Source organism: Dromiciops gliroides, chromosome 3 (genome assembly GCF_019393635.1).
Source record: "Dromiciops gliroides isolate mDroGli1 chromosome 3, mDroGli1.pri, whole genome shotgun sequence".
Classification (NCBI taxonomy): Eukaryota; Metazoa; Chordata; class Mammalia; order Microbiotheria; family Microbiotheriidae; genus Dromiciops; species Dromiciops gliroides.
Window position 1 is genome coordinate 240,607,175 of NC_057863.1, and position 72,089 is coordinate 240,679,263.

Genomic DNA, 72,089 nt, shown 5'->3' on the forward strand with positions numbered 1-72,089 from the left:
CTCTTCTGTAAAATGGAGATAATAATAGCACTTATCTCCCATGGTTGTCTTGAAAATAAAATGAGATAAAGTAAAGCACTATGTAAACCTTAAAGCACTAGATCAATCCTAGCTATTATATTATTATTACTATTATTATTCACACAGTAGGCACTTATTAAATTGTTGACTGACTTGTTGACTATGTATTCCTTGTTTTTTAAAATTGTCATTTTCTTTTATTGTAAACTTTGACACTGATGAGTATAAGATGAAACCTGACAATTGCTTTATTTTTAAAATATTTTATTTTTTCCAATTATTTATAAAGACAATTTTAACATTCATTTTTATAAGATTTTTGAGTTCCAAATTTTTCTTCCTCTCTCCCTTCTCCCTAAGACAGCAAGCAATTTGATACAGGTTATACATGAGCAATCATGTAAAACATATTTCCATATTAGTCATATTGTGAAAGAAGAAACAGAACAAAAAGAAAAAATTACCAAAAAAAAAAAATGAAAATAGGATGCTGTGATATATATATTCAGATTCTATCAGTTCTTTCTCTGGATGTGGATGGTATTTTCTATCATGAGTCTTTTGGAATTGTCCTGGATCATTGTATTGCTGAGAAGAGCTGTCTGTCAGCTGATCATTGCACAAAATTGCTGTTACTATGTACAATATTCTGGTACTGTTCATTTCACTCAACATCAGTTCATGCAAGTCTTTTCAGGTTTTTCTGAAATCTGCCTGTTTGTGATATCTTATAGCACAATAGTATTCCATCACAATCATATACTACAACTTGTTCAGCCATTCCCAGAAACCCACTGCCAAACCCTTTCTGGGTGATTCTCTTCCTTGGCATAGTATAGTTGCCAAAAGTTTACTTGACCATTTTAAGTCAAAGCCCAATTCATAGGGCAATGATAGTCATGGTGGAAGTGGGGGCAGGGGAAATGGAGTGAGGGCAGGTGTGTGGGGAAATTAGAAAAGGCAGGGGTGGGAGACCTGAAGAGGGGAAATTTCCTTTCAAGGATTTCTTATCTATTTGTATCTTTGAGTGTGTGTGCCCATGTACTGAACGTGTTTACATGTGACTCACCTGTAGGCATAAATCGATATAGAGAGTCTCCTATGCCTACTTCTCCAAGGGAAACCTTGATTCCTGCCAGGAGGGAAGCAGAAGATGGAAGACACAAAGCTGGTTGCTCTGCTCTCCTAGGGGAGGGAAGTACTATGTTAAAATGCTGTCTGTCCCTTAAATATTGTTTGTCTGTGGGAAATAATTTAAAGCTACTCTCCAGACCCCTATCCCTTTAAATGGAATGGAGTGCTTCAAGTGATATATGCAAAAGGCTTAACTCTCTCACCACCAAATTCCAGTTACACAAAGACCATGACACATAGCAAATAGCGTATAAAGCCATTTATTTATAAAGCTATTTAAAGCTCATTAAAAACAAAAATTAGAGAAGTTCTACAGATTAGTATATTGCAAACAATACAAGAGGTCAATGTGCTCTCTCACTGGAAAGGATATATTTCAATTTGACCATAAGAGAAAGTCCCAGGTGTCACCAAAGGGAAATTCCCTGAAGTATCCAGTGTAATAAGTTGGGGATAGAGAGACAATATAAGGCACTGGTTCCTCTCAATGCTGGTTGGGTTCTGGAACAATTCTCTCCTTTCAGAGATTTCTCTCTGAAGCAAATTTGGAACTAGAAGTCTCCTCTCTTGAAATTAGAAGCCAGAAGCCCCACCATCTTTCCTCTTTCAAGTTCTCACCACCATTTCCCTTCATGCATGAAGCATTAAACAATATTGCTGCTGCTGCTGCTGCTGATGATGATGATGATGATTATGACAATGGTGGTGGCGATGATGATAGCTACTATTTATATAACACTTACTATATTTCAGGCATTGTGGTTTCATTTTATTTTTTTAAAAACCCTCTTGTCAAAGTAGCCACATGATTGTCTAATAGGTTTTTGTGAAATTCTTGAATTCATATGAAGAAAGGAAGATGAAGAGTGAAGAGAGTAAATATACCAATTTGTCTTTTTCCTCCTTTCCTTTGACATCATCCCTCAGTTGCTGGAGCCTGAGCCCTCTCCTTGTCCTCACCTTTGACAGTGCCCTGATCCTGGGGTAATTTTGCTTTATTCTTTGCAAATAAGGCTTCCTCCTTTCCTTTCCTTTCCTTTCCTTTCCTTTCCTTTCCTTTCCTTTCCTTTCCTTTCCTTTCCTTTCCTTTCCTTTCCTTTCCTTTCCTTTCCTTTCCTTTCCTTTCCTTTCCTTTCCTTTCCTTTCCTTTCCTTTCCTTTCCTTTCCTTTCCTTTCCTTTCCTTTCCTTTCCTTTCCTTTCCTTTCCTTTCCTTTCCTTTCCTTTCCTTTCCTTTCCTTTCCTTTCCTTTCCTTTCCTTTCCTTTCCTTTCCTTTCCTTTCCTTTCCTTTCCTTTCCTTTCCCCTCCCTCCTGATCTTGTTTTGTAATACATGCTAAATCTCTGCCCCCCTCCAAAAAAATACAATAAATGAATGGTACTAAAGGGAGGGAAGGACTTGTTGGGTATTTCTTTGTTACGTGTATGTTTTTGAACTAGAAATCAATCATTATATTTTTATAACAAGGAATTAATATATTTTCATTTTAATATAAATAATACAAACATCAACATGAACATTTCTATATAAAAAGAAAAGGAGACCTGCATATGAAACCATGAATCACTATTATGTAAGTTTCATTTTTTCAAAACTTTCCATCAAATTAACAGGTAGTACCAAAACTGCTCTTCTCATCCCTACTGAGTTTCCTTTTGCTTTCTTCAGTGAATTTTAATTTTTTTTATTTATATTCTTTTCTTTCCTTTTTTTTTGCATTAGTATCATCCTCCCCTCACTCTTCCTCTCAAATCCTCCCTGCTCCCCAAAATAAAAGCTCTTCCTTGTAACAAGTACAATCAAGCAAAACAAATCCACACATTAGTCATGTCTGAAAATGTATGTTGCATTCTGAACCTATAATCTTTCACATATTTGCCAAGAGGTAGAAAACATGCTGCATCATCAATGTCATGGAGTCATTACTGCTTAGTAAATTTATCAGAATTTAGTCTTTCAAAGTTGTTTTCTATTTATAGTGTAGTTGTTGTATAAACTGTTCTTTTGGTTCTCACCTCGATCTGCATCAGTTCATTTATATCTTTACAGGTTTCTCTGAAAAATATCCCTTTTATCATTTGTCACAATAATATGATATTCACATACTATAATTTTGTCAATCTTTCCCCAAGAACCCAAGTTGGTTCTAGTTCTTTAATACAGCTGAAAGTGTTATTATAAATATTTTTGTACCTATGGGTCCTTTGACACATATTCTTAATACCATATGTTCAGTTCTCATTAAGGTGAACAGTTTCTCAACAGCAGAGTGAACTAATAAAAAGAAAATCAGGTCGAAGTTGGGTTTTTAATTTGTTGTTTTCTATTTACTGCCCCTAGTCCTGAGAGTATCTGCTTTCTGAAGTCAAAGAATAGCCCATTATTTAATCCTAAATCCAGCCTAAGGAAGAAATGATTGGTCTGTTCCTCAGAACTCCCAGAAATCATAGGAGAGGCATTTTCCTATGTACAGGCTTGGAGTCAAGTCAGAAAATACTGGGTTTGATCCACTTCAAACACTATTTGTGTGACCCTGAGCAGGTAAAAACCTCCCAGTCATAGTTTCCTTACCTACAAAATGGGGATAATAAAATGACTCACTTCACTGGATTAGTATAAGGATCAAATGAGATAATACATGTTATAAAAATGCCAACTATCATTAAATTATCATGGCCATTGGGGGCAGCTAGATGGTGCAGTGGATAAAGCACTGGCCCTGGATTCAGGAGGACCTGAGTTCAAATCCGGCCTCAGACACTTGACACTTATTAGCTGTGTGACCCTGGGCAACTCACTTAACCCTCATTGCCCCACCAAAAACAAAAAACAAACAAACAAATTATCATGGCCATGAAAAAATATCACCCTGTCTTCCTATGTACAATTATTATTTTTAACATAAAGTTAAGATGCTTAGATTATCTCGTTCAAGACTAGTGGGAGTCTTAAAGACCACTTAGCCCATAATTTTCATTTTATAGATTTGGAAACAGCTCAGAAAGTAGAAACTACTTTTTCAAGACTATTCAGGTAATGATTAATAGAGCTGGGGTTTGAACCCAGTTCCTCTGACTCTAAATCTATTTGTCCTTCCATTCCACCATACTGATAGGACTGCAAATAAGACAGACAGCTGCCAAATACTTATCTGGTGTGATTGATGGTGGCAGCAGGTAGAGAGAAGTGAACTTTGATTCTTTAAAATAGGAGTTCTTAACTGTTTTGTCTCTTGGACCCCTTTAGCAGTCTAATGGAAGCTTATATAACACTTCTCAGAATGATTTTTGTATCCTATATTCATAATTGAAGGAAATATGAAATTTCAGCTAGAATTTGGTGAAAATAAAGAGGTAAATATTTTTCCCCATCTAAATTCACAGACTCCATTAAAACCTATCCAGATTGGAAACCTCTGTTTTAAAAGAACAAGTGAAATTATCTCCCCTTCGGTGTAAGCTGAGGCCTAGGCAGGGGAGTAGACACTAATCCCATTTGGATTTTTCATAATGCAAGAAACATGTACCATAATCATATCCCTGGGCAAATGCAAGTTTTTCATAGGCTCTCCTATGGAGAGCTGACAGAGAGAACAATTTGTTATATATATATATATATATATATATATATATATATACACATATATACATACATATATATACACATACATGTCTATATACACATACAATTATATACATACACATATGTAGCATATCTATATAGCATAATTTACATATATACACAAACACAGAGAGTATCCATATTGACATATAGGGTAGGTATATATACATATATCATATAATATATGTGGTAGATGAGTGTATATATAGATGGATATATATTTATATGCAATATATCTGTGTGTGGCTATATCACATATCAATAGATATAAATATATACACACACATACAACCTAGCTGAAACATGGCCAGACTCCTGTGAGGTGACCCTTATGGGATTCATTCTAGAACAGTTGTTCCATTTGGACAAAAATTACAGAAGCAGTGTGATGTTTCAATGATATAAGAATATTTTCCCATCATCCTGGGTCAACACTAAAGCTGGGTTAGAAAAAAATCGAGAGAGACAGAAACTTGTGAAGGGAGACTGAAATGTGTTAGTCTCTGAAAGTATGTGCTGTGGGGAAATATAAGTGATTTGCTGTCTGCATTTTATGTAGAAATCAACAGTGTGGGATTTGAATTAGACCTTGTAAATCACCCTGGCTCAGAGCAATGGCAGAGAGATAACAAAATAACAAGAAGAAAAGAAAGCATGAGTTCATTTCTTCATCAGTTCATGGTCAGACAAGGAAATTTTAAAAGATTATAGGTTTTTTTCTATAATATTTTAAGATTGGACATGGTCTCCAATCTCAGATCTGTTATTTGCTGCCTCATGGGCAACTTACTTCATTTTTCTGGGTTTTGGTTTCCTCATTTATAAAATGAGTGGGGTGGACTTGGTGATTTTGGTGAAAGGTCCTTTCTAGAGCTATCTTCTCCCGCTAACTCCTTAGTTTTAAGTTATTTTCTGTGTTTATATGTGCCTGGCATTACTTACATTAGTTGTTTTCTTACTTCATCATTAAAGAAATGAAGAAGGAAACCATGTGAATATACAGCATGTCCCATAAACACTGACCATAAATCCAGGTCACAAACATGGATAAATTTGTCTGTATTTCCTGTGTCATCAACTATTCTTTGTTTAAAATAACATCAATTTTTGTTTCTCAATTATCAGGTATTCACGTATTCCTTTTTTCTCCTTCCAGTCTCTTCACCCAAGGAAGGAAGGAAGGAAGGAGGGGACTCTATTATATAAGCACAGTCATGCAAAATAAATTCCCACAGTGGTCACGTCAAAAATGCATTTCTTATTCTGTATATTAGTCCATCATCTTTTTTTGTAATGAGATGGGTGGCTTTCTTCATAGCCCCACCCAGAATCATAGCTGATCATTTAATTGATCAGAGTTCTTAAGCTTTTCAAAATTGTTCATTTTCATAAGATTGTTATTATATTATAAATCATTATTCTGGTTATGCTCATTTCATTCTGCATCAGTTCATTCAAGTATTTCCATGTCTGAATTTTTTCACTTTATACAGCACAATATTATGCCATTACATTCATATGACACATTTTGTTCAGACATTCCTCAGTCTATTAATATCTCCTTAATTTCCATTTTGTAACCCACAAAAGAGCTCTCTAAATATTTTTGCACATATATGACATTTTCCTCTTTTTTTGATATCTTTGTGGATTAGCCCTAGCAGTGGTGTATATGGGTCAAATAACATGCAGTGTTTAGTAAGCTTTGTAAATAATTTCAAATTGCTTTCCAGGGAAGTTGGATCCATTCACATTTCCACTGTCAGTGCATCAATGTGCCTGTTTTCTCAAAGTCCTTCCAACATTTGTCATTTTCTCCTTTTGTCATATTTGGCAATCCTATGGGTATGAGGAAGAACCTCAGAATTTCTTTGACTTGCATTTCTCTAATTACTAATCATGGTTTGGAGCATTTTTTCAATGTGGCTAGAAAGCCTGTGTTTCTTCCCTTGAAGAGTCTTTACTATTGGAGGGGGGGGGCAGGGCAATGAGGGTCAAGTGACTTACCCAGGGTCACACAGCTTATAAGTGTCAAGTGTCTGAGGCCAAATTTGAACTCAGGTCCTCTTGAATCCAGGGCCAGTACTTTATCCACTGTGCCACCTAGCTGCCCATGATGACATCTTTAAAATAAAATTAAGGGGTGAGAGTATTGCACTGGGAGAAAGGGAAAGGGAAATGTGAAATGAGGTAAAATATCTCACCTACAAGAAGCAAGAAAAAGATTTTGGAGTGGAGGGAAATTTGGAGGAGGGACAGGGGAGTGAATGAGCCTTGCACTCATCATAATTGGCTCAAAGAGGGAATAACATACACATTTAAATGTGTATAGCAATATATCTTGCCCTTTGGGAAAGTGAGAGAGGGAAGAGAATAGGGGGAAGGGCTGAAGGAAGGGAGAGCAGATTGAGGGAGGAGCAATAAGAAGCAAAACACTTTTGAGGAAGAATAGGGTAAAAGAATATAGAAAAAGGAGTGAATATCATGGGAAGTGAATAGGAAGGAGGGAAACATAGCAATAGTAACTGGGGGAAAAAATTGAAGCAGAGGCAAGAGCAATATAAGATGATGGTGACGATGATGGCACTTACTTTGCTGGGCTATTGTGAAGAAAATTCTTTGTCAGATATAAGGCACTATATAGATGTTGGCTATAATTGTTTTTGCAATAATCAATCTCATGCATGTTTTGTAAGGAAATCTCCCTTTGAAGTACTATATAAATGTAGTCTACTATTTAAAAAAAAATAAGATGAGCAGGATGCTAAAAAAAACCTGGAAAGACTTACATGAGTTGAAGCAAAGTGAAATGTACTGTTTACAAAATAAAAGCAATATTATATGATGATCTGCTGCGAATGACTTAGTTATTCTCAGCAGTGCCGTGATCCAAGAAAACTGAAGGATTTATGAAAAAAAATGCAATTCACCTACGAGAAAGAACTGATGGTATCTGAATACAGACGGAAATATATTTTGTTGTTGTTAGTTCCTATTTCTAAAGTTGTGTTTTTTTTATCTGATATGTTTTGCATGACTGCACATGTATACCTTATGTTAATTACTTGAGTTCTTACAGGGGGTAGAGAGGGAGGAAGAGAATTTGGAACACAAAGTTATAAAAATTGATGTTACAATTTGATTTTACATGTAAAGTGGGGGAAATTCTAAATAAATTAAATGTATTTAGTCTATTTATATACTTATGCCATTTATCAATTGGGTAATGACTTTTATTCTTGTACCTTTTAATCAGTTGTTTGTTGGGGGGGGGGGGGTGTAGTACCAAAAGTATTCACATCCCAAAAGACATAAGCTAAAGTCTTAATTATTAAGACTTAAAACTGGGGCAGCTAGGTGGCGCAGTGGATAGAGCACCGGCCCTGGAGTCGGGAGTATCCGAGTTCAAATCCGACCTCAGACGCTTAACACTAGCTAGCTGTGTGACCCTGGGCAAGTCACTTAACCCCAATTGCCTCACTAAAAAAAAAAAAAAAAGACTTAAAACTATGCTAAGACTTTTGGAATACTTTGTATATCTTGGAAATAAGACTTTAATTAGAGAAACATTCTTCAGAGATTTTTCCCCAGTTAATAAAGTCCCTTCTAATCCTAGCTGTATAGAATTTGTGCAAAAACTTTTCAACTTTACATAATCAAAATGAATCATTTTATCTTCTGTGATCCTTTTTATCACTTGTTTAGTCATGGATTCTTCTCCCATCCATAGATCTGTTAGGCAATTTCTTTTTTGTTTCTCTAAAATATTTATGATATAACCTTTTATATCTAGGTCACATTCATTTGCTATAAGGTGTGAGGTGTTGATCCAAACCTAATTTCTTCCATACTTCTGTTTGGCTTTCCCAATAGTTCTTTATCAAATAGAGAATCCTTATCACAGTAGATTGGATCTTTGTGTTTATGAAGAACTAGGCTATTAGGTTAATTTGTTTCTTTATGTGGTATACCTCATCCATTCTACTGATTATTTTTATTTTTTTAACCAGGAGCGAAATGTTTTGAAAACTACTGCTTTGTAACACATTTTGAGACCTAGTGCTAACATATCCCCTTCATTCTTACTTTTTTGGGACAGCAAGATAGTGCAATGGATACAGTGCTATCATGAAGTCAGAAAGACAACTTCCAATTCAGCCTCAGATACTTCCTAGCTGTATGGCCCTGGGCAAGTCACTTAATCCTTGTTTGTCTCAGTTCCCTCATCTGTAAAATAGGGATAATAATAGCATATCCCTCCCAGGGTTATTGTGAGAATCAAATGAGCTTGTAATTGTAAGGCGCTTGGTTCATAGCAAGCATTATATAAATATTAACTATTATTTTTATTAAACATTTCCTTTGAGATTCTTGACCTTTTATGCCTCCATATGAATTTCATTATTATGTTTCTATTTCAATAAAGTAATCCTTTAGTGGTTTAATTAGTATGATCCTAGGGACAGCTAGGTGGCGCAGTGGATAGAGCACCAGCCCTGGATTCAGGAGGACCTGAGTTCAAATCCGGCCTCAGACACTTAACACTTACTAGCTGTGTGACCCTGGGCAAGTCACTTAACCCCAATTGCCTCACCAAAAAAAAAAAAAAATTAGTATGATCCTGAAAAATTAAATGAAGTTAGGTAGTATTGTCAATTTTATTATATTGCCTCTTAGCCATGATCAACTAATACTTCTCATTATTTAGGTCTGTATTTCTGTAAATACAGTTTAGAAGTTATTTTTAATAATAATAGATAACATTAATATAGTGCTTTAAGGTTTGTAAAGTACTTTATCGATATTGATATAATTTTAATCTTCACAACAATCCTGGGAAGTATGTTACTATTATCCTGATATTGCAGATAAGGAAATTGAGATTATATGATTTGCCTAGAACCTCAGTGTTAGCGAGTATCTGAGGCTGGATTTCAACTGAGGTCTTCCTGACTCTAGGTTCAGGAATCTACCTATTGTATCATCTAGCTGCCCATTTATAATTTGTGTGTGTGTATATATATGTATGTATGTGTGTGTATATATACATACACATACACCCACACACATATAAGCAGACTCCCAATTGGATGCCTTTGGAATTCTGATAAGAATGTCCTTAAGCAGTGTGGTTTAGAAACTGCAAGGGACCAGTTTCATACATAAGAAAAATTAAACTGAAGGGAATCAGTATTTTTGCCAAGACAGCGTTTACTTCTAGGATGTGAAGTTTTTAATCATATTAATTCTTCAACTCCAATATTTACCAAAGAAGCAGAATAAAAAACAAAACAAAAAAAAAGGTGATTATTTCTACTTCAGAGTAATATTTTTAACAAAACTAAGCTATCTTTCACCAAGAAATTTAATGCCGGGGGCAGCTAGGTGGTGCAGTGGATAAAGCACTGGCCCTGGATTCAGCAGGACCTGAGTTCAAATCCGACCTCAGATACTTGACACTTGCTAACTGTGTGACCCTGGGCAAGTCACTTAACCCTCATTGCCCCACAAAAAGAAAGAAAGAGAGAAGGAAGGAAGGAAGGAAGGAAGGAAGGAAGGAAGGAAGGAAGGAAGGAAGGAAGGAAGGAAGGAAGGAAGAAAGAAAGAAAGAAAGAAAGAAAGAAAGAAAGAAAGAAAGAAAGAAAGAAAGAAAGAAAGAAAGAAAGAAAGAAAGAAAGAAAGAAAGAAAGAAAGAAAGAAATTTAATGCTAATGGAGCATTTTGTCCCATTATTGACCAAATGTATTTGGACATTGAGCTTCAGCATCGACAGACCATATAGAATGTATTCTGTTTTCTTTTGACCAATCTTACTTTCTTGGTTTCAAATTTAGCAAGTTTCTAATATGGCCATTTGTCTCAATCTTTGTATGAATTTTAATTTCAGATCATCACATATATGTGTGTGTACATACATATGTGTGTATATACATATATGTGTGTGTATGTTTAATCTTGCTTCTTGCCTCCAGGATTCAGCCACCTATACAATACCTGTTTGTTTTCCTTAGCTCAGATATACTTTAAATTTCTTTGAGCCATGATAATGAAAGCCTTAAAAAGAACTTTTCTTTCAAAGCTCATTTGTTTTTTATATATTGAAAGTCCAGTTTACAAAGAAAATCATTGTTATAATGGAGATGCAGCCTATTCTCTCAGATTCCCATTAACAAATGTAAAATATTTAGACATTCACTTCCACAGATGAAATGGCCTTTGTCTTGCTTCTTCATTCTGGTGTTGGTCTTTAAACAAAGCCTACACCCAAGGAAAATTGACTTCTCTTGTTACATTTTGGTATTCAACAAGCATTTTTTTAAGTACTTACTCTGTGTTAAGAACTGTGTTGAGGAGGAGGGCAAAGATAATGATGTTCCATGGAGTCAAAACAAAGCAGAGATGCTGATGGAAAATGGAAAGTTGCCTGAAAAGTTGTGAGCCCTCTATAAAGGAAGTTTGGGGATGACTTTAATGTTTCTACATCTAGCCCTACAGTCAGAGGCAACTGAGGGAATTGAGAGAATGCTGAGTATAAAAAGTCAATCTGCAAGGTGATGAGATTTCAAGGTGATCAGCTTATCCTGGAAGAGGCATGATGTTCCCTGGAGCCAAAAGCAAGCAGAGCCACTCATGGAAAAATACAAGTGATTTTTCCCTAAAAGAGCAACAGAAACAGTGAGAATGGAAGTGGGGAAAGGAGGAGGCACTTCAATATAAATCATCAGCAACCACCTGGTGGAGAAGTAGTTGATAAGACCTGCATGGAAGGAGCAGCAGCAAAGGATAGAGTTTTGGCTGAAAAAGTGGTAGTGGTGAAAAAATGGCAAGGAAACCACAGGACCTCAGGAAGTGAAGGGTCTGAAATAGGCAGAGAGTCAACAGCAATAGCAAGACATGGCTGATTACCAGGAGACTGAGACATGAGAACAAGGACTTCCCAGGCACAATGTGGACAGACCTCACTGAGGCAAGTCAGATGTTATTTGACTTTGAGGCTTGGCAGAGGAAGGTTCTATGGAATAAAGAGAAAGATTGAAAAAGAAAGAAAGGGAAGCAAAAAAGAAAGACTATTGAATTACATAATCTTTTGTCTAGATTTGTGATTGTTTAGGATATCCTGATAGTTTGGGAGTTGTGAAATCAGAGATTGAATGTGGGAAGGAAAAAATTTAGAAAGACCTTATAGGTTGGTGGGTGAAGAAGAGTCACTAGACAAAGCTAACTAAGTACATAGGGCAAGATTCTCTTCTACCATTTAGGTGGTACAATGGATAGCACACTGACCCTAAATTGGGAGGACCTGAGTTCAAATTTCACCTCAGACACTAGCTGTGTGACCCTGGGCAAGTCACTTAACCTCAATTGCCTTAAAACATCCACAGCCATCTCCAGTAGTGTTGATATGTCTTGCTACTGGACCCAGATAGGTCTGGAGGAGAGAGTGAGGTTGGTGACCTTGCAAAGCCCTCCCTCACTTAAATCCAATTCACTGCAAGTCATGACATCACCCGATGTCATGGTTCTCCTTGAGAATGAAGGACAAACAACAACTTGAATGGTTGTCACATTTCTGGGCCATTCATATACAAATCCAGTCAGATTGCCATCAAAGAATGCTAACAAATGCAGGAACTCAGAATAAGCAGAGATGAGCAACAAAAGCTAAGGTGTGTTTAAAAAAAAACAAACTATTTTTTAAATTACATTGGAGAAAAGTAAGAAATCAAAGAGGATGGGACAATAATAAAGACAAAAAACCAAAGGCAGGGTCATTCAATTCTTGCATCACTTTTATTTTCTTCACTAAGGAAAAGTATCTTTGGACCACAAACTTTACAATAAAAATAGGTAACAGGGATATGAAACTCAATAATAATATCTAGGAAGGAAACAAGCATTTTTAAGTGTCTACTATGTTCTAGTTACTGGGCTAAAAGCTTTAGAGATATCTCATTTCACCCTCACCAAAACTCTAGAAGGTAGGTGGTATTGTTAATCCCCATTTTACAGATGAGGAAATTGAAGGAAGCTGAGATGAAGTGACTTGCCCAGGGTCACACATCTATTATGTGTCTGAGGTGAGATTGGAACAAAGATCTTCCTGATTTCAAATCCATTCCTCTATCCACTGTGTCACTTACCAGCCTACAAAAGAAGGTAGCACTTAGCTGGGGCAGCTGTGTGACACTGGGCAAGTCAGTTAACCCTATTTGCCTCAGTTTCCTCATCTGTAAAATGAGCTGGAGAAGAAGTATCTTTACCAAGCAAACCCCAGATGGCATCACAAAATGCTGTTTTTGTGGGGGGGAAATGGAAGATGGAGGTTATGTGATTACATGATTAGATAGATTTGGAACTGATTTGAATGATCAGATAAAATGAAGTCATTAATGGGTTACTGTCAACTTGAAAGGGGTTCTCTAATGTAATGCCTGGAAATCTCTGAGTATAACCACTGTATTTATGACTTAAGACAAAGAAGAATTGTCATATTTCTCAAATTTGTAGATGTCATAAAACTAAGGAGTGATAACAAACACAAAGACAAGATGCAAAAAGTTCTCACCAAGCTACAACATGGGAAAAATCAAATTTAATATGGATACATATATATATATATATAGTCTTACACTGGGTTCAAAAATCCAATCCCTTGTGTATAAAGCTGGAGTACTACAGATACATATCAGTTTATCTGTAAAATACTTTGAGGGTTAAAAGGTCAAAAACAGAGGGAAAGAACCCATATATACACCAAATATATAATATATATATATATATATATATATATATATATATATATATATAATGGCTTTTTGTTTTTGTAACAAAGAACTGGAACAAAATGGATGTTGCTTAATTAAGAAAGGGCTGAATAAATTGAAGGACTGAATAAATATTAATGAAATGGAATATTTCTGAATATATATATGACAAATATGAAGAATTCAAAGAAATTTGAAAAGAGTTCTACAAAGTGATTCCAAATTAAATGAACAGATACAGGAGAAAAATTTATAGCATGGCCACAGTAAAGTAAAAGAAAATAAAGACAAGAATTCTGATCAGTGTTATAATCACTAACAACTTCAGAAGCCTGGCAATGAAGCATGCCACCCACTTCCTCTTGAAAAGTAGAAATGGACAACGGGATCAGAGAGAGACACAGGTTTTCAGATGTAACCATTTTTAAAAATTTTATTCTGCTCAACTCTTGTAAAGATTCAGGCTCCACCTTTCCCATTTGAATTTAAGGGCCTTATATTAAGAGAATCAGTCAGATAATCAAACTAATAAAAAATATTAAATTTAAAAGAATTTTTCATGATGTATGAAAAAGTCCTGAAATAAATTGAGAGAATTATACAACTCTGAGAGCTTTGAAAGCAGATGACACCACACAGGAAATTATGGTTGAGTCATCCATGCCCCTGGGCCTATGTGTAAAGACATCAAGTGAGTCCATCAGTGATTCAGTCCACCAGTGGAGTGTCTCAAATCTGAAAATTCATCATTTCAGGAGCTAAAGAAGCAAACCCTTTGCACATTTACTGGAAAGTAGCAAGGAGGGTGGAGAGAATGAACTCAGAGTCAATACTACATTCCACCACCATCACTGACCCTGTTAATGGAGAGACTGGACCAGTAGGATATAACTCATCCAGTGAAGAACCTGAGAGATATATCAATAATAAACTGAAGGCCACTCAAGAAGGGAGACTGTTTTTCTGCCTTCTGTCTGGAAAATGACAAGATTCAGTAATGATAGCCTGAAGGAATCAAATGAAAACAACAGTGGCTGCCCTATCTCCCACCTAGACCTAATGGCAACCTCTCTCTCCTTGCTATTTCCTGATCTTAAGAAACCACGTTTGCATATGTGGAATTATTCAGATTGTGAGATTAGGAATAGCAAAAGCTAAGAAGGTCTAGAGCTCTGTCCCATCAGTTTTTATAGCAGTTTCCATGTAGCAGCAGAAGATGATGGCATTTTTCTAAAAGTCTATTAAGTCAGCCTGGGCAAAAACACTAAAGGAGGCTCATCAAAGTCAGTATTAGAAAGCCACAACCCCTCAGGGTTGCCCTAAAAATGGTTAGGGAAGAAGTATTCAGCTGACTTTTAGGGACTTCAGTCAGAAAATTCAATTGCAATTAAGGGATTCTATAGTTATTTGTTACAAGGGGGAACTTTTACTTGGGATTGGAGGATGGGAGTTCATGAGAAGTAATAGATGCAAAAAAAAAAAGAAGTAATAGATGCAAAAGAAAGAAAAAAGTAATCAATAAAACATCTTAAAATGAACATGGTGAAATAAAAAGAAATTCACAAGAGCATACAACAGGACAACTTTGCTATCACCTTATTAAATTTAACATAAAAGTTTTAAAAACAAAACATGAAAAAAATCTGTGGCTTTATATACAATACTTTGTTGTTCTTTGCATATTGGGATACTTGTGGTTGATGATTATTTTATAATTCACAATAAATTTAAAAGAAAAAAGAAAGTTTTTTAATAATTTGGGGAGTTTAGTGGGCTGCAATCTGAATGTGATTCAATAGAATAATATTTTTGCCCCCAAAAAAGCCTAATACAAAATTAAGTTGCAATATTTTACTGGAGTGGTTATCAGGCAGTAAGACAGGAAATACCAGGGAATACCCCTGCCTATGAAAAGCTAAAAATAAACATCACATAGAGGGCAATGGAGGAACACTAGTGTATACAGACTGCAACTTATAGCCAATAAAGAACTCTGAAGAAAAATAAAAATGAAAGATGTCATCAAGAAATTGTATAATGAGAAGGGAAGATGAGCTACTTACATGGCAAGAGTAAGGTATGAAAGGTGGACAGCCAGTGTTCAACTGGTACCATCTCAATATCAGGAATAAGTAAATGAACAAGGTCTTCAGCACATTGAGTGGACCCTCTGTAGTAAATTTTTAGGACAACATGGACAATTGCCCATGATGAGCAAGCATGGACAGGTTGCAATCTGCATCTCAGGAGGACCCTCAAAAAAATCCATCAGATCATAGATCTATTGAGCATTTGGGTAAAAGAGCACTATTGTTCAGAACTAGACAGTTGATATTCCTGTTCTACTCTGTTCGAATCAGACTACATCTACAGTATTATGTTCAGTTCCCAAAAACCACATTTCAGGAAGGACATTGATAAACTGAAGAGTTATCAAGAAAAGGGCAACTAATATGATATAAGTCAAAAAGATTGTCCCAAATGAAGATTGGCTGAAAGAACTTGATGTGTTTAGCATAATAATAATAATAAGATAGGAATAGATTATAGTTTTCTGCAAGCCTTTTAAGGGCTATCTTGTGGAAGAATTAGTATCTGGTCTCAGAAGGAAGAGCTAAAAGCAATGGATGAAGTTGCAAAGAGGCATATTTAGACTTAAGATAAGGACAGTCTTCCTGACTGAGCTATCCACAAGTAGAACGTGCTGACTCAGGTGATAATCAGCTACCTCATGCTGGAGATCTTCCAGGAAAGGTTGAATGACTCCTCTTCAAGAATGCTAAAGAAGGGGCAGCTAGGTGGCACAGTGGATAAAGCACCAGCCCTGGATTTAGGAGGACCTGAATTCAAATCCAGCCTCAGATACTTGACACTTACTAGTTTTGTGACCCTGGGCAAGTCATTTAACCCCAATTGCCCCACCAAAATAATAATAATAATAACAATAACAATAATAATAACAATAAAGAAACTATTCTTGTTCATACAGTTGGACTTGATGATTTCTGAGGCCCCTTCCAATTCAAAATTCTGTAATTCCCTGATTCTGTAAAGTATTTCTTGGCCTCAAAGTGGGAGTTTTCTGGGAAACTGTTCTCTTTCCCACTAGTGCAGAAATCTACATATTTCATTGTGCAGGACTGAGATTTATCTTACTTTAGGATTTTTCCTGCCATTTACTTTGCAATTCTGTTCTAATTGAATAATTTGCTATTTTTATTGCTATGATTTATAGTTCTTTCTTGCTCTGTTGGTAGAGTAGGTATTGAATGGGAACTCAAGCCATATTTCTTCCCATACTGAACTGAAGTAATATGTGATTATAGAGTTGATTTGAATACCTCTTACAATATACCCAATTTGTATTACTGATTACCAATAATTAATGCCATAAATTATGTGCCTATTCCTTCACAATATTACTAACTCCCTGAGTGGAACTGCTTCTTTGAAATTTCAGGACAACAATAAAATTGATCATGTTTCTATGGACCTTTGAGGTTTACAAAGCATGGTCTTAGTAGCAGGTAATGCAAGCATTATCATCCCCATTTGACTGGCCAAGACATCTGGTTTTGGAGCAGTATAATGACTTGCCTCTTTATCACACAAAGGACTTGCATATGCCTTACAGGTGAAATCCAAAGAACTTGACATTCCCTGAGTGACTTGTGTTAAGTCTGGTTATCAGTTTTTTACACCTTGTCATCATGTACCACCATGACTTTCTAATTTACTCTTTTATTCAGTTCTACTTATTCCTATTTTCCCCCTCCATCCAAATTGGACAGAACCCATATTTCACACTCTTCCTTTTTAATTCCCATTATATGTACAGAGGAGTCATTCCTTATGAGGTGGTTAGGTTCCTAATGTCAGTGAGCATTTAAGGTTTAAATCACATATTGTCATAATTACCCATAAAAAGCTTCTAAGTGTCCAATAAAGTACAGCATCTTTAAACAGTTGCAGCTGGAAAGGGGCTATGGAATCTTTAAATGACATCTGTATCAAAGAGTAGCTGAATCTGTAATAACTGCTATGGAAACAATTGAATATACATTTTATTTTTCCCCATGTCCTGTTAAATTATTAATCAGGAAGGAAAAAAGAGTCAGGACTTCTACTTAAATAGAAAACAAAAAGGGTTCAAGCTTTATCTGGCAAGGAAACTGATGATTTGGAGAGGATTGTATTATAGGGTGATCACATCAAATAACTTTTTCTTCTTGCTTATTTTATCATGAGGCAAAAGAAGACACAAGGAAGGGCAAGTGAACATTAGAGGGTTCTAGGTGACCTTCTAGTGTCTTCTCTCTTTTAATTACTTCCAATTCATCCTGTGTATAGCTTGTTTGTACATATTTGTTTGTATATTGGTTTCCCAATTAGATTGTAATCTCCTTGAAGTCAGGGACTGTCTTTTGCATCTTTTTGTACCCCCATAACTTAATACAATACCTGGCACATAATAAATGTTTATCAACTGACCAAGAATACTAGGAGGACCTTGCTCAAAAGCTCTGCAAATTTAAGTGTAATGAATAGTCCTTCTGTGAGTATGAAGAAAAGAAAGTTTTAGAATAACACTGGGTACAGGACATGAGTGTAAAAGCTAATATTATGAAAAACACCTGGGAACTAACTGAGTAAACAGATTTCCATCTCTCATCTCATGTTCACTCCAATGGATACACTCATTGAGTTCCATGGCTGACAAAGTTAATAACACTAAACTTCTCTCTCTCTCTCATCAATCAAAAAGTTATCCAACAATAGCATCATAGAATATTAAAGCAGGAAGAGATGTTGAAAATAATCTAGGCCAGCCCTCTCATTTGTTTTTGTTTTTGTTTTTGTTTTTAGTGAGCAATTGGGGTTAAGTGACTTGCCCAGGGTCACACAGCTAGTAAGTATTAAGTGTCTGAGGCCGGATTTGAACTCAGGTCCTCCTGACTCCAGGGCCAGTGCTCTTTCCACTGTGCCACCTAGCTGCCCCCAGCCCTCTCATTTGACAGATGGGAGAAATAAAGCCCAAAATGGGAAGGGACTTCCTCAAGATCACAATATCGAAACTAGTCATGAGCCTTTTTATTTCCCAATAGTCTTCTACAAAATAAAGCATGCTCATATGAAGTATAAAAAGGTTGAGAGACATTGTTTCTGGGCAATTAATCATTTTATTAATTATTGCTAGCAGATAATTAATAAAAGGTTTGGTTATTTGGCCATCTCTCATGAACCAAAGATGTATTATGGCAGAGTCTTAATGCTTATATGCCCTTTGAAGAGTGGGTGTTCCTGACAGGTGGCAGTCACTCTGATTGGCAAACAATTAATGAGAAAATGAATATTATAATAATATGTGGACACATTCTAATGAAAGGCTGGTGAAATGTGACTGATTATGTCACTCTAACTCTCCGACCACCCCCAGCCTTGGGCAATCTAAACAAAGGATCTACCCCCCACCTAAGCCTGAATAGAACACAATGGGCTTCCCTACTTGGATAGGTTCTAAAGGCAATTGAGGAGAAAATTAATCCAATCTCATTATTAGCAATGTACTTCAGATGCTAACTGGAAAGCCTACCAGAGGCTGGCAAAAAATTCTGAATCTCCCCAATAGTAAATGGTTATTGACATGAGAACTTATTACTCCAACCTAGAAGAGTGTCCAACTTAATTAAGATGTATTGTTTTTATTTAGACTAACTATAAGTACAAAAACAATTATTTCCTTACAAAAGCTATCTTACAAAATCTTCCAGTTGTTTTTTTAAAAAACTAATTTTTAACTTTCCAACCAACCTTAGGAATTAGTTTCCCAGTTTTCTAAAGTTATATCAATTCCAATACACTCCTATTGCCTCTGGGCTAAAACATACACTCCACTATTTAAAGTCTTACACAGACAGGCCACAACCTATCTTTCCAGGCTCCTTGGACATGGGTCCTCCTCCTATATTCTACAATTCAGCCAAACAGGTCTTCCTTCTGTTTTTCACACATGGCATACCAGCTCCTGTCTCTGTGCCTTTTCAGTTGTCCCATATACCGAGAATGCATTCTCTCCTTCCCTCACAGCTTCTCTGCCTTTAGAACATAGCAAAAGAGGCAGCTAGGTGGTACAGTGGATAAAGCACAGGCCCTGGATTCAGGAGGACCTGAGTTCAAATTCGACCTCAGACACTTGACACTTAGTAGCTGTGTGACCCTCAGCAAGTCACTTAACCCTCATTGCCCCACCAAAAAAAAAGAACACAGCTCAAGCAAACTGTTACATGAAGTATTTCCTTACCACCCCCTCCAAAATGCTACTGCCTTCCCACCAAAAATAACATGTATTTAACTACTTTGTATATATTTGTATATATTCACTTCATATTTATACTATACATCTGTTTATATAATGTACTTATCTCCCCCATTAGAATGTAAGCTCCTTATGATGAAAGATTATTTACATTCCTTGTATTTGTATCCACAGCACCTAGCACAGTGCTTGGTACACATTATGCTCTTAAGATTGAATGGTTTGGGGGCAGCTAGATGGCACAGTGGATAGAGCACTGGCCTGGATTCAGAAGGACCTGAGTTCAAATCCGACCTCAGACACTTGACACTTACTAGCTGTGTGACCTTGGGCAAGTTACTTAACCCTCATTGCCCAACCAAAAAACAAAAAACAAAAACAACAACAACAAAAAGATTGAATGGTTGATTGAATGATCAATTGAGTGAGCATACATTCTTGTCCTCCAAGTAATTAAGAATAGATAGGAATTATATACACCTTGACAGTGACAAAATTCAAAACACTTTCAACCACTAGATTCCCCACCTTCTAATAAAATGGCCTAGACAGGAAGAGAAAAGACAGAACCCATATATGAATATACCCAAAAATAAACTTGAACAGTGACTTCTGAATGTGCAGTATTTAGCCTTGTCTCAGATTCCATCTGGTTCAAATATGATTTGCCAATAAACAGCAGTAAATAAAATGAGCCAGTTACAAAAGATGAATCTGAGAGGAGTCAGTCAAATAATGGATGTTTCTTTGTATATAAAGGACAGCAAAAGATGGGGTTTTTGTCTCTACTATTTAGTCAGTCACTATTTTTTTTATTATTTTTTGGTGAGGCAATTGGGGTTAAGTGACTTGCCCAGGGTCACACAGCTAGTAAGTGTTTTAAGTGTTATTTTTTAAAATAAAAGTATTTATTATTTTCCAGCTACATGTAGAGATAGATTTCAACATTTGTTTCTATAATATTTCAAATTTCAAATTTTTCTCCCTCCCTCCCCCCAATACTGCAGGCAATCTGATATAGGTTACATATGTACAATAACATTTCTGCATTAGTCATGTTGCAAGAGAAGAATCAAAGCAAAAAGGAAAAACCTCAAAAAAGAAAAACAATAGCACCAAAAACAAAAGAAATGGTATGGTTTAATCAGCATCCATATTCCACAGTTCCTTTTTTTTTTTTCCTGGATTTGGAGAGCCCTGTCCATCATGAGTCCTTTGGAACTCTCCTGTACCATTGTATTGGTGAGAAGAATCTAGTCTATCACAGTTGATCAACACACAATGTTGATGATACTTAGTCAATCACTTATTAATCACAGATCAAAACCCTCTGAAAGCTGAGGATATTCATTTGGTCTGAATGGGTTTTCCTCAGTCTGAAAGGATCTCTCATCCTTCCCACTTGGGTTATTTAAGGACAGTGATTCAATCCAGAACGCTGGGATCAAATCATATTCCTGGGGTTACCTTGTTGCTAGAAGGAAATTTTCAAAAGGAAAAGCTTCTATGGTTTGGCCCTCTCTATTCTTTTCCCAAACAAGTGTGGTAAGGTTCATGATACAGCCCCAGAGGAGAATCTTCCTTCTTCCTTCTGCCCACCCCCAAAAGAGAACTGACCATCAACCAAATGAAGCAGGTAGTTCCTTACTGGAAGAACTAAAAGAGTCAGCCTATTTACTTAGATAACAATCTGCTAAACACATTATATCAGATGACTTTGGATTTTGTAATTTACTGCATTTTCTTGGCTAACATATTTTTCTACAATCTGCTTTTTTCTTACCCAGACACAAGATAGTATTTTCATCTTCTTTCTCCCATATTCCGCCTCGATTTTATTAAACTGAGTATAAATGTAGATTTCCCTGGAGTTTGAACAGTGGAGACCTTCTTCATTGGTATTCAAGTTCTTCCTAAAGTAACCATCAGGTTATATCACAATTTTTCCCCCAAAATTATAAATGCATCCTGGGGAAATATTTGACATTAAACCTAGTGGAGCCAATGTAACTGATCAGCAAATAGCTTTTATTACTGATAAGTCTTCCCTTGAAAAGTCTCTCTGTTCATATTCATTTAAGAGAGTAATGTATAGGAAATAATTCTATTAAACACACTCCAAAGAGCACAATAGAATGGGTCACGTAATCAAACAAATAATACAGTCATTTTTTCAAAGAAAGATACCAAAATCAAGGCCACATCACTCCTTAAATGGGATAAACATTATCAAAAAAATAACTTAGCTTTACTTAATTGTGAGTTCTAATCTGAAATTCTCACTCAGGTTCTAATTCTAGTGGAGGCACAATTTAGTCATGGTCCTACTCAGGTATTTCCACACTTAGCTGTAATACAATTAGATGGATGAATGGCCAAATTCAAGTAACAGCTGTTAATATTTCAGTGTCAACTTGATAAGAGATCAATAGATCTTGGCTTTGTGCTAGTTAACATTTTTGTCAATGACTTGGATATAGGTATATTTTGAATGGTTATGCATATGATACAAAACTTGGAAGGAAAGCTAATATACTAGATGACAGAAAACAGATAAAAGTAAGGTCTTACATTCAAGTTTCAAAAATCAATTTTACGAGTACTTTACAACTCAGTATGAATTAATAGTGTAATGCTGCAGACAGAAAAGATGTTCTCTGTCCCAATCAACCACATTTGGATAACTCTGTTTAATTCTGGGTTCTGAAGTTTAGGAAAGACATTGATAAACTAGAGAGTGTCCAGAGTACGGCAACCAGGATAAAAGATTTTGATTCCATGTTATATGGTGATTGACTAAAGGACATGGGAGTGTTTAGCCTAGAGAAGGCAGAGAGGAAATATGATAACTGTTCAAGTATTTGAAGGGTTTTCTTGTTGGAAGAGATATTAGAGTTGTTCTGTTTGGTTTTGGAGGACAAAACCAGGAAAATGAAACAAAGTTTAGCTTATTTTTAAAAAAAAAATCTTAATCCAAAAACAGAATGAGCTGCCTTTAGAGATGATAGGTTTCCCTACTTGCAGGTCTTTAAGTAGAGAGAGTATGGCCACTTTTTTGAGAAAGTTATAAGAGGACTAATGAGGTTCCTTCCAATTTTATAATTCTGTAATTCATTTTTATGGCACTAGTTTTTGGGGGTTTTTTTTATTTGCCAATTGGCTAATTCATCTTGAAATTCATCCAAGGTTTTTCCAAGACAATTCCAAAGAACTCATGATGGAAAATGTTCTCCACATCCAGAAAAAAGAAATATGGATTCTGAATGCAGTTTGAACCATACTGTTTCTACTTTTTGGTTGTTGTTTTTTCTGAGGTTTTCCCCTTGTTTTCTGATTCTTCTTTCACAACATGACTAATGTATAAATATGTTTAATGTGATTGTACATATATAACCTATATCAGATTGCTTTCTGTCTTGGGGAGGGGGAAGGGAAGGGAGGGAAGGAGAAAAAATTTGGAACTAAAAATCTTGTGAAAATGAATGCTGAAAACTATCTTTACATGTAACTGGAAAATAATAAAATACTTTTGTGATTAAAAAAAGAAATTCACCCAAGGACAAATAAATATTTGAGGCCCAAATGAGACCAAATCATTTGGCCAATGAGCATACATCTTACACCAAAAAAAAAAAAAAAGACAAGATTTTTCTAATGAAGGAGGGAAGGATTGGGGTATTATGTTACATAAAAACCTAAAAATACATGGAATTTCAGGGAAATTTCTAGCACAACACAAATATGTTAATCTAACAATAACACTAAAAACAGACACATAAGCATTCCTGCAAAACAGGATTACATTATCTTATTAGTAACTTCCCTGGAGCCCATTGTGCTTACATGATACAATGTCATGCAGGTGGGAAGAAAGTGAGAGAAAGAGAGTTAGAGACAGAGAGACAGAGGCACAGAAACAAAGAGAGATTCTCTTTTGCCTGCCAGAAGAGAGAGAGGTTTCATGTGCATCTTCCCTATATCCTTCCCACTACTTTCATTATGGTCATCTGTAAGAGTACAACAAAAATTACTTTTCTATTTGCTTGGCTCTTTACTTCCCATTCCTCAGATTTCTGTGAGAGTAAGAAACAAAATCAGCTCTTGAGCATTTCTAGTTCTATGTCATATTTCATGATCATGGGGATGATGCCCAGTTTTCAAGAACGTGTTGCTTTGGAATAAATAAGGTCATATCCTGGTAAAAACAGAAAAGGTTGCCTCTAAAATACAATCACATGCCCCATGCTGACATGAAATTTTGGGAAAATCTACTTTTTTCAATCTAGAGTTGGAGAGAGGAATGCACATTATCATTGCTTTCTACCCAGCCTCCAAATACTTAGAAGGTAACAAAGTGATATTAAAAGCCTCTTAACAATGGTAGCTTTGTTCTGGTAGATTATTTTGTCATCGTAATATATTAGCTCAAAGCTTCTTAAACTTTTTCTACTCATGACCCCTTTTCACCAGAGAAATACTTATGTAAACCCAGGTATATGGGTACATAATATAGGTATATATAACCTCTTACTGTTGCTAAATTTTTTGTAACCCCCACAATCCGTTACTGTGATCCACAATTTAAGAAGTTATGTTTTAGCTAGTGTTAATGTTGTCTACTTTTATTTTCATCCTCAGTGTTTATACATCATATTCCCATATGAGAATGACAAAAGTTATCCTGTAGGACTTTGGGACTTTATGAATGCTTAAAATATATTCATTACATTCAATTGAATTGACTTGGATTTTCTTGACTGTAAACCCCATGCTCAGAGGTAGGTAATACAAGTATTATAGCATCAATTCATAGATGAGAAAGAGACTAAGAGAAGTTTGTAATGATTGGAATGACGCCATCTGCTGGAAACTTGCTGAAGAAAAGCTGTGCCATGAGGCGAACATCTCTGAGGACAAGACCATGGGTCTTTTCTTTGGCGTCAGAAAGTGATGTTTGCTGGTGGGAGGAAAAAGGGGGAGCCGGGCACTCTGACTCGGGCTTTTTCCTGAGGATGCTGGTGGAGAAAGGAGCTAGAAATGTGCTCTCCCTTTAATAGATAGATGAATGTAGGCCTTTTCTTCTCTCTTTACCAAATTCTTATTCTCCTTAATAAATGCTTAAATGTCTAACTCTTGCTAAAGCTTATAATTTATTGGTGACCACTCATTAGATATTTTAGACAGACTAGCTAGAATTTTAGCCCTTAACAAGTTAAATGACACAATTCACACTTAATAAATGGCAGAGCCAGGGGCAGCTAGGTGGTGCAGTGGATAAAGCACTGGCCCTGGATTCAGGAAGACCTAAGTTCAAATCTGACCTCAGACACTTGACACTTACTAGCTGTGTGACCCTGGGCATGTCACTTAACCCTCATTGCCCCTGCAAAAAAAAAAATGGCAGAGCCAGCCCCCAAATCCACCTATGTTCATTCAAGTGCATTATTCTTTCTACTATAAACATAATATCTGAAAAGAATCTCTCTCAAGGGCAGAGACTCCAATGTCATGTATTTGTTTTGTATCTCTTTTCGAGAACAATTGACTCTCAGTAAATGTCCTTGTTAATTTACATAGAAATATTATCCTAGTATTAATCCTTACCAACAAGGGAATAAAGAAAAAGGGGGAAAAGGCAAAGAAAATAAAAGAAAAAGGCAAAGAAAGCCAGTGTGCAGAAATTTTAGCAATGGATCATTTCATTCATTTATCTAAGTGTCTGCTACTTGCAAAGCCCCTGACATACTGCATGTGTTCAAATTCCATTTATATGATAGGTAAAACTGTTCATATTTTCTTCTGACTTAGAATTTGATGTCTTAATATTATTAGTACAGGGGCAGCTAGATGGCGCAGTGGATAGAGCACCGGCCCTGGAGTCAGGAGTACCTGAGTTCAAATCTGGCCTCAGACACTTAACACTTACTAGCTGTGTGACCCTGGGCAAGTCACTTAACCCCAATTGCCTCACTAAAAAAAAAAATATATATATATATATACATATATATATATATATATATATATATTAGTAGTACAACCAATAAAATACAGTTTAACTCTACAGGTATAAGGGTAACCTTTTTTTCTTATCTGAACATGATTTTATCTGCATGAAGACCCCACCCTTGTCTTTATTATCTAGTTTAAATTTGAGCCTATTCTTCCCAGGGATATTATGGGGAAATATTTGTACTTCTGTTCATTCTATATCTTCTTGCTAGATGTTCTTTTATAAATGGTTCTAATCATTGGTGATTGACATTAGAAAGAATGCACCCAAATGAAAACTAAAGGCAAAAAGCATTAGAGAAAAACACACATCCCCAACCCCTCAGAGATACACTTAGAACCCTGAAGAGTGATATAGCTAGCCTTGCTATGGGGAACCTGACTCATTCATATGATTGGTAGTTAAGATGAGGATCTTCAGAACTTATAAGAGCTACACTTAAAAACTCCAAAGATCCATGGTTACATCATTTTGAAGAGACCCTATTTGTACATGAAATGCAGATTTTAAAAAAATCATCATCATCACCTGGTGGCCAGCCTACTAGTGATAATCTTACATAAACTTATGTAGGCTGGTCCCCAAACAAGAGAAACCTCTGGCCCACTCCTCAAATACTTTCCAGCTTGCTAGGCTATGTCAAAGCTTGTATTCCATTGGCATAGCTTTTGAAAAAGCCAGTCATTTTCATATTTAATCCAACACAAAAAACCTTAAGTGCCTACTATATCCAGATTCCTCTGCCTGACTTGAAGATAAAGACAAAAATAAAATAATCTCTGCTCTCAATGAATTTACATCTTTGGGGGGATGGGAGGTAAGCATAACATATACAGAAACAATTAAAAACAAGGCAATATGAAGAGGTGGAGACCAAAAGTAGTGTATTGGGCAAAGGAATGAGGGCTTAGGAAAGACTCTAAATAGAAGCTAGCACCTGAGCTAAGCCTCTATGGGGTGAAAGAGAGAAGGGAGAGAAATCCAGGCATGGGGAACAGGTTTTCAAAAGTTCCAGAGCTGGGTGGTGGAATGATGAGTTGAAATATAGAGTACATAAAGGGGAATAATGAAGTAGGTCTAAAAAGGTAAAAAGAGATCCAAAGGGTAGAGAGCTTCAAATGCTAAGCTGAGGAACTTGCATTATGTCCTAGGGATAATAAGAAGCTACTAAAGAATTTTGAGCAGGAAAATCTCAGTATACAGTGAATTCAGAATGATTTTTTAAAATGCATTTGCATTTAATGTGTTACATTTATCAAGTATTATTAATATAACCTATATGTGACATCTTTTTTCCTAATATTTAAATAGGGCATCCTCACACCCACTGGGGGCATAAATTCAGTTCCATATTTAAACAGTGATGAAAATAAGAATAAAACTGCACCTATCTAAGACACATGAATTTCCAAATAGGGAGAGAAGAAAAGGGACATATTCATACTTAGACTCATGTCTTAATGACTTTTTGATTACTTCATCTTCAGGGCTATGGAACTCATGGGTCATCAATTGAAAAAGCCTATTTGATCAACAAATCAAAATATACTTATTTATTTAGTGCTTATTATGTGCAAATTTGCTTGGATTCCTATCCTTCCTGCCATGCAGCCTTTGTGTTCATGTTTTACATTCTGGGCTCACAAACTTAGGGGCAGATAAAACCATATAGTAGGAAAATGGTGATTTGGGTATTTATCCTATTGTGAGGTAGTTTGATATAGTGGAGAGGAGAAAGACAGGAAGACTGTGTATGGTTTTGTTTCTGGCACATACTGGCTAGACCAAGACTTCTTAAACTTTTCCCACTCGAGACCCCTTTTCACTGGAGAAATTTTAATGTGACCCCAGATATATAGATATATAAAATAGGTATATAAATCAAACATTTACTGCCAAATTTTTCATGATCCCCACATTCAGTTTAAGAAAATTTGTGGAGCAGCTAGGTGATGCAGTGGATAGAGCACCAGCCCTGGATTCAGGAGGACCTGACTTCAAATCCAGCTTCAGACACTTGACACTTACTAGCTGTGTGACCCTGGGCAAGTCATTTAACCCTCATTGCCATGCAAAAGAAAGAAAGGAAGGAAGGAAGGAAGGAAGGAAGGAAGGAAGGAAGGAAGGAAGGAAGGAAGGAAGGAAGGAAGGAAGGGAAAGAAAGAGAGAGAAAGAAAGAAAGAAAGAAAGAAAGAAAGAAAGAAAGAAAGAAAGAAAGAAAGAAAGAAAGAAAGAAAGAAAGAAAGAAAGAAAGAAAGAAAGAAAGAAAGAAAGAAAGAAAGAAAGAAAGAAAAAGAGAAACTTTGGGCTACATGACCAGGAACAAATTATTTAACCTCTCTCTGTGTCTCTCAAGGAACAGTCTCACAGACACTGATGAATGCACTGATGAAATCACTAGTTCAGATCCCACAAAAAATCTCCACCATAGTAATCCATAGTAGGCACTTAATTAATATAATTGACCAGGGAACTAGTCTCCAATCCAGGAAGACTTGAGTTCAAGTGCTTAATTGAAGTGGTTGGTGGTTTTATGTTTTGTTTTTTAAACCCTTCTTATTGCAACTTGGCTTCCAAGTTGTTTTCTCAATTAGGAAGAAAGTGTGTTGACTAGCAGCTGACATAAAAGTATGATCTCCTTGACAGAATTCTAACTATAAATTCATAAATGATCACTCTGGGTTAAAAATCAAACTTCTTTGTGTTTGGATTCCATGAATCAAGTTTACCAAAATATGACTTCATCTGGATGAATTTATAAATATTGAATTTTAAAACTGAGGTCTAAATTATGAAACATGAACTATTTCCTTTATAAGTAAAAATGAAGCCTGTCAATTTTGGTTTTTTAATTTAATTTTTATTTTCAGTTCCAAGGTTTCTACCTTTTCTTCCATCCTTGAGAAGGCAAGAAATATGATACCCATTATACATATAAAGTCATGAAAAACATATTTCTGCATTAGCCAAGTATCCTCCCCCAAAAAATGTAAGGAAAATTAGGAAAAAGAAAAAATATGGTTCAATCTACACTCTGTGACCACCAGTTCTCTATATGGAGCTTGAGAGCACTTTATATCATGAGTCCTTTGGAGTTGTTGTGGATCATTGTATTGATCAATTAGGTCTTTCACAGTTGATTATCTTTATGATATTGCTCTTACTGTATAAATTTGTTCTCCTGGTGCTACTCACTTCACTCTATATCGATTCATATAAATATTCCCAGGTTTATTTGGGTTTTTTCCCCAGAAATTATCCCCTTCATTATTTCTTTTTTTTTGTTTTTTTTGTTTTTTTGTTTTTTTTTAGTGAGGCAATTGGGGTTAAGTGACTTGCCCAGGGTCACACAGCTAGTAAGTATTAATTGTCTGAGGTTGGATTTGAACTCAGGTACTTCTGACTCCAGGGCCAGTGCTCTATCCACTGCGCCACCTAGCTGCCCCTAATATATATATATATATATATTTTTTTTTTTTTTTTTGGTGAGGCAATTGGGGTTAAGTGACTTGCCCAAGATCACACAGCTAGTAAGTGTCAAGGGTCTGAGGCCGGATTTGAACTCAAGTCCTCCTGAATCCAGGGCCAGTGCTCTATCCACTGCGCCACCTAACTGCCCCTGCTTCATTATTTCTTACCACACATTATTCTACCACATTCATATACCATAATTTTTTTGGCTATTCCCTAATTGATGGTCCCTCAATTTCCAATTTTTTGCCACCACAAAAAGAGCTAAATAAATATTTTATACATATGAATTCTTTTCCTTTCTTTTTAAATCTTCTTGTGTTATTGACATGGAAGAGGTTTTGCTGGGTCAAAAGATATGCACAGGTTTCTAGCCCTTTGGACATAGTTCCAAATTGTTTTCCAGAATGGTCAGATCAATTTACAATTCCACCAATAGTGCATTAGTGTCCCAATTTTTCCACATTCCCTCAAACATTTGTCATTTTCCTTTTCTGTCATCTTTGCCAATCTGATGGGTGTAATATGGTACCTTAGGGTTGTTTTAATTAGCATTTCTCTAATTAATAGTGATTTAGAGCATTTTTCTTTGTAACTATTGATAGCTTTGACTTCTTCTTCTGAAAATAGACTATTCATATCCCCTATTTAGCAAATGGGGAATGGCTCCTATTTTTTATAAATTTGGCTCATCTTTCTAGACATTTGAGAAATGAGACCTTTATCAGATAAACTTGCTGCAAAAATTTTCCCCCAGTTTCCTGATTTTTTTTCTAATTTTGGCTACAGGGACAGCTAGGTGGTGCAGTGGTTAGAGCACTGGCCCTGGATTCAGGAGGACTTGAGTTCAAATCCTACTTCAGACACTTGACACTTACTAGCTGTGTGACCCTGAGGCAAGTCACTTAACCCCAATTGCCACACCCAAAAAAAGCAAAGAAAGAAAAGGAAAGGAAAGGAAAAAGAAAATAAGGAAACACTGATAATTTTGGCTACACTGGTTTTGTTTGTGCAAAACCTTTTTAATTCCACATAATAAAAGTTATCCATTTTATCTCCTATGTGATTCTAACACTTTCTTAAACTCTAAACTGGATGAAAGGTGGTCTGCTCTCTTCCTTATATAAATGTCATTTTCCCTTCTTCCACTGGTGAATTTATTAACTTTTCAAACACATTTTTTAATGTTTATTCTACAGTTGTGAGGTAGACTGGGCCTGGTATTTCTTATCTTTCTCTAAATCAATGACTATGATAAGTAAATAACTTTTATACTATAAACTCTTTGAGAGTGGAGATTATTCTATTCTTTGTATTCATAACATGATTGCTTAGTATAGTGCCTGGCAGATAGCACATATTTGAAAATGTTTAATCGATTCCTATCCCTCCATTCCTAACCAGGTGGAACAGTAAAGAGAGTGCTGGATTTGGAATGTTAAAGACCACAGTTCAAATCCTACCTTGCATGCTTACTAGCTATGTGATCTTGGGCAAGTTATTCATCTTTCTTGCCCTCTGTTTCTTCATCTGTAATATAAGGGGGCTAGACATCATGTCCATAAGTTCATATTTCTAGGTTATACTGTCACCCTTCCATATTTCTTCCCCTGGGGCTTCTTCATTCAAATTGGCTATCCCTGTTGTCTGTCTAAAAGACACAGGAAGAAGCACCACCCCTGGATTCAAGAGGACCTGAGTTCAAATCTGGACTCAGACACTTGACCATTGCTAGCTGAGTGACCCTGAGTGACACTTAGCCCTCATTTCTCCACAAAATAAAATAAAATAATTTAAAAAAAAAATAAAAGACACAGTAAGAAACAAATCTCTCTTTACACATGCAGCATATCTTCTGTCGTTAGGCTTTCTCTTAAATATGCCTTAATTTTCTGTTGGTGCAAATAAGATAGAAGAAAAATAATCCATAGTATCTATAATGTTCCTTTATTCAATAAACTAAGATTGTTTTACAAATGAGAGACCTGAGGCACAAAACATATTAAATAAAGCGTTATGAGACAGAGGGTAAAAAGAGTGAAAGACCAGTTTCCCAACAGTCAGAGCTACCTGAAAATGAAATGGAATACTTTGGGAGATAATGGGTTTCCCCTCACTCGAGATCTTAAGGTAAAGTTTGGATGACTTCTCTGATATACTATACAAAGGATTCTTAGTCTGGTATGCATTGGAGTATATGACCTTTGAACCTTCCAGCTCTAGGACTCTATAATTTACTTTTTCTATCATACCTTCCAATCTCTTTCTGTCTATACATCTAGGTGGGAGATGGAGGAGGGATGTGGGAAGAGGACACATATAAGAATGAATAGCTGTCTATCAAGAATGGTGCATCCATTCTTCAGGCAAAGATTGGCCTAGATGACAACTACCCTCCCTTCCAATTATGAAAATCTATTATATTAGAATATAATATTATATTTCCTCCTTTTGGAGGGAAGAACTTGATTCCTACAGCATTTTTCCATTATTCACTAAGCAGCTTGTATGTTCACAAAAACTAATCCTGTGATTTTACATATTTAATAATAGTTGTGGGGTAGGAAACAATTATTTCCTGGCTAAAATAGCATCATAGATTTTCCCAGTTTTCTTGAACTGAAAATCTTGAAAACCAGCCTGAGTGAAGAGCTCCTGGTACTCTGTTGGAGTTCTCTCCTTTCCTTCAGTCTGTACCAGCATGTTCATAGAATAGAGCTGACTTGTCAAAGGCCCCCTCTTATCTTCAGCCAAAAGGGTTTCGACCACTAAAACACCACAGCCTAGAGAGAAACAAAGTGTTAGGTGGGCCAGACCAGAAGCAAAAGGTTTCTGCCTCATTGTCTCTTGTTCTTTCCCCTTCCCATCAGTGGGCCCAGTTTGGGGGCTGGCCATAGGGAATACACAGATGCCTGTTTTCAGGGGAGCCTGTTTTCAGGGGAGCAGGGTAATCAGTCCACTGGATGCAGTGAAAATGCCAAGCTCCTTTCTGCATGAAAATAAAGCAATGAATTTATAGTACTTGAAGGGTCTTAGCTCTACTTTCATTCAGCAGGACAGCAAGGGTATATTGCCCAGAGTAACCAGTTCTGTCCAGAGACATGTCTGCTTCCAGGTCGGCTCTCTGTTATTCCATCATATTCCAGTTTTCCTCACAGTAACATATTAACAAAGCCTAGCTCAATTCATCCATGAAGATCAGCAGACATGGTGGTTCAGCCCTTGTGCCATTATACATTAGCACCTTTGTGGTGCTATCTCTGATTTCCCAATTCTCAACCTCTGCTTTGGTCTTGGACTATTTTATCTGATGAGAAGACAAAATGGTATCTCTTCCTTGTGCTTTAGTTTTGCATTAAGGGTCTTGGAAATTTTAATTTATATGGGTGTCAGAGAGGAAGTGGACAAATGCAGAACTTGGAGCCACAAAATCTGAGTTCAAATCCTGACCCTACAACTTACATATGTGACATTACACAAGTCCCTTAACTTTTTTCTCTCTAAGTATCACTTCATCCAAAAAAAGAAAGGACTAGCCTCTGAAGTAGTCTTCCCCCAAAAGAATTCTTCTCTCCCTTATCTTTTCTTGGCACCCTGGACCAGGGACTTTTTCCTCCTCCTCACCTTCCCTCTAATGCTACAACAAAGCTGGTGGGTCTCTTGTGCTCTTGAGCAGTGGGGTCAACTAATGAGGTGCATTAAGTTTGGCATTAATATGGTGAGCTCCCAGGGATGGGGAGAGGGGACTACCAGGTTACCTAAGGAGGGGTGAACTGACCCAAGTTAGAAATGGATCAGGTCAATACTAATCAATAGTAGGATCAGGCCCTTCAGTAGCCCCTGCATTACCAGTTATGAAGACCCAGACTTAAAAAAAAAAATAACTACAAAGGACATATAAAGAAAAATGTTATCTGCATCCAGAGAAAGAACTGATAAATAGAAATATATAGAGAATAATTTTACACACACACACACACACACGCATGCACACCTATTTGTGTCTAATGATAGACATCTCAGGTGGGGGTGGAGGGAAAAGGAATAAAAAAGGGGAAAAAAGAAATGTACATGATAATTTTGTTGTATATTTGAAAGGAATAGCAAGTTGTGCATAGTAACTTGACAATTTCATGTGCAATCATCTTTTTCATTATACTACGTTAAAGAAATATGTGTTTATTACATAAATTTTTTAAGTTACTACAGAAAGAAAAGGTGTGTATGGAAAAATATAAACTCTTTAGTCACTTGACCTTATTTAAAACTAGATATAAGAGACAGCTAGGTGGCTCAGTGGATAGAGCACCAGTCCTGGAGTCAGGAGGACCTGAGTTCAAATCCGGCCTCAGACACTTAACACTTTCTAGCTGTGTAACCCTGGGCAAGTCACTTAAGCCCAATTGCTTCACCCCCCCCCAAAAAAAAGACTAGATATAAGACGGGGCAGCTAGGTGGCACAGTGGATAAAGCACTAGCTCTGAATTCAGGAGTACCTGAGTTCAAATATGGCTTCAGACACTTGATGCATACTAGCTGTGTGACCATGGGCAAGTCACTTAACCCTCATTACCCCGCAAAAAACAAACAAACAAAAAAAAAAACTACTAGACTTAAGAATACCAACAGGATCAGAGCAGTGCTATTAGATTGAGGAAAATGTTTGTAAGGATAAAGGTATTTCCATTTTTTAAATATTTCTTTACAGAATGGCACCAAATGCCTTGTATTTCAATCAGTGTGGGAGGTCCTTTAAATGAAGGTAGTCCCCAACTCACACCACCTAAGAAACTAGCTATTTACTCTGTCTATATCTAGAAGAGATCTAGATGGTGCCATTTTCATTTTACTAAGGAGGTATGTGTAACTCTGAGAGGATAATGGCTTGATACATTTATACTTACATATGTCCTTGTCTCCCAAATAGAGTGTAATTCCTTAAGAGCAAATTATTTCATTCCTTGCATTTTTATCCTCAGCACCTTGCAAACAGCTTTAAACATAGTAGGTGCTTAATAAATGTACATTAAGTAATTCCTTGATTGCTATGGTCAAGTCACTTCTCCTTGGGTCTCAGTTCCTCATGGTTGGGGACTAGACATGGGGAGGAGGGGATTGGAGCCAATGACCTTTCTAGCTCTATGATCAGTTGATTCTAGGTTGTGATGGGTCAGGGGTACAATAAAACCTCCTGATTCCCAGGCCCATGTTCTTTCCACTACATGCTAACTTTCCCAATTATGGTAAGCTAAACTTGCTCCTATCAGGGGAATATTATAAGTAATCAAATGTAGCACAACCAAAATGGGCTAAGGGTCAGAAGACTTAGATTCAAATCATTGTCTCACTAAGTCATAGCATCACAAAATCATCAACTCAGAGTTGAAAAGAATCATCTAGTCCAAAATTGCCATTTATAAATGAAGAAACTGAGGCCCAGGGAGATTGACTTGCATAAAGTTTTATAAGGATAATAATCCCTTTTTTATATATCAAAAGAGCTGGAAGCACTTTTGAAATCATTTAGTTTAAAGTGAACATCACAGGCTTACAGACTTTATGATTTGCCCAAGATCATTGTTGTAGTTGTAGTTGTAGTTGTGATTGTGGTTGTTATTGTCATTGTTGCTCATCCATTGTCCTTGAAAAGGATTGTGTGCACCAGGATTTGAACTCGGTTCTTATGACTCCAAAATCACTGCTCTTTCCAATAATCCCACAATATGAGGAAACTGATGCTAACAGAGGCTAAGTGTCTTGCCCAAGGTCATAGAACTGGTAAATGTTAGAGACTATATCTAAATCCGTGTTTCCTGTCTATAAGTTCCCAAGCTATTTTAGTACATTATATAGAATATAGGGGGCAACTAAGTGGTACAGTGGATAGAACACAGGGCCTAGAGTCAGAAAGACATGAGTTCAAATTTGGCTTCAGACATTTAGTTGTGTGACCCTAGGCAAGTCACTTAACCCTATTTGTCTCAATTTTCGCACTTGTAAAATGAGCTGGAGAAGAAAATGGCAGCCCATTCCAGTACCTTTGCCAAGAAAACCTCAAATGGGGTAACAACAAGTCAGAAATGACTGAACAACAACAAAGTCTCTTCTAAAATGTAGCTCTATAATCCGTTTAGGAGGCAGCTAGGTGTCTCAGTAAATAGAGCACTGGGCCTGGAGTGAGGAAAATGTGAGTTCAAATCCAGTCTCAGACACTTACTAGCTGTGTGATGCTGAGCAACTTAATCCATGTTTGCCTTAACCCACTGGAAAAGGAAATAGCAAACCACTCCAGTGTCTTTGCCAAGAAAACCCCATGGAGAGTATGGTCAATGGGGTCATGAAGAGTTGGACAACTGAATGACTAAACAAAAACAGAATATAAATGTGTCTTAGTTCACAATACTTAAAGCAAGCAAACAAAAACACACATACCTGGTTTACAGGCTTGGTGGATGTTTGTTAGCAATTGTATGCATTTCTTATCTGCCCAGTCATGGAGGATCCTAGCCAAAATATACAGATCAGCTTCAGGAATGGCATCTCTGAAAAAGTCCCCTGCAATACAAAGCAAATGGCCTGAGGTCATCCAGCAAATCAATTCCATTGGGACAAACCTGAACTATGTCACAGAATCCTATGCTAGAAAAGCTACAAGAACACAGGGGAAGTCTCTGCAGAGACATTCAAAACCCTCAATAAATATATTTGAAAATACTGAAGAATAATGAAGCTATTGGCAGTGTGAAGGGCAGAGCTGTAAGCTTGAGCAGGGAGTAGGCAGATGGAGGCGGGGGAGTGGGGCAGTCACTTGAGATGCTACTACTCAGGAAGAGAAAGAGTACCACATGACACCACCTGATCTTTACTTTGCTCAAGGACTAGCCAAGGATAGGGAGGAGACAGAAGTGTGCCCTGAAACAAAGACACTTAGCTAGCGGTAGGACTCAGTGGTCAGGAGTTCACATGGAGTATAGTCACAGTAGAGGAGGGCATTTGTGAAAAGGTCAATTCCACGACATTTCTCTTACTGCCCTCTAAGTTTCAGTAGGCTGAGGCAAAGCCCTAACCATGGGGATATAGGTAAATCAGGTCCTTTAGCAAGTATTTGATTCACCAGAAGAGGCCTGAGGGCATGTTCAACTCAAAGGGAATCACTCCAGTTCAGGAGATCAATCAATCAATAAACATTTATTAAGTGCCTACTATGTGCCAGTCACTATTCTAAGCTCTGGGGATACAAAAAAAGAGGAATTTAAATCCTAACTCCTAAATGTAAGCAATGATGCATGTAGTTTGTGCATACCCACTAGATCATTTGGAGCAGCTAGGTGGCCCAGTAGATAGAGCTCTGGCCCTGGAATCCTGAGTTCAAATATCACCTCAGACACTAGCTGTGTGACCCTGGGCAAGTCACTTACCCTAAATTGCCTTTAAAAAAAAATATCTGGGGCAACTAGGTGGTGCAGTGGATAGAGCACTGGCCCTGCAGTCAGGAGGACCTGAGTTCAAATCCGGCCTCAAACACTTAACACTTATTAGCTGTGTGACCCTGGGCAAGTCACTTAACCCCAATTGCCCCCTAAAAAAAAATAATAATAATAAAATAACAAACAAAAAAAAAACATCTAGTGCCATCTCCAGTCATTCAGATAGATAGATAGACATGCATATACCTATACAGACACATCAGGTACAGATAGATATGTATGTATGTGTATACCAGTGGCTCTGGAGATAATGAGTTTGGTGACTTTGCAGAGCCCTGCCTCACTTAAATCCAATTCAGTGCAAGTTGACATCACCCCAGTGTCATGGTCCTTTTCAAGAATGAAGGACAAACAGCAACAACAAGTAGACCAAACATTGGCCATCAGATCCTTGGTAAATTATCTAACCTCTCTTTTCTTAGGAAGGCTTTTATGAATATACGTGAATGGAATATTCATAAGATTTAGCACTGAAAGAGACCTTAGAAATCAGTTAGTACACTGTCTCTTTTTACAGATGAGGAAACAGGTCCAGAGTGGGTGAGTCATGTGCCTATGGTTACACGAGAAATAAGTAGCAGCCAAAAGAACTGTTAAAGGCTCAAATTCTAGCTAGTCTGTCTAAAATATCTAATGAGTGGTCACCAATAAATTATAAGCTTTAGCAAGAGTTAGACTTTTAAGCATTTATTAAGGAGAATAAGAATTTGGTAAAGAGAGAAGAAAAGGCCTAGATTCCTATCTATTAAAGGGAGAGCACATTTCTAGCTCCGCTCTCCACCAGAGTCCCCAGGAAAAGACCCGAGACCGAGCGCCAGTCTCTTCCTTCTTCCTCCCACTAGCCAACGTCACTTCCTGACGCCAAAGAAAAGACTCTTGGTCTTGCCCTCAAAGACCTTTGCTTCATGGGCAGAACTCTTCTACAGTAAGTCTCCAGCAGGTGGTGTCGTTCCAATCATTACAGTTCATAAATCTGGGCTCTCTGATTCCAGATCCAATGCTCTTTTCACTATGCCATGCTTCCTGTTTCCTCATCCAAAAAATAGGCATAATATTTCAAATACCTTCACATGGCTATGATAAGGAAAGTATTTTTGGAAATCTCAAAGTCTCATATAAATGTAAGTTCTTATTTGTATTTATCCCTTGATTTCACGACATGAAAACTAAGAAACCAGAATTTGATGACTAAATGATAATGGGAAGTTTTCATTCTTTTTCTAGTCATGTTTTCAGCTTGGTCTTCCAGTAACCATACTATCATTTTTCTCCCTAATCTCCCATGCAATCTAGTCCCATATATTTGTTTCATTTTGTGATATTATAGTCATGATGGAAGACAACAGAAAATTAATCATAAAGCAACAATGTTGATGATTTTTTAAAAATTATTAAGAACTCCTGTAGACTTTCTGAATATCACTTAATCCTGAACATAAGAATCATGGTTCTTTCCCCTGCCACTTGGCTTCATGGTGTCCCCTGGAATCTTTACAGGTTGTGCTTACCTTAACTCACATAATAAGCAACTTCTATGTGAATGTAAAATTGTTTGAAGTGTTTTGAAGGTCAATTGAATTGAACAAGTTTTTAGTAACCACTTAACTTATGCAAGGCACTGTGCCCAGGTGCTGGGAATAGAAAGACAAAGGTCAAAATAGTCCCTTCCTGGAAGGACCTTATATTCTACCCAGGGAATCATTACATTGTGCAATTCTGATCAAGTTTTTTCTCAAAAGGTACACTATGGAGTAGTATGTGGTGGTGCCTTGCTGAATACTTGGGAAGGTTCTGAACACCAATAGTCCACTATAAGGAAACATGGAACATACAAGACAGTACAGGAAACCAGTTTTATTAAGGGCACATGCTTACAATATGAAGGTCAGTCTGCAAGAGGTCAGGTCTACTGGACACCTGGGGTCTCAGAGAGCACCCCCTCCCACTAAAGTCTGTTGGGCTTTCTTATATAGGTCCAACAAGAACAGGCATGAGGAAAAGAAGTAAGAAGCCTGGCCCTGGGGACTGTTGCTAATTCATGCTAGTTAGGGCAGAGAGAAGGAGGAATGGAAGACTCCTGGGTAATTGACCACTACCTGATATTCAAACTGGAAAGGGGGCTATTACTGCTGGTCTGACTGTGACTGGGTAACTCAATCTACAATGAAGCTTCTCCAGAGTTTCTTCCTTTATCAGAGTAGGGAGGTTACTCCTGGGGTCTTTACAGGTGGAGAAGAAGTAAAACCTTTTCAAATATATCAAGAAAAATCCAACCTTCATGGCTCCCTATTTCCTGTAGGATAAAAGCAAAACCTTCAAAGAGAGACAGCCTTGGTTTAGGGTCAAGAGTGCTGACTCTGTAGTCAGAGGACCTGGGTTGGTTTCCCACCCATGCAACTATTTAATTGTGTGATGAATTTCACTTTACCTCTTGGCCCTCAGTTTCCTTTTCTGTAACATGAAGGGCTTGAGCAAATGATGGATATGTTACCTTCCAGGTCTAAATCCCATGGTCATCTAGTGCTTCAAATATAGTTTACTCAAAAAATTAAAACTTGGACAATTATAATTATCTGTCTTTCTTTGTGAACTAAAACAATACATCCAGACCTACCTATGTGGAAACCGATCCGAGGTTCCTCTAATAATGGAAAATGCTTCCTTGCCACTTGTACCACCTCTTGCTTTTCAAATATTGTCACTTGGCATTCAGGATATAAGGTGATGCATTCCTTGGCTAGGGCACCCGAGCAACCTCAAAAACAAAAACAGAGGAAGAATCCCAGCTAAAGATGGAGGTCACACCATGTATGATGTACAGACATCACTAATCAGTCAACTCCAAGTTGTCCAGGATCTTCACCTTCTCCCTTTTGCTAACTGATTGTGGGGTTTGGGTCATTTTATTTTTTACTAGCACCAGGATTCAGAAAATTTTCCCTTTCTCCATGTACTCCCTGGACCCTACCCCACCTCTGCCTAATGATATCTTTCCCCTACTTCCAAGGCCTTCCACATATGCCCCCTTGTAGAATTATGAATTTAGATCAGAAAGAGACCTCAGAGGTCATCTAATTCAAATCTACTTATTTTTCAGATAAGGAAACTGAGCCTGGAAAAGATCAAGTGACTTATTTAAGACTACATATGTAGTACCCATCGAAGTTGGAATTCAAACCCAAGATCTCAGATTCCAAACCCAAATATCCTTCCTATGTATCACACTTTTTCCATAATGCCCTACAGTGATCTCCAAAACTAGAAACAAGTCCTCCCCACTTGAATTTCTCAGGCTGTTCTGTTTATATATCACTCCCCCCACTTCCTATGGAATCATTTTCTAACTTTTATAGTATAGTCATGAACACATCTCATTCCTTCTATGAGATTTTAAACTCAAGTATGTTTTATGAATGTTTTCTTTTTACCTTTGAGCTCCCATAATCTAATTCAGTGCCTTAGGTGTAATAGGTGCTTAATAACGTCTGTCAACATTTTTAATTGAATTGATTCAACCTATTTTCTGATCTTAAAATACAACCTCTGATTTGACCTTTTCTGTTCTGTGTCATGGTTTCCACAAGCTCAGAGGACAAAAGCTCTTATTGATACATCTGAAAGCACCTTCCTCAAAACAAACCTATGCATTGGGCAGTGCATTTTACAAATTAAGAAGCAACAACTCAATAAGCATAAATGAAGTGCCCATGTTCACACAGCTAGTTAAGCATTGAGAACCTGGACTTCTACCAAGCTCTCCTTAATGCATGTAAGACTAGTTCACTTTCCATCATTTATTAAGAACCTCTTAAGTGCAAAGCACTATAGTAGCTGGGAATAGAAAGACAAAGAACAAAAGAATTCAATATACCATACTGCCCCACCAATCAGGGTCCAAGGAGGAAGGAGAGAATCAAATTCTAAGTTCCTATGCTCTTTGACCCAAAGATAAAGACAGTGATAAACCCTAGTGAGAGCCCTTCAAATTTAGGTTACTGAGGTTGGCCAGGCACTGAGGCATTGAGCAAGGAGCCCTACTCTGCTTTATCTTAAAACTGAACAAAAGCTCTCTGACAGCTGCCATGCCATAGACCTCTTCCCTTCTAACTGCTGGTACTACAAAGGCTCCGAAGACCACATCTATCCTAACCTTACAACCCTAGTCCTAATGCTGCATGGTAGAATTCCTGGACACTATCTCCTACCTTCAGACTAGGAGGGCACCATAGGATTTAGTTGGAAGGAATTTCAGAGCTCAGCTAGTCCAGACACCTCATTTTACAATTGAGAGATTTCAGCTACTTGCCCAAGGCTACACAGGCTGCAGCATAAGCTTCAGTTCTGGGCTGACCCTACTGCCTGCCTTTTCAGTGATACACCCAACTGACCATGTTCTTATCCCTGGTGTTCAAGTGCTCATGAACCAAACCTTAAGACAGCAAAATGTCACATAGCACGAATGGACTAAATGTAACCATCTATAACTGACCCGTCTCTGTCTCTACTATATGTTTCCACTGATTATGCATTCATCTTACTTCTGATTAGGATCTAATTTCCTTAAAACTAAGGGACACGGGGGTGGCTAGGTGGCACAGTGGATAAAGCACCAGCCCTGGATTCAGGAGTACCTGAGTTCAAATCCAGACTCAGACACTTGACACTTACTAGCTGTGTGACCCTGGGCAAGTCACTTAACCCCCATTGCCCTGAAAAAAAAAACCAAACAAACAAAAAAACTAAGGGACACGCCTACTCATTTTTATAAAAGGATTTTTTTTAATTTTATTGATATCTGCTGATATTGATGCTATTGATAGCACAATATTTCTCCCTCTACCCCCACCAAGATACCAGTCCCTTATATTAAAGAATAAAAAAGATTAGCAAAATTAATCAAAAATATTTGATGCATGTATTGTTCCACAGCCAACTTCTGAAAAAAAATGGAGGGAGATGCCTTCATATCTGTTCTTTGGGACCAAGCTTGGTCATGACACAGATACAGCAATCAGTTTGTATTCTTTTACTGTCTGTTGTTCTTTCTGTTTATATTTTGAGTCATACATATTGTTTTCATGATTCTGCTTACTTCACATTATTCCTGTTGTTCACCCTGTACCACTTATGTAAATGTTTTTTCTCTGAATTGTCTATTGGAAGACTATTCAAGATAAATATGTTGAATGAAGGTCATGTGGGCCCACAGACTGCATTGAACTTGGGTGTAGTTTTCCTCTCAGTGTTCCAACCTTTGAGTGTGAATTATGGGCAGAGTAAAGCTGCAAAGGGGATACTATTACATCAAAAATAAACAAATGGGGCAGCTAGGTGGTACAGTGGATAAAGCACTTTCTCTGGATTCCAGAAGACCCGAGTTCAAATCCAGCCTCAGACACTTAACACTTACTAGCTGTGTGACCCTGGGCAAGTCACTTAACCTTCATTGCCCACAATAAATGAATGAATGAATAAATAAGTGACTAGATGAATAAATAAATGGATGGATAGATAGATAAATATAATGATAGAATGAATTAATAATAAGTAGATAGATAGAATGATAGAATGAATAAATGAATGAATGAATAAGTGGATAGATGATAGATAAATGAGTGGATGAATAAATAAATGAATTAATTGATTGATTGATGAGAGAATGAATAAATAGGTGACTAAAATGGTTGGATAAATAAATAAGTGAACAAATAAACTAACAAACAAATAAATGAATGCATAAATAAATAAATAAATGGATGAATAAATGGATGAATAAAGAAACAGATGGCAAATTTAGGAAGGTAGGGGATACCATATTGGAAAATTTTTGGCTTGTTCTCTTTAGTTTCCTATAGTACCCCTTCTGAGCTACCCCCTCCCCCGCCCCCATGCTCACTCACTGACTAGGTCTTGTAGAAGATAAATAGCTCAGGTTTTAGGTCCGCACTCCTAAAACTACTTCTTATGTGTCCAATTGCTATTTTACCCTTAATCACTTAGCCAATAGAGAGAATTAGTCCAAAACAAAAATATTTGCTGAGATGGCAAAGCATAAGCCTAACAAATCACCCTCATAAGCCTCCAGCCACATTCACCCATAACTGCATACAGCAAAAATGAGAAGAGGGAGGATCTCCAGCAGATCTAACCTTTGCCTTCCCTGTACCTTTTCCTGGCTGTCAGGACCCGGTTTAGGACAATCTGGCAAGAAGAGCAACCTAGCTCTTCTCAGCACTTGGATGAATTATGATGGCTGAATTATTAGCCCACCCAACTGGGTGACTGGAATCTTTCTGGTGACAAGGAAAAGGAAAATGTCTCACAATCAAACCTTCCACTGTGCCTTCCAGACTCTCCAGGCCATCTGACCTGCTAATTCACCCCAAGGCCTGACCATTCATCCTACTGGCTGTAGGCTGGGACTTTCCCCTCCCCCCTGCATCTGGATTCTTTTATATGTTTGGTTTGCCCCAGAGTGTGAACTCTTTGAGCACAGTAACTATCTTGCTTTTTTCTATTACTAATAGAAAGCTTGGCACATAGTAAGTGCTTAATAAATGCCTTTTTATTCTTTCATTCATAGAGTGCACTATCAGAGAGGCACACACTTAGGGAATGTGGCTAAGGCAACTTACCTCTCTGCTACTATGGGGCCCTAATGCCCCTTCTCCTCTGCTGGTGTCCTCAAGCTGTTGTTCTTGGGTGAAGGCCCTCTGATAAGCAGCTCATTCAGCTGGGTTACCTGGGGCTGTTCCTCTCCACAGACCAAATCCCAAAGGTCAGGTCTAACACTATCTCAATTCACAAACATCTTCCATTTTCATGTCTTGACTGACAAGGCCTACAGTCTGATGGATGCAATGTCTCCATTCAATGGGAGAGTAGATCCAACATGGCTTATAAATAGAAATTCCTTCTTCAAGATACCCTCCCCTTCCCAATCAAGGTTGAATTTCCTCTCAAGACCTGGGTTTTTCCTCCACAGATGGCTCTTGTTTCTGCTACCAGAGGTCACATTTCCCTAGAACTCTTTTCTACCCAGAAGTATGTCTTAATTTTTAAAGGTCTGCCAGATGTGCGGCTATTCTTTAGCAACCTAATCATAGCTTAATTGAAAGACTTCTTCACACTTCATAAACACCTAACAAAGTGTAAAACCTTTCCTTGCACTTTAAGATCTCAACAATTCATTGTCTCTGTTCCCTGTTCCTTATATTCTGTCATTTCATCAGCTAGGCTTGTGGGAAGTAAGTTGATGGAGGATCTTCTGATCAACTTCTCTACCACCTCTTTCCCATCACTATTCACTGAGTATTTTGCTCTGAGTGTTCTTCATCTCAGACTACTAAGTATACAGTTTTCAGAGTTGCCTCCTCTCTGAGTCAGCTAAGGATTATTGACAGTCAGAGTTAATGGCCCTCTGCTGGCAGAACTGCTTTTCCACCTGGCTTCTTTCTGAATGGATACTTCTTTTTGGAGCAGTTTTAAATGTCCAATCATGCACTAGGAAGAATATGTCAATGGTTTAAAAAAACTGTTTCAATGGTATCTTTTTTCATGCTCCTCAACCCTGTTTTATTTCCTTTTATTTGTTCACTATAATCTCTGTGCAGATCGCCCCTAGATCATTTTCTCCTAGATCGCCCCTAGAACTATATAATGAGCCCCTGTCTCTCCCTCAAACTTCAATTGCAGAAAGCAAATCGTCTAGTGGACATTTCAAACTGGATGTCCCAGGGGTATCTTAAACTCAACCTGTCCAAAATTGAGCCCCTTATTCCCCCATCAAGTTCTCCCCTCTTCCAAATTTCCATAGTTCTGCTGCCACCAGTTAGGTGGCGCAGTGGATAAAGCACTAGCTCTGAATTCAGGAGGACCTGAGTTCAAATCCGACCTCAGACACTTGACACTTATTAACTGTGTGACCCTGGGCAAGTCACTTAACCCTCATTGCCCTAAAAAACAAAACAAAACAAACAAACCAAAAAACCCTACTCCTGTATCTCTGCCAAGAAAACTCCAAAATGGGGTCAGACACAACTGAAAAATGACTGAACAACAACACATACTACTTGTTTGATTGATTCATTTATTTAGCTTACTTGATGGTAAAGAGATCGCCAAAGCCAAAGACAGCAGGGCATTTGAACATGGATGCTTACTTTCTTGAAGTGGGTAGTCGTACTACCTTAAGATATCTAAACAAAACCTTTCCTTCTACTTTATCAAAAGAAGTTTTCCACAGAGAAATGAAACTAGCTATCAATGAGTAAGGTAAGTGTCAATGAGTGAGGTCACTGGCTATGATTCAGTAGGTAAGGATTCTTAAATCATAAAATCATGAATACTGCCTCAGTCCCCAAGGCAAACTATTAAAGAAGCATAGAATTTATATCTGGAAGGGGCCATTTTACAGATGAAAAGATTGACACTAAATGGCAACTGAGGCTCAATATCACATAGCTATTAAGTAAAAGAGTTAGGATTCAAACACAGGTCTCTGGGGTCCAAATTCAGTCCATTTAACACTACACATCACCCTAGCCTGTCTAAAATCTCTAATAAATGAGCCAACAAAGTAGAGAAAATGTTTGGGGCTAAAGAATTTAGAAATGATTGCCTTTTTGAAGGCCTGAACCTTAAACTAGAAGGAATTTATCATTTCTTGCCTTCCAGAGGCAGCTGGTGATACAGTGGATAGAACGTTGGTCCTGGAGTCAGAGAGGCCTGAATTCAAATCCAGCCTTAGACACTCACCAGCTGTGTGATCCTGGGCAAGTCCTTTAACCTCTGTTTTTCTCAGTTTCCTCAACTATAAAATGAGGATAATTATAGCATCTAGCTCACTGGATTGTTGTAGGATGATATTTGTAAAAGCCTTTCATGCAGTGTTGGGCACATGGTAGGAACCATACAAATGTTTATTCCTTTCCTATAGTCCCATGGCATGGTTCTAATTCTCATGTATAATTTTTATTCATCCTGCATGAAAGCCCTTGGTTCTCAACACTCCTCTAGAATATTTGAAGTAATTCTTAATTCTTTAGCTAATACTTACCACCAAGATCATAAATGAGGGGGAAAGGTGAAAGATCGAATGCCGTAATCACATCTCTGCCATTAATACTCCAAATCTCATGCAGGCCATGCATGAATTTTACCAGCTCTTCCTCTGACCTAGTAGTTGAAATAATATTTATGTCACATGTTAAATCAAGAGACAGTATGAAGTAGTGGATAGAGAACCAACCTTGGAGTCAGAAAGATGTGGGTTCAAGTCTCACCTCTAATAATACTGGCTATATTGTCCTAGGTAATTCACTTAATCTCTCGATGCCCCCCAAACAATTCTCTAAACCTCCTAACAAAGAGAATGTTCCTTTTTAGGAATGCCATTTTCTGTTCTTATGAAATCACAAGATGAAAAAAGAAAAAAACTACATTAAATACTCTATATATCACTGTGAAAAGTAATTAAAGGCAATCCTTAACTAATGTACTTTTTAAAAATGGGATATCAGTAGCGGATTGGATTTTGCCTAGGTTAGGAAATAAATCTTAATCATGTTTTTTCTGAAAATTCATATTTTGGTCTTATTAGATCTTATGATCCAATAAGCCTTCTGTGACTTTCTCTTGATGAGTTTTATATAATGAAACACATTTATTACCATTGAAGAGGACTTATTTCCTTATTTCCATTTTATCAAATGGCTAAAATACCTTCATATAAGTTTAATATCAAAGCAATCTTCAAACATTGATGAAAAAACTATACATCAAAACAAAGGGAAATTGTCTCAGTAGTTAATTTAGATTTTAGACTCTGTCTATATACTTAAAGTTAAGTGATTAGGGGTTTAATTGGTGTAGATATTCATATTGAGATGAGTCAGGAAATAAATATGATTTGAGATGATCTGTGAGAAAGGATTCATTTTGGACCCCTTGTCTATTCCAATCAGTATTAAACAATTTGACAGTTTACATAAATCATATAGGTATAATTAGATAAGATAGGTTCTTATAGTAGGCCTTTATAATGAGCCTCAGACATTAATGTAATTTTCATTACTTGTTTACTAGTTATCAAGCTCACTTACAGAACCACAAGAATGCTTACAAAGATATATCCACACTGTTTTGCTCAAATTCCATGTTCAAACACAGCATGGGTGGCATGCCTTGATTCTTTGGGAAGTCTCCCAACTTATTTTTGTACCCCCAGGACACTCTCTCTTGTCCAACATGAGCAGGTGACCATCTTATGACCACTTAGTCAGTGGAGATGCCCTGTGCTTCACCCAACCTCTGACCCTGCTGCTATGTCATTTTTTGACTGATGCATAATTTTGGGCCCTCAAGAGCAAAGTCCATAAACCAATGAGATTCTATATTTTACCATGCTTTTTTGCATATCTAAGTATCAAATCCTATGAAAACAAAGTCCTGGGGACCAGGGGCATCTCAGATCATGAGGAAGATCTGAGATCCACTTCACTGGAAGGGACCATGGACCCTTTAATAAAGTCCCATTGGCTCAGAGCTCTGCCTCAGTCTCTTTTATTGTAGGTTGGGTAATTTTAACCTTCACAGGTCTGAATTATATAGGTTGGCTAACTCCATTGCTAAAATTAGTTGTATAATCACAAGTCTCAGCTTCACTTTGTGTTTTTATTCCTACTTATTCCCTCCTATAGTAATTATAAATAAAGAACAGAACATCAGAGTGGTTAATTTTACCTGTAGATAGCTTCAAAAAGATCATCTGATGGAATACCAAATGTCCTCATATATTGATTTTTTCCTTCCCTGAGGGGAAAAAGCTATTATTACTTATGTGTACTTACTGAGCATCAGCTTATTACTAGATGTTCCAGAGTCCTGAGTACATATAAACCCTTTCTTAATGAGCTCAAAAATATATATGCCCAGCCCTAGGCTCCCTTAACAAGCACTGCTTTTCAAGTTGAGCCAAAGAAAATACTCAATAAGAGGCCACTAAAAAAAGGTTTGAATCCTTAAGAGCAATCTTGAAAAAACATAAGATTGGTGGAATGTCATGGGAGACTCATCTCCATTACTATCATGAACATCTTTGGCAGGTATACTTCTTCTGGTTTAACCCATACAACGAAAAGTTGAGATTCATCCTTCCATTTAGCTATGATTTCATTCTTTTTTTCATTTATAGTGACAATGTCAAGATTACTATTATTCAGGCCTTCCAGTATTATATCCCCTCCACCATACAACAAAAGTCACATGTAGAGCACCAACTGTTAAAGTTTATAGATGACCTAAAATTTTTCCTCTATTCTTATAGTGTACCCTGACCCTTTGCCCACTTCTTTTCTGCTATCACTGCAGGAGCAGAAGCTCTGGGAGAAAATTTATATTTTCATGTGTCTCGAGTTACAATAGCCATAGAATCCATCACCAACTGCCTAGCCCACTGACAACATACTTCTCTGTGATTAGGTAGGTTTATCCTCAGACAAGACTGAATCTGTTACCAGGACTATGGTTGAAGTTTTTTCAACATAATAGAATCCCAGATACCTTGCTTGGCTGGAAGAATTTTTGAGAACCCATGACTCACCTCCAAACCATGATGAGACATCTTAGTAAAATCTCCTACAAAACGATCACATTCAAAAATAACCATGATGGTGTCAGAGTCAGAATTAGGGTAACTAGAGTTTATAAAGCACTTTAAGGTTTGGAAAATGCTTTGCTGATATAATCTCATTTGATCCTCACAATAACCCTACTATCTCCATTTTACATAGATGAGAAAACTAAGACTAAGAGATTAAGTAATTGACCCAGGATAGCTAATATCTGAAGTGGGATTTGAACTCACATTTTCCTGAATCCAAGTCTCCCACTCTATTACATGACCTAGCTGCATATGTAAAATTTGCATAAAGAAGCCTATATATACTATATTAGGATCTCCCCCTGCCCCTTTTTAGATGGCCTACATCATCACTCACCTCCATTAGCATAGCTTTCTAGACATTGCCAGGTAGCACAGATGTTTCTATATTTAATTCAAATATTCTATTCTTCTAGGGCTGGTTTATTGAATTCCACCAAGTGCTATTTAAAAGTAAACTAATGTTTTAAATCAACTTCAGATTAATTTAATAGATTATGTTTGAAAGAAATCTCATAACTTTTTTTTTCACTTTTCAAGTGTTATCAAACAAGCCTGAATAGAACATAAGAGATATAAGCTATCACTATTTGAAACATCCTGCCTACCTTACCTTATGGCTTCAGTTAAGTGATTCCAGCATGAGTAGGTAGTTTTAGACATGTAAAGTAACATATTATACTGGGATTTAGGACCAGACTTGGTGAGATACAGGGTGGCAAGTTCTGTGTTTTGATATAAAGCTGAAAAGGAAACAAAATTATTACCTTTTATCATCATCATAAGTGTACTGAGTTCATTTATCCCCTTGAAGCATTTAGATTACCTCAAATAGCAAACTATCATTGTACAAGAGGGTAGGATAATTTACCATCAACCAACTAAAGCTTTGTGGCTTTAGTAGAAAAATCATGCCTGATCAATTTATTAGATTTACTAAAGAGGGAATAAGTAAATGTGTAAACAAGTTAAAACTGTTGGATTTAACTTTTTTTAATTTTGTAAAAACCTCTTTTTTTAATTAAATGCAAATCTTCTTATACAAAATGACAAATATGGAAATGTTTTACATAATTGCACATGTTTAACCTATATCTGATTGCTTACTGCCTCAGGAAGGGGTGGAGGAAAGGAAGGAAGGAGGAGGAATTGAATTTGGAATTCAAAACTTTAAATGAAAATCTTTTAAATTTTTTTTAAATGACTCAGACATGGGTGTTGAACAAGGTCTAATAAGTGCATCACTGCCCTGGGATACAAGAGCCAAAAAAGGGCCTGGCAAAGAATCCAGCTTCCCTCACAATAACTCTGTCAGAAAGATAGCACAAGTTACTTTATTTGCATTTTACAAACAAAGTAACTGAGACTGAGAGATTGATTCGCCCAAGTTTGCATGGCTAGTAAGTGCCAGAACTGAGATGCACAGAAATGTAGATTTGGAAGTGGCATCAAAGTCCAACCTTTTCTCTTTAGAGAAGAGGAAACTGAGGCCCTAAGAAGTTAAAATTATTTAGACAAGGTCACAGAGAGGCAATAAGTAAGAGAGATGGGTTTCAAACCCAGATCTTCTCCCCGCCACACACAAAAAAATTAAATGAGTCACCTCAAGAATAAAGGCAGTGTTTTATCATGAGGAGAAAAATAATTTAGAGATTAAAAAAATTAATTATGAATAAACAAATGCTTCTCTGGACAAAGTGTCAGGAGTTAGATTCATAATAATAGTATAAAATACCTCAAAGACAAAAGGCACATCTTGTAATCTTACAGACAACACAATCTTCTGGATAGCAGTATGTCAAGCCTATGAGGCAGAACTATAGAAAGTCTATATAAAGCAATATGTTACCACAGCAAAAGCACTGAAATGACAGGGATGAAAATTAAAACAACTCTGAGGTACCACCTCATACCTATCAGAGTGGCAAATATATCAAAAGCGAAAGAAAGAAAGAGAGGGAGAGAGGGAGAGAGGGAGGGAGGAAGGAAGAAAGGAAGGAAGGAAGGAAGGAAGGAAGGAAGGAAGGAAGGAAGGAAGGAAGGAAGGAAGGAAGAAAGAAAGAAAGAAAGAAAGAAAGAAAGAAAGAAAGAAAGAAAGAAAGAAAGAAAGAAAGAAAGAAAGAAAGAAAAGAAAAGAAAAGAAAAGAAAAGAAAAGAAAAGAAAAGAAAAGAAAAGAAAAGAAAAGAAAAGAAAAGAAAAGAAAAGAAAAGAAAAGAAAAGAAAGAAAAAAGAAAGAAAGAGAAAAAAGAAAACATTGGATGTTGGAGGAAATGTAGGAAAATTGGGATTCTAATCCACTGCTGGTAGAGTTGTGAACTGGTCCAACCATTCTGGAGAGCAATTTAGAACTATGCCCAAAGAACTATTAAACTCTGCATACCCTTTGATCCAGCAATACCATTTCTAGGTTTCTATTCCAAAGACATCATGAAAAAGAGAAAAAGACCTATTTGTACAAAATTATTTATAGCAGCTCTTTTTGTGGTGGCTAAGAATTGAAAATCAAAAGAATGGCCATCAATTAGGGAATGGCTGAACATGCTGTGGTATATGATTGTGATGGAATATTATTTTGCTATAAGAAAAGACAAACAGGATTTCAGAAAGGCCTGTAAAGACTTATATGAACTGATGTATAGTGAACTCAGAAGAACCAAGAGAATATTGTGCACAGTGACAGCAATATTATTCAATGAAGAACTGTGAATGACTTAACTATTCTCAGCAATGCAATGCAATGATCCAAGACAATCCCAAAGGACTAATGATGAAGCACCTCCAAAGAAAGAATTTAAATTCATTGAACACAGACTAAAGCAGGCTATTTTCACTTTCTTTCTTTTTTTTCTTTTATTCGAGTTTCTTATGCAAATGACTAATATGCTCATATTTTACATTTTTTTTTAAAAAGCACTGAATTGAGAGTCAGAAGCCCTGGAATCTAGCTCCTGCTCTAATTCCAATTAGCTGTGTGACCTTGAATCATTAGTTAAACTCTCTGAATATCAGTTTCTTGATCTTTAAAAGGGTATGGGGGGCAGCTAGGTGGCACAGTGGATAAAGAACCAGCCCTGGATTCAGGAGGACCTGAGTTCAAATCTGGCCTCAGACACTTGAAACTAGCTGTGTGACCCTGGGCAAGTCACTTAACCCTCATTGCCCTGTTCCCACCCCCCCAAAAAAGAACATCAATAAAATATTTTAAAATTAAATGGGTGTGGATGAGATCAGATGTAGGAAAAAAAATAAACACATCCCATTGGTTGAATGTGGCCCACAACACTCCTGAAGGCTGCCCAAACCAGATTAAAATGTAATTGAGGGGCAGTTAGATGGCGCAGTGGATAAAGCACCAGCCCTGGATTCAGGAGTACCTGAGTTCAAATCCGGCCTCAGACACTGGACACTTACTAGCTGTGTGACCCTGGGCAAGTCACTTAACCCCCATTGCCCCGCAAAAAAAAAAAAAAAAAAAAAGAAAAAGAAAAATGTAATTCAAATATATTTAATAAAATAAATAAAAATGACCACAAAACATATATTAACATGTGGTTTTCGAAGTCAATATACCCACAGAGATCTCTCTGTACAGTTTAGTGGCCCCTTTTTCTTTTTGAGTTTGGTACCACTGGATTAGTTGGTGCCTTAGTTCCTTTCCAGCTCTAAAATCCTATGGTCCTGTCAAGAAACAGAATTGGTAGAAGAAACTTGATGTAAGTGTAAGGTAGCTGATTTTTCACAGACCTGATCACAGAAAAGAGATGAGATAATGAGTTGTTAAATTAACTATAAAAATTCAGCCTCACCAGGGGATCCCTTTATGAGGTGCAAATTGGGCCCTTTGAGTGAATCAGAAAGAAAGCAATAAAGGATGAAGAATAATAGGCCACAGCTCTAGGTGACTTTGGAAAGTTCACTGAATTCAGGTAACAGACAAGCTACATGGAGCTTGAAGAAAGGAAGTCTGGAGAGGGGAAACCACCAAAAAGAAAAGGGCTAGGGCTCTGTGAGTGAGACTGCTTGGACTGATCAGCATCATGTGCATTGGGGCAGAAGCTGTGAGAAAAAATACTCCTGGACCCAAAGGTGGTGGGTTTGTATCACCTTTCTCTCCTGTGTGTTCAATAGTTTTTCAGTTATGTCTGATTCTTTGTGATATCATTTGGAGTTTTCTTGGCAAGGATAGTAGAGTGGCTCGCCATTTCCTTCTCCAGTTCATTTTACAGATGAGGAAACTGAGGCAAACTGGGTTACATCACTTGTCCAGGGTCACACAACTAGTAGGGGTCTGAGGCCATATTTCAACTCAGGAAGATGAGTCTTCCTGACTCCAGGCCTGGCACTCTAGCCACTGTGCTACCTATCTTCCCTCCTTTCTCTCTAATCACTAATTCAAGCCTTTCCCTCTGAGTATATCTGTTTACCTTTCTTTGTTTATAATGCTTACTTTGTCTTTCTAAACTGTGTTAAACACCAGCATTTGTTGTTGTACTAATTGGGAATGGAGTTCAGGTGTTTATTGGATATATAGTTATAGAGATAGATTTGACACTGCCAAAAGTTCTATCATGACTGGGTCTTGGAGCTAACAAAAAAATAAGGAGAATTATGCATCCTTTGATACTATTTCTCAGAGCAGAAAAGGAGCATATGTCCTGAGAAATCCATCCACATGACGTCAGTAGTAGGATAAAGGGTATATAGGTGTCTTATCAAACTCCAAATACTGGAGGAAAATTATCATGCACCCCTAAGTCTTCTATACGGTATGCCTAGTTCCTTCTATCAATCCTTTTATGACATGAACTCTAGACTCTTCTCTAGTCTGGTTGCCCTCCTCTGATCGAACTCTGGTTCATCAATGTCTTTCCAAAAATGTGATATATAAAACTGAACCCAACATTCCAAATTTGGTCTGACCAGGACAGAAAACAGATGTATTATTGCTTCCTTATTTCTATAAAATATTCATCTCTTAATATAGCCTAATATCACTTTCTTTTTTTGTTGACTGCCATATCTCATTGTTGAATCCTATTGAGTTTTCATTCTTCTAAGACATCCAGGATTTTTTTTTCAAACTACTGTCTAACCAAATATCTCCCATCATGTACTTATTAAGCTGATTTTTTAGCACTTTAAATTTAACCCTATTAAATTTCATTTGTTAGATTCAGCCCCAAATTATGACCAATTGAGGTCTTTTTGAATCCTGTCTCTGTCACCCTATGTCATCCCATCTAAACCTGTGGCATTGAAAATGTGAGGAGCATCCCAACTACATTTTTATCTAAGTCACTGACAAAAATGTTAAAAAGCCAGGAGCTGGGCATAGATCACTTAGAATTCCACAGTTGCCATTGATCTGTTAACAACTACTTTCAGAGTCTGGCTCTTAATGTACCTCAAAATATCCAGTCAAAATCTCTCCAATTTTCCACAAGAATAGCATGAGATTCTTTATCAAATACTTTTCTAAAACCTAGATTAACCATAAATTTAGCATTGCCTTGATCTACTAGCTTAGTAAGGAAATAAGGGTGGTCTAGTACGATCTATTTTTTTGCTGAAGGCATGCTGGTGTTTTGTGATCACCACTTCTATTTCTAACTCTCTCTTTACTAACAATTTTTTTCAGGAATTGAAGTCAAGTTCACTGGCCTACATTTTAAAAGCTCTATTCTCTTTTTTTGAAAATCAGAAATTTGCCAATCTCAAACCCTGGGTTGCCTTTTCAATGCTCCATGATTTTTCAAATGTCACTGACAATGGTTCAGCAATCATATAAATTATTTCTTTCAGTACCTGAGGATACAATTCATTTGGGCCAGATGCCTTGAATTTGTCAAAGTTAGTGTTCTTTTACTATATCTTTATATTCAATGTCATATCTTTTTTTTTTGTTTGAAGCCGTAAGCTCTCTGCACACATGCAGATCAGCAAATTACCTATAATTTACAGTCTTAAAGAGTTATCTGGGTACAGCTAGGTGGTGCAGTGGATAAAGCACTGGCCCTGGATTCAGTAGGACCTGAGTTCAAATCTAGCCTCAGACACTTGACATTTGCTAGCTGTGTGACCCTGGGCAAGTCACTTAGCCCTCATTGTCCCAAAAAAAAAGTTACCTGGGGTCCTGAGAGATAAAGTGACCTTCCATCATCATTCAATTAGTGTGTCACAGAGATAAGACTCTAAGCCTGGTCTTCCTGACTCCAAGGTTGTCTCTCTAAACCACTCAGCTATACTATCTTTCAGATAGCAAATAACCAACTTCCTATTAGACATTTAATATTATCTCACATTTACATATTGCTTTACAATTTATAAAATACTAAAGATTATTTTACAAGGTATATAATGCAAGAGTCCATAGAATCCAGCACAATACTTTCTACCTGTATCCTCAAAAGAAGTCCTATGAATGTATCCCAAAACACAGCCCTGCCAGGCTTAGGCCCAGCATTCCTTAATAATCTGAAATTTAAATGAATGAAAATCCATCCTAGAGTATACAATTGTCCAAGACAGCCCATCTATGTCATGTCCTATCTTGGTTCCAGGTCTGCCATTAGCTCAGTAGCTACATGCCCCATTTATAAGCACTGCAGCTCCACTGCTCCTACTGAGAACCAGATTTCTTCATTCTTCTCCTTTGATCAAGATCTCCTTAAGATTTAAGAGTGGGTTTTGGTTTCTTATTTCAAATAAGTTTTTTTTCAATTTTTTTCTTTTTTTTGTTTTGTGGGACAATGGGGGTTAAGTGACCTGCCCAGGGTCACACAGCTAGTAAGTGTCAAGTGTCCAAGGCCAGATTTGAACTCAGGTACTCCTGAATCCAGGGCCAGTGCTTTATCCACTGCACCACCTAGCTGCCCCCTCAAATAAGATTTTAAATAATCTTTTTGTCACCAATATTAAACCTTATCTGAACTTCTCTAAGCTTATTACTAGGTGTCCCTAAGCCTTAAAAAGGTGATGTGCTAATTCATTGACTCCACCTTTTTAAAACTTCTTATTTTCCCATCACTACCTGTCCGTGACACCTGCTAGAATATGGTGTAGCAAAAATGGCCCTTCCGAATCATATGATCATATTTGCAATGCAGGAACAACCTCAGATTCAACTAGTCCAACTCACTCATTTCATAGGTGAAGGAAGTGGAACACAGGGAGGTTAAATGAATTTCCCAAGGTCACACAGATAGTGTCAGAGGATGTGAACCCAAATCCTCTCACTACAGAGCCTGTGCTGCTTCTATTGCACCACACTGCTTCCCCAACTTTGGGGCATTGTAATTTCAAATAATAAATACATTCCTTTGGGGACCCTATTCCTATTATATTTACCTTTTCCTTTCTTCATTTCCACCTTTAGTAGCTTCAGGGTCACACAGATATCAAGTAATTGCTCCATTCCATGGGAATTGGTGCCTAAGCGTTCAGCAATGACATTGAAGGTCAGGAACCCTTCAGATTCCAAGAGGTCAAACACTCCCAATTCACAGGCAGTGAACATAGCCTTGTAACAAGCAAAGCAAAAAAAAGAAAGAAAGAAAGAAAGAAAGAGTTAGGATGCTTCATTCTTCTGGGGAAAATACTGGGAGCTTAATGGGTTAAGCGATATGGGGGAGGGGAGGGCAGAGATTTGGGGCAGCTAGGTGGCACAGTGGATAGAGCACCGGCCCTAGAGTTCAAATCTGGCTTCAGACACTTGACCCTTACTAGCTGTGTGACCCTGGGCAAGTCACTTAACCCCAATTGCCTCACCAAAAAGAGAGAGAGAGAGAGAGATGCAATGCTTTTTCACTGAGCTTTGTATATAGAGTTGAACATTCTCCTGAAAAATTAACTGGTCCCATAAGGTATGGGGTCATTAGCTGGTGGGGGAGGGAGGATAGGAGGGAAAAGAAATGTTCAACAATATCTATTATTTACAAAGCACTTTGCTTTCCTACCACAACCCTGTGAGTTAGGTAGTAAATTTTATCCTCGGTTTTTAGACAAGAAAACATCAGTCCTCGATCACATGGTTAGAACTTAGCAAAGACAGGTCCTCAGTGTTCTCCCAACTCCAAATGTAGTATTTTCTTCATTACATCTTGCTGCCTTTTAGTGTCTAAAACCAAAAGCAGGGGTGCGGGGCAGGGGGAAGACTAGGAGGAAAGTATATTTGCTATTATGTTTCAAATACAAACTTTTTCAGTGATAAATGCAGGGAGATACTGTGTTTCTAATGTAAACCTTTGCAGTGATAAATACAGAAAGGAAAGGAGAAGCAAAAGGAATTTAAGCAGCTGAGTCTTAATAGACAAGGTTTCTCCAAGTACCTTCCCTCCCTATTTCAACTTCGGTAGCACTTAAGTACTTCTTGAAACCACCTAGCCCAGTGGTTCTCAAACCTTTGGTCTAAAGACCCCTTTACACTCAAAAATTATTGAGCATCCCACAGTCTTTGAGTGAATTATATCTATAATAAATATTTGCTCTAAAAGAAATTTAAATGCCTTAGTGTTATTATGAAAATTAGTTTGATCTTGTGAACTCCTAGGGGCCCACACTTTAAGGACTGCTGGCCTAATGGAATGAAAACAGAGACCAAAAAAAAAAAAAAGCCATACTCACAAATGAAATTATGAATCACCAGCTCAGGCAGGAGAAAGATACTGGACAGTGAAATTCCTGAAGAATTTTTTGCAGTTGGAATGAGTTCCTAGCAAGTTAATTATAGAAAAAACCTCCAGGCAAAAAAAACAAAACAAAACAAAACAAACAAACAAACAAAAAACACTTTTTTTGCCAAAAAGAAATTGCAAAGTCATATATATGAGTAACATATGTGGTTGCCTTTAAGCATATCTTGGGCTATAAGTTCATTACATCTTAATTTCTTCTTTTGTCCCAACTTATGACAAGTTACCAAAGTCTTACCATTTTGTTTTTTGCTCTAACAAAGCCATGAATGTTACATTAAGCAAATGGGGACCTTTTGTGTGTGTGTGTGTGTGTGTGTGTGTGTGTGTATCATAGTCTTGCCCATCAAGAACAACCTAGTGATTTTCTGGGAAATGTCATGAAAGACTTTAGATGTGACAAGGAAAGCATATGATTATCCTAATGTCTACTCACACAGACTAAATCTGAGCCTCTCATTCTGCTTGTCAGAGATGTTTAGTGACGCAAAAATCCATCTATATTTCCAAGGTTCCTACATTAAACCGATTTTTATTATACCTTAATCACCTTCTGATTTTTATAAGAACTATAATTGAAAAGTATTGGCAAAGTGAATAGATTATTGACCTCAGAGTGCAGAAGACCTGAGTCCAAGTCCTATCTTTGCCATATTTGTCCATATGACATGAATATAGATGAGTCACTGAATCGAGTGCTCTGGGCCATGCTATATGTTATGGAGGATGTGATCTATATTGGTAGAGAAAGCTCTCTACAATGAAAACATCAGGAGGAAGTCCAAAAAAGAAAAGAAAGGGAGAGGACAGGACAGGACAGGACAGGACAGGAAATCATAGTAATAGCCTGACATCCAACCACCTGCAAATTAGCACTGGGGGTCCCTCATGCAAGAAAGACTCTCCTTCCTCATTTCTGCTGTCTGAATTCCTTGGCTTCCTCAAGTCCCAACTAAAATTCTACTTTCTATCAAGTCTTTCCCAATTCCCCTTAATTCTATTGCCTTCCCTCTGTTATTTATTTCCAGTTTCTCTTCAATCCATCGTTTGTACATAGGTGTTTCCCTTTCTTCTTCCCCATTAGATTGTAAGCCCACCAAGGGCAAGGACTGTCTCTTGCCTTTCTTTGTATCCCCTATGCTTAGCACAGTGTCTGGTACAAAGTAGGCACTTCATATTTATTGACTGACTGGCATAAAATAAATTGGTCTTATCACCATGGCTGAACCATATTTACTGAAAGACCTTGGACAGATAACAATAGACATTGAATTATCCTGGCTAGAACATGCTTTGTTATCTGAGTAAAGGTTCCAAAGCTGACTTAGCACATCTCTGCTATTGGGTTGTGTTGTTTTGTTTGTTTTTTTCAGAATTGTAGTAAACCCTGATCACCATTAAAGAATGACTATCATTCAACTACTCAGTTATACTGATACATCTTAGCCAACCTACAGTTACAAAATAAAATGTTTCTCTCCCAACAACTTGTTACATTATATAACATTCTTACCTTGGAGACCATGAAGCCATTTAAGTACTCATTGAAAAGGCCATAGTCAAGGTCTTCTGCAAAACTCATTTTTTTCTCAGAACTAGTCAGAGTTGGAAAGGTCTTGTTTGTACTCGTTTAAATAAGCTTCTTGGAAATGAGAAGGTTACACGCCAGCAAAATGTCTTGTTGCAGCCAAAAGCCCACTGCCACACTGGGGTTAGTCATAAGCAAATCATTCTAAAGGCTTCGTGTACCTTATTCATGGGTGCACACTGGCTCTCCTTGAACTAATTTCCAACATTACAGTTGTCCCTGCTTCAATGTCCTCTAAGCTATCATGCATATAACCGTGTTGCTTCATTAGCAGAATTAATTTGGACCCCTGAGGGAAACTTATGCAAGGGGAAAAAGTTCTTGAAAGCCTAATCTGAAGACAGAAGAGGCTATCACAGCAGCCAAGACATCCCCCAGGGCCCAGGGATAATAGGGATAAATGAAATCCATTGATAATCCTCCAACTTCATTTTAGTCATTAGCTTCAAAGTCCTCTCCAGCAAACCTTTTTCAGAGGTTCTAATCAGAAGCAGCATTTGACAGATTGGCATCCTTTGTCTTTGATGGGGGGGAGGGGGGAAGATGCCATTTATGGGAAATGTGCTAACAAGCAGAGAGAACTAGCCAAAATATTGGCAGGGGGAAAAAAGAGAAGAATGGAAGACAAGGACGTAGATAAGCAAAAATGGTATCATTTGGGCAGCTAGATGGCACAGTGGATAGAGCACCGGCCCTGGAATCAGGAGTACCTGAGTTCAAATCCGGCCTCAGACACTTAACACTTAACTAGCTGTGTGACCCTGGGCAAGTCACTTAACCCCAATTGCCTCACTAAAAAAAAATGGTATCATTAGCGACTTCTGATTAAATATGTGTTGGTTGCATTTATGGAGGTAAGAAGTAGAACCTATCATTAACCAATCAACCCTGTATGAAAGGGACAATGATGAAACATCATATTCTAAAGATGCAGTGTGGACTAAAGTCACATAAAATCTCCAAGGCCAAAAACCCAAAGTACACTCAGGCTTATCCAGGAAATAAATAACAGTTGGTCATTCTTCAAAAGCCAAAAAACTAATTAACAGTAGCCTGGGATAAGAGCCCTTAGAAGCACTACGGAAAAGCAAAGGGCTGATTCCAGGTATGCTGAGATGACAATAGATGAATGAATAGCATTCATCAGGCACTTCTCCATCTGAATTCATTTGCCTAGTGATGGCCTAGTGGAATAATCACTGGATGTGAAGTCTGAACCTGAATTCATATTCTAACTCTTTCACTTACTAACTCTGTGACCAAGTCACTTAAACTTACTGGACCTGTTTCTTCATTGTAAAATCAGGGAGTTGGACTAGATTAACCTCCAAGGTCCCTCCCAGTTCTAAAATGATGATCCTATCATCTATTCAAGTAGATATAAAGTAGACTTTCAATATAACATGGTTTGTTCTTACATAAGTTCAAATATTATACTAATAGTCCAGGAGAAGAATATCATGCAAATAACTAGCTAAGAGATTTGGGAGGAAAGATTTGAGATTTATTAGGAAATAGATAAATGGATATTACTGTTTAAGAACCCATTATCATTTAGGCAATTGCAAGTCATATGCTCCCACATATGAAGGAGTGCCACTGTACTAGGGATCATTGCACATGGAAGGGACCTTAAAGACAGAACCATAAATTGGGTGGAGCACTTGGTGCTTTGCTCCAGATACAAAGATCTGGTGGGTGGGTGGGAGGGAGAGCACACCACTTTTTTTTTCACAGAGAGGTACCACTTCATTGCTGTGGTCTATACTTTATACCTCACAGATGGCCTTAGAAGAGGACAACGGGCAGTTAAAGTCAAGGGACATGATAAAGAGCCCTTTACTCCATCATTTTACCTTCTGGTCAGACTGACCCCTAATTCTTTTCAGTTCCTATCCTCAGGAAGATCTGAGTTCAAATTCTGTCTTCAACACTAGTGAGTAACCTTAATGACCAAAAAGAAAGGAAGGGAGGAAGGAGGGGAGAAGAGAGGAGGAGAAGGAGAGAAAGAGGAAAAGAGGAGAGGAGGAAGAGAGGAAAGGAGAGGAGAGGAGAAAAATAACAGTTGTTGGAGGGGCTGGGGGAAAATAGTCACAGTAATGCACTGATAATGGAGTGTGGTGGTAGTATGAATAGGTCCAGCCATTCTGGATGGTAATTTCGAACTAAACCTCAAAAGTCATTAAACCATATGTCATTCAACTCAGTAATATCATAACTAGATCGATACCCCAAAGAGATTAAAGAAAAAAGAAAAAGACTTACATCTAGGGTGTCCACCAACTAGGGAATGGCCAAACACATTATGGGTAAATGAATGTAAAGGAATAATATTGTGCTATAAGAAGACAAAAGGAATGGTTTCAGAGAAATCTGGAAAACTATTATGAACTAAGGAAAAGTAAATGAGTAGACACAGGAGAACAATTTCTATAATAACTACAAAATTACCAAGTAAAACAATTGAATGACTGACAACTCCAGAAGAATGATAATGAAGCATGCTACCTATCTCCTCACAGAGGTGATGATGACCTCAAAGTACCATATGAAACTTGCATTTGATTTGCTTGCCTATATTCATTTGTTACAAGAATTATGTTTCTTTTGTGGGGGTAAAGGTAGGGTAAGAGGGCAAGCTAACAATATGGTCACAATAAAAAAAAAAGAGAAAGTCATTGAAGTCATTTATTCTTAATGCACAGGAAAAAAACTGAATAAAGTTCAAAGAGAAACATAGACAAGTAGGTCAGCTTGGAAAGTAGCATGTTGAATATATATATATATATAATTTATTTGTTTTAATATTGTTTTCTTTTTAAATTTTGAGTTTCAAATTCTCTCCCTCTCTCTCATCTCCTCTCACACCCACTGAGAAGCTAAGCAATGTGATATAAATTATACATGTGAAATCATGAAAAAATATTTCCAAATTAGACATATTTCCCCAAAAAGCAAAAAATAAAATAAAATAAAGTGAGAAAATTATACTTGAATATCCACTCAGTTAATCAGGTCTCTCTCTGAGGTGGACAGCATTTTTTTTTCATCATAGGTCCTTTGTATCATTGTATTGATCAGAGTAGCCAAGTCTTTCACAGTTGATAATCATTACAATATTGCTGTTACTCTGCACAATGATCTGCTGGCTTTTCCTCCCTTCACTTTGCTTCAGTTCAAATAGATCTTGCCATATTTTTCTGAAACCACCCCCTCACCATTTCTTATATCACAATAGTACTTCATCACAATCATAATACTACAACTTGTTCAGCCATTCCTCAATTGATGAGCATCACCATGATTTCCAATTCTTTGCCACCACAATAAGAAGAAAAAAAAAAGAGCTGCTATTACCATTTTGTCTGTGGGTGGGTATGTGTGAGTGTTTATGTATGTGGGTGGGTGGCCTTTTCATTTTTCTTTGATCTCTTTGAAATACAGACCTAGTAGTGGTATTGCTGGATCAAAGGGTATGCACAGTTTTATATCCCTTTGGGCCTAGTTCAAAATTGTTCTCCAAAATGGTTGAAGCAGTTCACTACTCTACCAGCAGTTCATTAGTGTATCTATTTTCCTTTTATCTCTTCTAGCATTTGTCATTTCTGATAGGTGTGAGGTGGTACCTCAGAGTTGTTTTAATTTGCATTTCTCCAATCAGTGATTTAGAGGTTTTTTTCATATGATTATAGACTATAGCTTTGATTTCTTCTGAACACTGACTGTTTATAATCTTTGACCACTTATCAATTGGTAAATGGCTTTTATTTGTATAAATTTAACTCAGTTCTATATTTGGCATATATATGAGAAATAAGGTCTTCATCAGAGAAACGCACTCTAAATTTTTATACTTCATTGTCTACAGTACCTTTCAGCATAATGTAGTTTCTCTGATTAGCTCCTTTATTTGGATCTATTTTTGCTTTTGCTTTGTCTGAAATCACACTGCTACCCATGCCCTTTTTATTTCAGCTGAAGTATATTAGATTCTGCTCTAGTCCTTTATTTTAACTCTGTCTTTCTGTTTCAAGTATGTCTCTTAGAAATAACAAATTGTTGAATTCTAGTTGTTATTACATTCTGCTGTTTTTATGGGTTATCTCATTCCATTCACATTCACAGTTATGACTACTGTGAATTTCCCTCCATCCCATTTTTTCCTCTTTCTTCCTCTCTCTTTTTATCCTGTCCCTTCTCAAAAATCTATTTTGCTTCTAACACTTCCTCCTTTAATCTGCCCTCCTTTTTATCATCCCCTCTCCCCTTTTCTCTTTCCTTTCCTTGCCTATTTCCATATATGTGTGTGTGTGTATACACATATATAGTATCTGTGTGTGTGTGTATATATATATATATATGAGACATATAAATGAATGTAAAAGAATATTATGCTATAAGAATAGACAAAATGAATGGTTTCAGAGAAATCTGGGGAAAAAAAATATATATATATATACATTATATATATGAGAAAAAATTCCCCATTCTACCTCTCCCCTCCCCTATGTTGCAGTGTAGCCCTCTTTTTCACCCCTTTGTTTGTTTCAGAGTTCATTCCAACATAATTGACTCACGTTCTATATAAACTCCTTTTAACTGCTCTAATAATGATAAAAGTCTTAGGAGTTATATGTATCATCTTCCCACATGAAATTATAAAGTTGAACTTTATTGAGTCTCTTACCATTGCTCTTCCATGTTTACCTTTTTATGATTCTTTTGAATCTGATCTTTGAATGTCAACATTTTTATTCAGCTCTTAAGTATTCATTTTTCCCCTGACGAATACACTCAGTTTTTCTGGATACATTATTCTTGCTTTCATTCCTACTTCCTTTGCCTTCCAGAATAACATATTCCAAGTCCTCCACTCTTTTATAGTGGAAGCCACTAAATCCTGTGTGATCCTTACTGTGGCTCCATAATATTTTAATTGTTTCTTTCTGGTTGCTTGCAATATTTTCTCTTTGATATGGGAGTTCTGGAATTTGACTATAACATTCCTTGGGGTTTCCATATTGGGATCTCTTTTAGGAGGCAATCAGTGGATTATTTCAATTTCTATTTTACTCTCTGGTACTAAGATATTGGGGCAGTTTTCTTTGATAATTCTTAAAATATGATACCTAGGCTCTTCTTTACAATTATTATATTATGTTATGTTGTGTTATGTTATATTATATTAATTAGGTTATATTATTACATTACATTACATTGTATTGTGTTGTATTGTATCACATTATATCCTCTTACATCAAATTTATTTATTATATTATATAATTCTTAAAATGTCTCTTCTCAATCTCTTTTTCAGGCCAGTTGTTTTCTGATAATATATTTCACATTTTCTTCTATTTTTTCATTCTTTTGACTTTGTTTTATTGTTTCTTGATTTCTCATGAAGTTATTAACTTCTACTTGCTCAATTCTAATCTTAAAGGAATTATTTTCTTTAGTGAGATTTTGTACCTTTTTTTTTTTCCATTTGGCTAATTTTGCTCTTTAAGGAGTTCTCTTCAGTGGATTGTTGTCCCTCTTTTAGCATTTGGCTAGTTGTTTTTTTGGGTTTGTTTGTTTTTTGTTTTTTTTTTTTGGTGAAGCAATTGGGGTTGACTTGCCCAGGGTAAGTGTCAAGTGTCTGAGGCCAGATTTGAACTCAGGTCCTCCTAAATCCAGGGCCAGTGCTCTATCCACTGTACCACCTAGCTGCCCCTAATTCTATTTTTTTTTAAAGGAGTTATTTCCTTCAGTATTTTTAATACCTCTTTTTACCAAGCTGTTAGTTCTCTTTTGACAAATTTCTTGCCTCACACTAATTTCTTTTACCATTTTTTCCTCTAATACATATTTCTTTCTTCAATGCTTCCAGGAATTTTTGTTGGGCTTGCATTCAATTAGCATTTATCTTTGAAGCTTTTTTTTTTTTTTTTGGTAGTTATTTTTCACATTGTTGTTTTCTTCTGAGTTTATAGTTTGGTTTTTTCCTGCCACTTCATTAGCTTTTTATGGCCACATTCTTTTTTGCTGTTGTTTGCTCATTTTTCCAGCCTATTTCTTGTTTGAACATGATATTAAAGTTGGGCTCAGTTTATCTTGGGGTGGGGAGGCACTCTCCCAAGCCTTAGGGGTTTTTGTGCTGCTGTTTGCAGAGCTAATTATGTGGGTCTACAAGTTTTTGGTGCTTCTAAGGTGTTGTGATCCTGAGAAAAGCATGGTCACTGTTTTCTTGGTCTGTACTCTTATCTTCACCCAGGAAGGAGCCCTTATTCCCTGCAGTCACAAGTGCTAGCATTCCTCTTTGTTTTGGAACTGTGATCAGGGCCCCTGCTCCGTTGTGACTGACCACCAGTGCTCTTCTCTGCCCTGGAACTACACAGAACTGTGTATGGACAATAGGGTTGCCAATAGGTGCCAGCTCTACCCAGTGCCAGCATAAGATCTTCTATAATCTCTTTCTGACTGGCTGTCTGAGCCCCTTACTATCTCTGGCCTGAGAGATCCTGAAGTTGCTGCTATAGCCGAAACACCCCTGCTGCCTTGATGGGCTCTGGATAAGCCTCTGTCCCTTATCACTGTATTCTCCTGCTAACCTCTTAAGTTTTCTTAGACCAGAAAAATGTCTCACCATGACATTTTATTGGCTCAGTCACTATAAAATGTGATTTGAGGTATTGTGAGAATTAGAGCACCACCATCCTGTTGAGAAAGACATTGTGACCTTTCTGGGGTTTCGAAGGTCAGATAGACATCAGGAAGTTATGTCTACTGCCTGTGGGTCTTGTCCATCAATGCTATCAGCCAATTAGCTTGGAGCTCTGTGTGTGTAGGGACCATGCCTGGGCAGCCCGCAGAGAAGGCTTGCGGTTCAAGGTGGTACAAGGAGCAGCTTCAGGTGCAAGGAGCAAGGTTCCATTTCTTTCTTTTTCCACGTGTTTCTCTTTGTTAACCCTTAATATGCTTTAATAAATGCTTAATGCCCAAAGACTGGTGCTAAAGCTTCTAATTTAAGGTGGCTACAAATTAGATTTTTTAGATGTCACAGTTAGAATTTTAGGCTTTACAGTATTATTTTAAAGTTGTTTGGAGGAGATTGTTGGGAAAGTTCAGCTGGATGATTGCCTTTAATCCACCATCTTGGCCCCCTATATACTTTTTTAAAAGGCAAGTTTTAAATAAGAGGCTTTATGTTTTTAATATATAGTCCTCTTTTTCTGTCCTGCTTTTAATATGGAATTGTTCTTTTTTTATAATTGTTAAATTGAAAATAAAAATAACTTTTTAAAATCTAGTAATTTAAATTTTATACACTATAAATTCCAACATAGCTTAGTAGAAATAATACTAGACATTTAGGGTCCTAGGACCTGTGTTTGAATCCTATGATTCAAAGTCATGCCTGCATGACCTTGGTCAAGTCTCTATACTTCTCTCAATCTCTCTTTTTCCATTTGTAAAATGATGGAGTTGAACAACAACATCCCTGAGTTCACTTCCTGTTCTAAATCTTGTGTTCCTATAACCATAATGAAAAATGACAAAAACAACTGTCAAAAGTTTCAAATAACAGCTGCTATCCTCACCCCGCCACCTACATGTTTCAACAAAAATGACAGTAATTGGAATTTGTTGAATTCCTACAATTCATAGTTTGTACTTGTACCTGAGATAAATATCACAGATAAGGACACAGCAACATTATTTTGAATTGCAACAGATCACATTCCCAAGCAGAACAGAAGTTTCTGGACTTCAGTGGATTGTTAGCAAAATGTGATTACTAAAAGCAATTCTAAATAACCTGACCTTTCAGATGAAAAATAAATTCAATATACTTTGAGGAAGAAGACAGCACTAATGATTAGGGAATCAGAAAGGCTTCCCATAGGATGTGACACCTAGGCTGAGACCTGAAGGAAGCTAAGGAGTGAAGAGGGGGTAAATTCCAGGCATTCCAGGAAGCCTATGAAATAATGGTAGGAGATGGGATGCTGAGATACAGAAATTGCTAGTGGGCCACTTTGCCTAAAGCATAGAATATGTGAAGGAGAGCAATGGGTCTAGAAAAGGATATTAGGGCTAGATTATGAAAGGCTTTAAAAGCAAGGCTAAATATTTCATCTAAAGAACAATAGGGAACCACAGAAAATTTTTGTGCAAGGTAGACACATTATTGGCAGTTAGGTGGTTCAGTGGTTAGAGCACCAAGTCTGAACTCAAGAAGACCTGAGTTCAAATCTGGCCTCAGACACTTACTAATGGTGTGATTCTGAACAAGTCACTTAACCCTGTTTGCCTCAGTGGCCTCATCTGTAAAGTGAGTAGAGAAGAAAATGGCAAACCACTGTGGTATCTTTGCCAAGAAGAGCCCAAATGGAGTCATGAAGAGGCATACAGGACTGAAATGACTAAACAACAACATATTATAAATTAACTGCTGCATAAAAATAAACAATTTTGTCTGCAATGCATATTTGCACCATTTAGAACTTATATAGCACCTGGGTAAACACTGAACTCTTATTCACACAGCAAGTCCTCAAGTGGATCCCAGGTGTAATTCTTTAAAGAGGAATTCCTAAGAACCCCTATCCCAAACCACATATTTTCCCCATAACAACCCTATTTAGGGTTTTCTTGGCAAAGAGACTGGAATGGTTTCTCATTTCCTTCTGCAGCTTATTTATTTGTTTATATATTTGTTTGTTTATTTCTTCATTTCTTTATTTGTTTGTTTGGTTGGTTGGTTGGTTTGCAGCTTATTTGAAAAATGAGAAATCTGAGGCAAACATGGTTACATGACTTGCCCAGGATCCCACAGCTAGTAAGTATCTGAGGCAATCAAACTGTGCATATCCTTTGATCCAGCAAAACAACAAATAGGTCTGTAACCCAAAGAGATCATTAAAAAGGGGAAAGGACCTACATGCACACAAATATTTATAGCAACTGTTTTTGTGATGGCAAATAATTAGAAATTGAGGGGGATGGCCATCAACTGGGGAATGGTTGAACAAGTTGTGGTATGTGAATCCAATGGAATACTATTGTACCATAAGAAATTATGAGCAGGATAGTTTCAGAAAAACGTGGAAGACTTACCTGAACTGATGCAAAGTTAAGTGAACAGAACCAGGAGAACATTTCACATAGTATCAGCAATATTGTGCAATGATCAACTATAAACAACTTAGGTCTTCTCAGCAATACAATGATCTAAGACAATTCCAAAAGACTCATGATAGAAAATGCTCTCCACATCCAAAGAAAGCACTATGGAGTCCAAATGCAGACTGAAGCATACTACTTTCATTTTCTTTTGTGTGTGATTCTTTTCTTTTGGTCTGATCCTTCTTTTACAACATGACTAATATGGAAATATGTTTTATGTGATTACAAATGCAAATCCTATATCAAATTGCTTACCATCTTAGGGGGAAGGAAATAAGGGAGGAAGAAAATTTGGAACCAAAAAAAATCTTAAATGGATGTTAAAAATTGTCTTTAATCAAAAGACCTATTTGTACAAAACATATTTATAGCAGCTCTTTTTGTGGTGGCTAAGAATTGGAAATCAAAGGAATGCCCATCAATTGGGAATGGCTAAACAAACTGTGGTATATGATGGTGATGGAATATTATTGTACTACAAGAAATGACAAACAAGATGACTTCAGAAAGGCCTAGAAAGACATGTATGAAATGATGTATAGTGAAGTAAGCAGAACCAAGAGAACACCTTGCACAGAGACAGCAATAGTGTTTGATGAAGAACTGTGAATGACTTGACTATTCTCAACAATTCAATGATCCAAGACAATCCCAAAGGACTATTGATGAAACATACTATCTACCTCCAAAGAAAGAACTGATATTGATGGAACACAGACTGAAGCATTCTATTTTTTCACTTTCATTCATTTTTTTCTTTTAATCAAGCTTTCTTGTACAAAATGACAAATATGGTAATGTTTCACTTAATCATACATGTGTAACCCATATCTGATTGCTTGCTGCCTCAGGGAGGGTAGAGTGGAGGGAAGGAAGAAGGGATAAAAATTGAAACCCAAAACTATAAATAAAAATGTTTATTACATTTTTTTTAATTGTCCTTAAATGCAATTGGGAAAAATACTATTTTAATAAGAAATTACTTTCTGGAGGAAGAAGTAGGGAAGGGTCTATTTGGAAATGGAAGTGATGAAAAATATCAAAATAATTTTCAAAAGGAAGAGAAAGACAAAAGAGGAAAAAGGAAGAAAAGTAAACAGATAAGGCCTCAAAAAGATGGAAAGAGTAATTCATAAGACAAGATAAGAAAAACAAATCATAATGAGGTGTTAGAAATTAGTAGAAGGGGAAGGGAGTTGATAGTAATTGTCAATATACCAAGAATTTCTAAAGAGGGCTACCAAAGAGTTGTTCAGTTAATTGTTTTCAGTCCTGTCCAACTCTTCACCACTCCTCTTGGGACTTTCTTGGCAAAGAGACTAGAACCGTTTGCCATTTCTTTCTGCAGCACATTTTACAGATAAAGAAACTGAGGCAAAAAGCGTTAAGTGATTTGCTGAGGCCACACATCTAGTAAGTGTCTGAGGATGGATTTGAACTCAGGAAGATGAGTCTTCCTGACTCCAGGCCTGACCCTCTATCCACTATGCCACCTAGCTGGCCTATCAAAGTGTTTAAAAGGAACCAAAGTGGAGAGGAGAGTAGTAATTCTTGAGCTAAAGTCATCAAAGAGCAATTTGCCACAATAATCACGTAAGGAAAGCACTAAAAAGAAAGACAAAAACTGAAGAACTCACTTTGAGTAAGTTTAGAAAAAAAAAAAGGTAAATTCTGCAATGACCTTCATTTAGCACTCTGTATTCCTTCAAGGCTGTAAGACTTCTATCTATGTTTAAAAGTTAAGTTATTTTCTATGTGATTTAAAAAATAATAATAAAAAGGTCCATAGCTCAAGGTTGAATAAAAGCTTTATTCATGTTGTTATTACAAGTCATGGTAGGGATAGACACTGGTTGACAGTTTCCTTTGACAAAATCTTCTGACAGTTTTCTCTGTCAGCCAAGTGAGCTATAAACACAAGCAACCTCTCACTAAAGTACAAAATGAAGAGAAAAATAAGGGTAGTTTTCTGGATCACAATCTGTCTGTATCTAACCTTTGAAGAGTGACAGAGTAGTTTATTTTATTCAGGGAGGGAGAACAGAGGATTGCTAGTCTGTCATTGACCTCAGGGTAGAGGTAGAGTTGCCTCAGGCAAACTGAGATCTGTGAAAGGCCTTAGTTTAAAAGGCCAAGGTTTCACACTACATCAGAGCCATCTCCAGTTGTCCTGATAATACATCTTGCCACTGGATCCAGATGGCTCCCGAGGAGAGAGAAAGGCTGGTGACTTTGCACAGCCGTTCCTCACTTAAATCCAATTCATTGCAAGTCACAACATCTGTCATGATCTTCTTCAAAAATAAAGGACAAACAACAACAGCAACAACAAGAGAGAACAGGGCAACTTTGTTCTGCAATGTGGTCTCAATAGAAAAAATGGTACAGAAATAGAACCTAGACAGAGAGAAGCAGATGAGTCTCCTCATCTCCACTCAAATAGAAACTAGGTTAAAAATCGAATTACTCAGGTCAGGTGAGAGAAGATACAAGTCCCTCTATATATACCTCCCCATCCTCCTAGAAAAGAAGATGAATTGGCTCTGAGGAGGAAGAAATACTTGTTTTCCAAAGAGTGATCATCTAAATCCTCTGATGCTATCAGATGAGGCATCATCAAGTAAGGGTCAGAGGAAGAAGAGAAAATGTGGATGACAGTTAATGATAACCTTCTGGAGGATGCTGTAACAGTTGTTTGTTGAAATTATAACAATAGAAAGCTCTCCTTTCTTCAGATGGCATATTTCCAACTTGAGTAAATAAATAAAAAATTTATCAAATTACTTACTGTGTGCAATATGCTGTGCTAAGTACTGAAGATACATACAGAAAAGCAATACAGTCCTTTCTGTCAATGAGTTTATAGTCTAATAGAAGGAAATAACACAAATAGGAGGTTTTACCTGCAAGTTATATATGACAAAGATTTCCCCAAACTTGTATAAATAAGACTTGGATATAGAGGACCCATTTTTGGTGATCGACAAAGCTGAAAAAATTATACTTACAGAATGAAGCAAGAAAGTATTGCTAAAGAAGAGTTCAGAGAAACCTGGAGGGTCTTACGTGAGCTGATGATGAGTGAGATGAGCAGAACCAGAAGAACATTGTACACAGTATCATCCACATTGAGTGTTGACCTACTATGATGGACTATATTCTTCTCACCAATGCAATGGTACAGAAGAGTTCCAGGGAACTCATGATAGAAGAGGATCTCCAAATCCAAGAAAAAAAAAGAAAGAAAGAACTGTGGAGTATAGATGCTGATTGAACCATATTATTTCTTTTGTTTTGGGTGCTGTTGTTTTTTTTTTCTATTTTGAGGTTTTGCATCACTGCTCTGATTCTTTCTCTTGTAACAGGATTAATGCAGAAATAGGATTAATGTTATTATGTGTATATATATGTGTGTGTATATATCTATATCTATATCTATATGTATAGAGATATATAGATATAACCTATATCAGATTACCTGCTGTCTAGGGGAGGGGGGAGGGAGGGGAGGGAGGGAGAAAAATCTGAAATTGTAAAGCTTGTATAAACAAAAGTTGAGACCTATCTTTACACGTAACGGAAAAAATAAAATACCTTATACATAAAAAAAAAAGAAAAGAAAGTATTGCTAAGGGTTATGAATTCCTGAGCAAGAAATAGAAGACCTTGAGGGGCTAGTTCATGTTTTCATCACTACCCCACATTGAAGAAATGCAGGTTTTCAAAGTGAAGAGCTGGTCAAGTAGATAGTGTCTAAGAATGAGATTTGTATTTCTAGACCATAGCTTAGAGTATAGAAATGACTAATGCAGGGAGGTAATTTGACTTCATAGGTACCACTAGGACGTCATAGGATACTAATGGCTGGGATATGTTTTATTCCATAAATATGTATTAATGTAAAAAATAAAAAGGAAAAAATGGAAGAGCATACCTTATTCAAAAGAAACAGGATAGATAAAAGTCTGGAAGGAGGGATAGAGACCTGCTTTATTTGGCCTCATGGTTTGCTTTGTGAGATTTAAAATTGGATACTAGAGCATTAATCTCCCCTCTTTAACCTTTCCCTTAATTTGTCTCCCAGACTAGTAAATAGAAGAAACCTCTAGTCTCTAGTTAGAGCTTTTATTGTTTGGTAGTTACAAAGTGATGTT

General features: G+C 37.1%; 1 protein-coding gene across 3 annotated transcripts; it reads right to left on the bottom strand.

Moving 5' to 3' along the window:
• Window positions 1–31,370: 31,370 nt before the first annotated feature.
• Window positions 31,371–58,949, bottom strand: ASMT (acetylserotonin O-methyltransferase). Of its 3 annotated transcripts, XM_043997452.1 has the most exons (8): window positions 58,690–58,949; window positions 55,834–56,005; window positions 49,099–49,228; window positions 47,567–47,635; window positions 45,882–46,000; window positions 39,438–39,578; window positions 35,769–35,891; window positions 31,371–32,119 (listed from the first exon to the last, which is right to left on the bottom strand). In XM_043997452.1, exons 1-8 carry the CDS (start codon window positions 58,756–58,758, stop codon window positions 31,908–31,910), a joined length of 1,035 nt encoding a protein of 344 aa, XP_043853387.1. In that variant the 5' UTR covers window positions 58,759–58,949; the 3' UTR covers window positions 31,371–31,907. The 3 variants fall into 3 exon arrangements, with proteins under 3 accessions (XP_043853387.1, XP_043853388.1, XP_043853389.1); XM_043997453.1 differs by lacking the exon at window positions 47,567–47,635; XM_043997454.1 differs by lacking the exon at window positions 39,438–39,578.
• Between the last annotated feature and the right edge of the window lie 13,140 nt (window positions 58,950–72,089).

Coding starts and splice junctions, on each gene's coding strand:
- ASMT (XM_043997452.1), bottom strand. CDS start 58,758: ATGAGTTTTGCAGAAGACCTTGACTATGGCCTTTTCAATGAGTACTTA. Junction 35,892..39,437: donor TCGGATCGGTTTCCACATAG/GTAGGTCTGGAT, acceptor TTTGTATTGCAG/GGGACTTTTTCAGAGATGCC. Junction 32,120..35,768: donor CCACCAAGCCTGTAAACCAG/GTATGTGTGTTT, acceptor GTTTCTCTCTAG/GCTGTGGTGTTTTAGTGGTC.